Below are 72,089 nucleotides of genomic sequence, written 5' to 3'. Positions count from 1 at the left end.
TTCAGTTTGTCCGTGATGTGTACTCCGAGGAACTTAAAACTTACAACCCTCTCCACTACTGTCCCGTCGATGTGGACAGGGGGTTGCTCCCTCGGCTGTTTCCTGAAGTCCACGATCATCTCCTTTGTGTTGTTGATGTTGAGTGTGAGTTTATTCTCCTGATACCACACTCCGAGGGCCCTCACCTCCTCCCTGTAGGCCGTCTCGTCGTTGTTGGTAATCAAGCCTACCACTGTAGTGTCGTCCGCAAACTTGAAGATTGAGTTGGAGGCGTGCATGGCCACGCAGTTGTGGGTGAACAGGGAGTACAGGAGAGGGCTCAGAACGCACCCTTGCGGGGTGGAGATGTTGTTACCTACTCTCACCACCTGGGGGCGGCCCGTCAGAAAGTCCAGTACCCAGTTGCACAGGGCGGGGTCGAGACCCAAGGTCTCGAGCTTGATGACGAGTTTGGAGGGTACTATGGTGTTAAATGCTGAGCTGTAGTCAATGAACAGCGGGAGTCTTGTTTTCAGATTAGCCTTGATAAAATCCCCAGCTACAATGAATGCAGCCTCAGGATATGTGGTTTCCAGTTTGCATAGAGTCAAATAAAGTTTGTTCAGGGCCATCGATGTGTCTGCTTGGGGGGGAATATATATGGCTGTGATTATAATCGAAGATCATTTTCTTGGTAGATAATGCTGTCGACATTTGATTGTGAGGAATTCTAAGTCAGGTGAAGAGAAGGACTTGAGTTCCTGTATGTTGTTATGAGCACACGTTAATCATAAGGCACACACCCCCCTGCCCCTCTTCTTACCAGAAAGATGCTTGCTTCTGTCGGCGCGATGCGTGAAGAAACCAGCTGGCTGCACCAACTCCGATAGCGTCTCTCGAGTGAGCCATGTTTCCGTGAAGCAAAGAACGTTACAGTCTCTGATGTCTCTCTGGAATGCTACCCTTGCTCGGATTTCATCAACCTTGTTGTCAAGAGACTGGACATTGGCGAGTAGTATGCTAGGGAGTGGTGCGCGATGTGCCCGTCTCCGGAGCCTGACCAGAAGACCGCTTCGTTTGCCCCTTTTACGGAGATGTTGTTTAGGCTCGCTGGCTGGGATCTGATCCATTGTCCTGGGTGGTGGGCAAAACACAGGATCCGTTTCGGGAAAGTCGTATTCCTGGTCGTAATGATGGTGAGTTGACATTGCTCTTATATTCAGTAATTCCTCCCGACTGTATGTAATGAAACCTAAGATTACCTGGGGTACCAATGTAAGAAATAACAGGTAAAAAAACAAAATACTGCATAGTTTCCTAGGAACGCGAAGCATCATTGTAGAATGATGATGATTTTAGAATAAGGATGTAAAGTAAGAAAATGTTGAAAAAGGGAAGGAGTCTGAATACTTTCCGAATGCACTGCAGACCTATAGCTTGTCAAGAGCAATTGTGGCCATCCCTGAATTGTATTTACAAAGTTGACTATATCTGATGAATGTACATTTGGTTGTGAATTTTATACTCAGTGATAACTCACTTTTGTTTACAGGTCATGTTGTACTCGGTCTTTCTTCAGTCAACATTAAGGTGCATTTTCATGTAAATAGTTCATGGGTATATGTCAATTATTTGTGCATTTTCCAGGAACTTGCTCTATTCTCTTAAGAGTGATGTCATGTTCTGACCTTAGATATCTCTGTTTTCTTTATATTTTGGTTAGGTCAGGGTAGGACGAGGGTGGGTACGCTAGGGGTTTTGTATTGTCTAGGGTTTTTGTAAGTCTAGGGTATGTAGGTCTAGTTTATGGTAGGCCTGATATGGTTCTCAATCAGAGGCAGCTGTTTAGCGTTGTCTCTCATTGGGGAACATATTTAGGTAGCCATTTTCCTTTTTGTGTTTGTGAGTTCTTGTCTATGTGTAGTTGCCTGTCAGCACTAATTTGTATAGCTTCACAGTTCGTTTTGTTATTTTGTTAGTTTTGTTCTGTGTTCATTCTTATATTAAAGAAGAATGTACGCGTACAACGCTGCGCCTTGGTCTGTACTGACCTCGCCTTCTGGATGATTTACTCCATATTGTCTTAAATTGGGTTCCTGGTTTTTCGCTGCGCTCTGGAAAATCAGCTGTTAAATAAATACTAACAACTACATTATTTTTCCTACCATTTGTCATTATTGTTCACTTTTGCTTAACTTTTATTGCTATGTTATGCTGTATTATAAACTGGGTGGTTTGAGCCCTGAATGCTGATTGGCTGAAAGCCGGTGTATATCAGACCATATACCTCGGGTATAAAAAATACTTGTATTTTTACTGCTCTAATTACATTGGTAACCAGTTTATACAATAATTGCAAATAAGGTACCCTGGGGGTTTGTGGCATATGGCCAATATACCACGGCTAAGGGTTGTATCCAGGCACTCGTGTTGTGTCGTGCATAAGAACAGCCCAAAAAATGATGTTTTAAGTGAGATGTAGGCATTGGTCTGAAGCTGAAAAATAAAGGAAATTCACATGAGCACAACAATGCCTATACCACCCATGCTCTATCAAGGTTTTCCAGCAAACAACATCGACCTACTGTACTAGCTATGTTGGTATTGTACTTCAAACTATGTGTAAGCAGGTTGCTTAGGATTCAAACCTTCTCAAACAGCCTAATTCATACTTTTCAGATGGATAATGTACTTTACAGTGTCCTGCTATTAAAATGATGTATACCGGTATATAATATATCTGTATGTATTTTTAGATATAGGCCTATTGTAAATGTGTATTATTGTTGCATTTTTACTGCAAAATAAATACAAGTACAAACACTACTTTAAACTACATATTATTTTGACAGAGGTAATGAATTGTCCATTGATCAGCACAGCAATTGATAAAACAGGAAACACAAGTGGTTCTGAGCTTATGTCAATAATGCATTTACAGAGGTAAGCTAACAGTTAAGAAATCAGGAACGTAGACAGGAATGTAGGCGGGCTCTATCTATCTGAGCTACTGTATCCAACACACCACATGTTATGGTATGTTGGGCACCTACTGACAAAAAAAGGATGTTATTATGATTATTTATTTTCAATTACATGTTTCAAAACAATGACGCCAGAGGGGATGGCTGCCGTTTCACGGGCTCCTAACCAACTGTGCTATTTTGTGTGTCTTTTCTCATTGTTTGTAACTTATTTTGTACATAACGTTGCTGCTACTGTGTCTTATGAACGAAAAGAGCTTCTGGAATTCAGAACAGTGATTACCTCAAACTGGATTAAGATTTTTACTTGAATGATTCTGACGCGAAGGATATACTGCTTCTCCGAGACCAGTCCCAAGTCCCAGTCATTCGCGTGAAGAAAAGACAGAAATACAGGGGCAGAGGTCGAGGTGCTTTGCTAGAATTCATTGTTGAGTGGGTAACCTGCCTCTATTGGCCAATGTGCAATCACTGGAAAATAAACAGGATGTTCTCCATTTGAGCATAACCTACTAACATTAAAAACTGTAATATCTCTTGTGTCATCGAGTCGTGGCTGAAAGACAACATGGATAATATACATTTGGCTGGGTTTTCCGTGCATCGGCAGGACAGAACAACCAGGCCTGGTAAGACAAGGGGTGGGGGTGTGTGTCTATTTGTCACTAACAGCTTGTGCGTGATGCCTAATATTAAGGAAGTCTTGAGGTATTGCTCGCCTGAGGTAGAGTACCGCATGATAAACTGTAGACCACACAATCTACCAAGAGAGATTTAATCTGTATTTTTCATAGCCATCTATTTACAACCACAAACCGATGCTGCCACTGGCACTAAGGTGACACTCAATGAGCTGTATGAGGCCATAAGTAAACAAGAAAATGCTCATGCAGAAGCGGCGCACTTAGTGGCCGGGGATTTTAATGCAGACAAACTTAAATCCATTTTTCCTTAATTTCTACCTGCATATCACATGTACAACCAGAGGGGGAAAACTCTAGAGCACCTTTTCTCCACACACAGAGACAAATACAAAACTCACACTATATTTAGCAAATCTGACCATAATTATATGCTCCTGATTCCTGCCTACAAGCAAAAAACTAAGCCGGAAGTACCAGTGACTCACTCAATACGGAAGTAGTCAGATGACGCAGATGCTACGCTACAGGACTGTTTTGCTAGCACAGACTGGAATACGTTCCTGGATTCATCCAATGGCTTTGAGGAGAATACAACCTCAGTCACCAGCTTCATCAATAAGTGCATCAACGACATCGTCCCCATAGTGACTGTACGGACATATCCCAACCAGAAGCCATGGATTACAGGCAACATCTGCACCGAGCTAAAGGCTAGAGCTGCCGCTTTCAAGGAGCGGGACTCTGATCCGGATGCTTATAAGAAATCCCGCTATGCTCTCAGACAAACCATCAAACAGGTGAAGCCTCAATACAGGACTAAGATTGAATCCCACTACACCGGCTCTGATGCTCGTCGGATGTGGCAGGACTTGCAAACTATTACGGACTACAAAAGAAAACACAGCCGCGAGCTGCCCAGGGACACGAGCCTACTAGACAAGCTAAATGCCTTTTATGCTCTCTTTCGAGGCAAGCAACACTGAAGCATGCATGAGAGCACCAGCTGTTCCAGGTGACTGTGTGATCACACTCTCCATAGCCGATGTAAGCAAGACCTTTAAACAGGTCAACATTCACAAGGCCGCTGGGCCAGACGGATTACCAGGACATGTACTCAGAGCATGCGCAGACCAACTGGCAAGTGTCTTCACTGACATTTTCAACCTATCCGTGACCGAGTCTGTAATACCTACATGTTTCAAGCAGACCACTATAATCCCTGTACCCAAGAAAGTGAATGTAACCTGCCTAAATGACTACCGCCCGGGAGAAAGGGAGAAAGAAAGGATGAAAGAGAGAGAGGTGGAAAGAGAGTGGAAGACAGGCAGAGAGAGAGATGGAAAGAGAAACAGAAAGAGAAAGTAAGCAGTGCAAGTTTACTTAGATTTTTTTTTTTTTTTCCACCTTTATTTAACCAGGTAGGCTAGTTGAGAACAAGTTCTCATTTGCAACTGCGACCTGGCCAAGATAAAGCATAGCAGTGTGAGCAGACAACAAAGAGTTACACATGGAGTAAACAATTAACAAGTCAATAACACAGTAGAAACCAAAGGGGGAGTCTATATACAATGTGTGCAAAAGGCATGAGGAGGTAGGCAAATAATTACAATTTTGCAGATTAACACTGGAGTGATGAATGATCAGATGGTCATGTACAGGTAGAGATATTGGTGTGCAAAAGAGCAGAAAAGTAAATAAATAAAAACAGTATGGGGATGAGGTAGGTGAGAAAGGGTGGGCTATTTACCAATAGACTATGTACAGCTGCAGCGATCGGTTAGCCGCTCAGATAGCTGATGTTTGAAGTTGGTGAGGGAGATAAAAGTCTCCAACTTCAGCGATTTTTGCAATTCGTTCCAGTCACAGGCAGCAGAGTACTGGAACGAAAGGCGGCCAAATGAGGTGTTGGCTTTAGGGATGATCAGTGAGATACACCTGCTGGAGCGCGTGCTACGGATGGGTGTTGCCATCGTGACCAGTGAGCTGAGATAAGGCGGAGCTTTACTTGATTATTTCTCCAACTCTTCTCTTCCAACTTGTTAGGTAATCATATCTACCTACAGGGGAAGGATGGCCAGCCACACAGCAGAGTGATTTTTACTAATGAGGAGAAGGAGGCCATGCTGACCGAGATGCATGCTGGCCATTTCGGAGTGAAGCGCATGATTGTCAAAATCAAACTGCGCTTCTTCTGACAGGGAATTGTCAAGGAGGTGGACAGCTGGGCAAGTGAAATAACCTTTGTTTATCAATCACATTCTATTATATCTGAAATTCTATGATTTCAATGAATGTCATATCAGAGAGCACACAATATTTCAATTTGTCGCTTTTTGCTTCAAGGTCAGTACCCTGTCTAGCCTGACAGAAGTTTGAGAAGGCGAAGACTGTGGCGTCGGAGTTGAAGCCGATCAAAGTTGTTTCACCATGGCACATGATCGGTAAGTGTCTCAATTCAAATTTTGTTTTGTAATGGTTTCTTTATTTGACAACAGCAGAATGTGTGTGTGTGTCAGTATCCTTACAAATATGAAAATCTGCATACTGTATGACACAGATACAGGTAAAAAACACTTTACCTGTATCTAAATGTTAGGGTTGGACCTCATCGGACCCTTCACGAAATCCAGAAGAAAAAACCCATTGGAGAAAAAACCCATTGAAGTCAGTAAAGGAAGAGAATGTGCTTAACACTAAATTCCCTTTTGTAACCCATTAAAAAGGGTGCTTGGAACCAAAAATAGACTTTTGTTTTGTATGATACCAATCAAGGACGAGACTAGTGAGGCTACCTCCGACCTGCCCCCCAGGAGATATCAAATAAAATCAAATGTATTTATATAGCCCTTCGTACATCAGCTGATATCTCAAAGTGCTGTACAGAAACCCAGCCTAAAACCCCAAACAGCAAGCAATGCAGGTGTAGAAGCACGGTGGCTCGGAAAAACTCCCTAGAAAGGCCAAAACCTAGGAAGAAACCTAGAGAGGAACCAGGCTATGTGGGGTGGCCAGTCCTCTTCTGGCTGTGCCGGGTGGAGATTATAACAGAACATGGCCAAGATGTTCAAATGTTCATAAATGACCAGCATGGTCAAATAATAATAATCACAGGCAGAACAGTTGAAACTGGAGCAGCAGCACGGCCAGGTGGACTGGGGACAGCAAGGAGTCATCATGTCATGTAGTCCTGAGGTATGGTCCTAGGGCTCAGGTCCTCCGAGAGAGAGAAAGAAAGAGATAATTAGAGAGAGCATACTTAAATTCACACAGGACACCAGATAGGACAGGAGAAGTACTCCAGATATAACAAACTGACCCTAGCCCCCCAACACCTGCATTGCTTGCTGTTTGGGGTTTTAGGCTGGGTTTATGTACAGCACTTTGAGATATCAGCTGATGTACGAAGGGCTATATAAATACACTTGATTTGATTTGATTTGGAAATTAGCTGACCTCGTCATCTGTAAGATAACTAACTCCAACGTTGGGTTGGGAGGTAGCCTAGTGGTTAGAGCATTGGGCAGTAACCAAAAGGTTGCTTGTTCAAATCCCCGAGCTGACAAATCTGTCATTCTACCCCTGAACAACGCAGTTAACCCACTGTTCCAGGGTAGGCTGTCATTTTAAATAAGAATTTGTTCTTAACTGACTTGCCTAGTTAAAAAAAGGGGGCCAAGCAGATTACATGCTTTCTTTGCCATTTTCGAAACATAGCAATGTTTAAGACATGGATTAAATGTTGTAATGTTAACAAGGTAGTTAATGTTTTCATTTTATTAGCTAAACATAACATTTTTAAACACTGAAATTGTTGCAAAAATCAGTCTTGTTTGCATACCGATGATGAAATGAAATCATTTAGACCGTAAGGATCTCCAAAATTCTAATCATCATCAATTCTAATCACAGCGTTTATATAGCAAAGGACGCTAGTAGTTTATCGAATCCCATTGTGACGTAGAGGAGGACACTATTTGGCCGGGGGACATTACTTGGGATGGGGGCCCCTCAGGGGAGCATGCTTAGTCCCCTCAAGTACTCCCTGTTCACCCACGACTGCGTGGCCAACCACGACTCCAGAACCATCATTAAGTTTGCTGACGACAAACAGTGGTAGAGCTGATCACCGACAACTATGAGACAGCCTATAGGAAGGAGGTCAGAGACCTGGCAGTGTGGTGCCTGGACAATAACCTCTCCCTCAATGTGAGAAAGACAAAGGAGCTGATCGTTGACTACAGGAAAAGGAGGGCCGAACACACCCCCATTCACACCGACGGGGCTGTAGTGGAGTGGGTCGAGAGTGTCCACATCACCAACAAACTATCATGGTCAAAACACATCAAGACAGTCGTGAAGAGGGCACGACAACACCTTTCCCCCCCTCAGGAGACTGAAAAGATTTGTCATGGGCCCCCAGATCCTCAAAAAGTTCTACATCTGTACCATCAAGAGCATCCGATGGTGCAGCTGGTTGGTTGCATCACCGCCTGGTATGGCAACTGCTCGGCATCCGACTGTAAGGCGCTACAAAGGGCAGTGCGTACGGACAAGTACATCACTGGGGCCAATCTTCCTGCCATCCAGGACCTATATACTAACCTGTGTCAGAGGAAGGCCCAAAGAATTGTCAAAGCCTCACCCACGTCATAGACTGTTCTCTCTGCTACCGCACAGCAATCGGTATTGGAGTGCCAAGTGTAGGTCCAACAGCTTCTACTCCCAAGCCATAAGAATGCTGAACAATTAATCAAATGGCCACCCAGACTATTTACATTGACACCAGTACCAGTACTCAGGAGTACCAGTACTCAGGACGAGTACGGAGAGCTGACTCAGGTGGCATCAAACAGATAACACGCTCCTTAGGGCGAATGTCGTGCATCATACACCAACACAACAACTCTCTCATTTCTCTCTCCTCCAATTTCTCCATCAACTCACTGACGGTCTCTGACTCTCTCCGTTCACTCTCCTCCAATTTCTCCATCTTCTCCCAGACTGGCTCTGGTTCACTCCCCGGCTCCGCCGACCACCCCTTATGCCCCCCCCCCCCTTCTCTCCTTGCGTCTGCTTCCAACGAAGGCTTTCGTCTCCTGCCATAATTTCCTCACAAGTCGAGGATATCTTCTCCTTATTGATCTCCTCCCAAGCCCAGGATACCTTCTCCTCCTGGGCTGGCTGCTTGGTCCTGTTGTGGTGGGATCTTCTGTTACGATCGTCGTAAACATACTCAGACCAAAGCGCAGCACAATATGGGTTCCATATTTAATGAAACGCACAGAAACAATAAAGAATAACTAAAGCGTGACGTTCTGGAGTGCTCACAGGCAACTACACAAAAACAAGATCCCACAAAACACAGTGGGGAAATGCTGCCTAAATATGATCCCCAATCAGAGACAACGATAAACAGCTGCCTCTGATTGGGAACCATACCAGGCCAACATAGAAATAAACAACCTAGATAGGAACACCCTCCTAGTCACACCCCGACCTAACCAAAATAGAGAAATAAAAGGCTCTCTATGATCAGGGCGTGCCAACTAGGCTGTTTGAGAAGGTTTGAATCCTAAGCAACCTGCCTATACATAGTTTGAAGTACAATACCAACATAGCTACAGTAGTAGGTCAAAGTTGTGTGCTGGAAAATCTTGGTACAGCATGGGTGGAATAGGCATTCTGGTGTTTGTGAATTTTCTTTATTTTTCTGCTTCAGACCAATGCCTATTCTCACTTAAAACATAATATTTTTGTTTTTAATAGTCCCAAGCTCTTGTCTTCTGGCCTATAGATAATCCATCAGCATTAAACTTTGCTTGGTCCATAGCTGTCTATTACCCAGTTCTGCTGCAAATATGGATTTCCTTTACAGAGGAGCACAATCATGAATTTCTGATATGATCATTCACCAACCATAAAACCTACTTCCCGATAATGAAAGGGTTTTGGAGCGATAGTGTGATAGCTCCAGCTCAGAGCTGTATATTACCCCATGGCTCTGGCTGGGAGGATGACAGATTTTGAAGCTTGGAGTGGGAAGATTAGCTGAAGGCTTTCCTGGCCATTACCGCAGTTGTCTCCTCAGCTGTGCAAGGTAATTGAGCAGAATATATGTCTGGTCTCAGCACTGTGTTCAATATCACCCCACTCACCCCTCATTTGTGCAAATAAGCAATATGACTTAAACAGGCAAGCACTCCTTGAGTCTTCCTCAAAAGAGTGAGGCTGGCTGTGAGAGGAGGGAGAGAACTCAGTGGGTGAGGGAGAGTGTGACAGAGAGTGTGAGGACTTTACTTTGATGGTGTTTGCAGTGTGTGACCCACATGGAAACACAGCTTACAGGTTTGAGCTGTCTTCAGGCTTACGAGATTTAAATACAGCAGAGCTTTGCTAAATCAGCTAAATTGGAACTTCCTAGGTTTTTCTATAAGAAGCATATGAATTATGTTTTTTACCTAAATAAAAGGAATGCTCAAAGAGAAGTGAGATAAGCTTGCCTTGAGCTATCACATTTGTACAGAAATTACACTTCTGTACAGAGCAGGAACCTGTCTCTCAGAAGTGCACCTTCCAAATCCATATCTTCCAATTCACAGTCAGTACAGACAGATAGACTGCAGATGTGCTGTTATAGGAAAAGGGCCCCATCTAGTGTACCTATGATTCTGTTTTTATGACATAAGATATGAAGTTCTGGTTTCACTTGTGAGCAACAGATTGAGGCCACTGATGTGTACAGTAGGCCTGCATGTATTTTTTTATTTAAAAAAACTCAGTCTTGAAGTCTTGAACTGTTGTGTTTTTGTCACGCCTTGGTCTTAGTGTTTTGTGTTTTCGTTATATATTTGGTCAGGCCAGGGTGTGACAGGGGTTTACGTGTTGTATTTCGTATTGGGGTTTGTAGTATTTGGGATCGCGGCTGATTAGGGGTGTTGTATAGGCTTGGCTGCCTGAGGCGGTTCTCAATCAGCTGTCAGGTGATTCTCGTTGCCTCTGATTGGGAACCGTATTTAGGTAGCCTGAGTTTCGCTTTGTCTTTCGTGGGTGATTGTTCCTGTCTCTGTGTAGTGTTCACCAGATAGGCTGTAATAGGTTTCACGTTCCGTTTGTTGTTTTCGTATTTATTTAGTTATTTCATGTATCGCCGTTTTCTTTATTAAAGATCATGATTAACCACCACGCTGCATTTCGGTCCGACTCTCTTTCGACAAACGAAGAACGCCGTTACAGAATCACCCACCACACACGGACCGAGCGGCGTGGTTACAGGCAGCGACCGCAGGAAAAGCGAAAGGAGGACGTTATGGAGTATACGACGTGGGAAGAAATCGACAGGTGGGCGGCCGACCCAGAGAGAGTGCAGGAGCCCGCATGGGATTCGCTGGAGCAGTGCGAAGAAGGCTATAGGCGAATGGAGTTGGAGAAAAGAAAGACACGGCGGCGCAGAGCGAAGCCCGAAAAGCAGCCCCAAAAATATATTGGGGGGGGGGCTTAGAGGGAGAGTGGCTGAGTCAGGAGATGGACCTGAGCCAACTCTCCTTGTTTATCGTGAGGAGCCAAGGAGGAGACCAGAACCAGAGCCGGTGTTAGAGGTGAGCGAAGATGAGACTGTGAAGGAGTTAATGGGGAAAGTGGAGTGGAGAGTAATGAGGGAGTTGCTAGCTTGGTGCTATAGATATCATATTCGTCCGACGGATCGTGTCGGTGATTTGATGGCACCTGAGTTAGCGCTCCATACTCGTCCTGAGGTGCGTGTTAGTCGGCTGGTGAAGTTGGTGCCAGCCTCACGCACCAGGCCTCCTGTGCACAACCTTAGCCTTGCACATCCTGTGCCACCTCCACACACCAGTCCTCCGGTAGCAGCTCCCCGCACCAGGCTTCCTGTGCGTGTCCTCGCTCCAGTATCACCAGTGCCCGCACCACGCATCAGGCCTACAGTGCGCCTCGCCTCTCCTGCTCTGTCGGAGTCTCCCGACTGTTCAGCACAGCCAGTCTGCAAAGAGCTGCCAGTCTGCAAGGAGCTGCCAGTCTGCAAGGAGCTGCCAGTCTGCAAGGAGCTGCCAGTCTGCAAGGAGCTGTCAGCCTGCAAGGAGCTGCCAGTCTGCAGGGAACTGCCAGTCTGCAAGGAGCTGCCAGTCTGCAAGGAGCTGTCAGTCTGCATGAAGCAGCCAGAGCTGCCAGTCTGCAAGGAGCTGCCAGTCTGCAAGGAGCTGTCAGTCTGCAAGGAGCTGCCAGTCTGCAAGGAGCTGCCAGTCTGCAAGGAGCTGCCAGTCTGCAAGGAGCTGCCAGTCTGCAAGGAGCTGTCAGTCTGCATGAAGCAGCCAGAGCTGTCAGTCTGCAAGGAGCTGTCAGTCTGCAAGGAGCTGTCAGTCTGCAAGGAGCTGCCAGTCTGCAAGGAGCTGTCAGTCTGCAAGGAGCTGCCAGTCTGCAAGGAGCTGCCAGTCTGCAAGGAGCTGCCAGTCTGCAAGGAGCTGCCAGTCTGCAAGGAGCTGTCAGTCTGCATGAAGCAGCCAGAGCTGTCAGTCTGCAAGGAGCTGTCAGTCTGCAAGGAGCTGTCAGTCTGCAAGGAGCTGCCAGTCTGCAAGGAGCTGCCAGTCTGCAAGGAGCTGCCAGTCTGTAAGGAGCTGTCAGTCTGCATGAAGCAGCCAGAGCTGTCAGTCTGCAAGGAGCTGCCAGTCTGCAAGGAGCTGCCAGTCTGCAAGGAGCTGTCAGCCTGCATGGAGCAGTCAGAGCTGTCAGTCTGCATGAAGCAGCCAGAGCTGTCAGTCTGCAAGGAGCTGCCAGTCTGCAAGGAGCTGCCAGTCTGCAAGGAGCTGCCAGTCTGCAAGGAGCTGTCAGTCTGCAAGGAGCTGCCAGTCTGCAGGGAGCTGTCAGTCTGCAAGGAGCTGTCAGTCTGCAAGGAGCTGCCAGTCTGCAAGGAGCTGCCAGTCTGTAAGGAGCTGTCAGTCTGCATGAAGCAGCCAGAGCTGTCAGTCTGCAAGGAGCTGCCAGTCTGCAAGGAGCTGCCAGTCTGCAAGGAGCTGCCAGTCTGCAAGGAGCTGTCAGTCTGCAAGGAGCTGCCAGTCTGTAAGGAGCTGTCAGTCTGCAAGGAGCTGTCAGTCTGCAAGGAGCTGCCAGTCTGCAAGGAGCTGTCAGCCTGCATGGAGCAGTCAGAGCTGTCAGTCTGCAAGGAGCTGCCAGTCTGCAAGGAGCTGCCAGTCTGCAAGGAGCTGTCAGCCTGCAAGGAGCTGCCAGTCTGCAGGGAACTGTCAGTCTGCAAGGAGCTGTCAGTCTGCAAGGAGCTGTCAGTCTGCAAGGAGCTGCCAGTCTGTAAGGAGCTGTCAGCCTGCATGGAGCAGTCAGAGATCAGTCTGCATAGAGCAGCTAGATCCGCCAGTCAACCAGAATCTTCCAGATCTGCTAGTCAACCTGAATCTTCCAGATCCGCCAATCAGCCAGGATTTACCGGAGCCTACTACCTACCTGAGCTTGATCTCAGTACTGGGCTTCCTCTCAGTACTGGGCTTCCCCTCAGTTCCGGGCTGCCCCTCAGTTCCGGGCTGCCCCTCAGTTCCGGGCTGCCCCTCAGTCCCGAGCTGCCCCTCAGTCCCGAGCTGCCCCTCAGTCCCGAGCTGCCTCAGTCCCGAGCTGTCAGTCTGCATGAAGCAGCCAGAGCTGTCAGTCTGCAAGGAGCTGCCAGTCTGCAAGGAGCTGCCAGTCTGCAAGGAGCTGCCAGTCTGCAAGGAGCTGTCAGTCTGCAAGGAGCTGCCAGTCTGCAGGGAGCTGTCAGTCTGCAAGGAGCTGTCAGTCTGCAAGGAGCTGCCAGTCTGCAAGGAGCTGCCAGTCTGTAAGGAGCTGTCAGTCTGCATGAAGCAGCCAGAGCTGTCAGTCTGCAAGGAGCTGCCAGTCTGCAAGGAGCTGCCAGTCTGCAAGGAGCTGTCAGTCTGCAAGGAGCTGTCAGTCTGCAAGGAGCTGCCAGTCTGTAAGGAGCTGTCAGTCTGCAAGGAGCTGTCAGTCTGCAAGGAGCTGCCAGTCTGCAAGGAGCTGTCAGCCTGCATGGAGCAGTCCGAGCTGTCAGTCTGCAAGGAGCTGCCAGTCTGCAAGGAGCTGCCAGTCTGCAAGGAGCTGTCAGCCTGCAAGGAGCTGCCAGTCTGCAGGGAACTGTCAGTCTGCAAGGAGCTGTCAGTCTGCAAGGAGCTGCCAGTCTGTAAGGAGCTGTCAGCCTGCATGGAGCAGTCAGAGATGTCAGTCTGCATAGAGCAGCTAGATCCGCCAGTCAACCAGAATCTTCCAGATCTGCTAGTCAACCTGAATCTTCCAGATCCGCCAATCAGCCAGGATTTACCGGAGCCTACTACCTACCTGAGCTTCATCTCAGTACTGGGCTTCCTCTCAGTACTGGGCTTCCTCTCAGTACTGGGCTTCCCCTCAGTTCCGGGCTGCCCCTCAGTTCCGGGCTGCCCCTCAGTTCCGGGCTGCCCCTCAGTCCCGAGCTGCCCCTCAGTCCCGAGCTGCCCCTCAGTCCCGAGCTGTCCCTCAGTCCCGAGCTGTCCCTCAGTCCCGAGCTGCCCCTCAGTCCCGAGCTGTCCCTCAGTCCCGAGATGCCCCTCAGTCACGAGCTGCTCCTTAGTTCTGTGGGGTTGTGGGTGAGGACTATTAGGCCATGGTCGGCGGCGAGGGTGGATTATCCCAGGACGCGAAGGGGAGGAACGAGGACATTAATGAAGTGGGGTCCACGTCCCGAGCCGGAGCCGCCACCAATGAGAGACGCCCACCCGGACCCTCCCTTTGGTTTTGAGGTGCGTCCGGGAGTCCGCACCTTGGGGGGGGGGTTCTGTCACGCCTTGGTCTTAGTGTTTTGTGTTTTCGTTATATATTTGGTCAGGCCAGGGTGTGAAAGGGGTTTACGTGTTGTATTTCGTATTGGGGTTTGTTGTATTTGGGATCGCGGCTGATTAGGGGGTGTTGTATAGGCTTGGCTGCCTGAGGCGGTTCTCAATCAGCTGTCAGGTGATTCTCGTTGCCTCTGATTGGGAACCGTATTTAGGTAGCCTGAGTTTCGCTTTGTCTTTCGTGGGTGATTGTTCCTGTCTCTGTGTAGTGTTCACCAGATAGGCTGTAATAGGTTTCACGTTCCGTTTGTTGTTTTCGTATTTATTTAGTTATTTCATGTATCTTTATTAAAGATCATGATTAACCACCACGCTGCGTTTCGGTCCGACTCTCTTTCGACAAACGAAGAACGCCGTTACAGTTTTATCTTGGCCAGGTCGCCAGTTGTAAATGAGAACTTGTTTTCAACTAACCTACCTGGTTAAATAAAGGTTAAATAAATAAATAAATAAATGTAAAAAGTCTTGAGAGATCTTTCATATTTAATCTGTTCAATTTTCAAGAATGTCTGAATCATGAGAATAAAATACTAACATCCACTTAGCTCCTCTTTTCTGAATCCTGATTGGTGCATTTCCTTTTCTTCAGCTCCTCTTTTCTGAATCCTGATTGGTGCATTTCCTTTTCTTCAGTTCATCTTTTCAAAAGCTTTCATCATAAAAGAGAATAGCTCGCTTGTGTTATGCTTCACAATGAACCAACATCATGCTTCTGGCAGTCTGTTCTATGTTTTTTGATACTGTGTACAACACAGGTGGTTGGTTGCACTTTAATTGGGGAGGACGGGCTCGTGGTAATGGCTGGAGTGGAATCAGTGGAATGGTATCAAATACATCAAACACATGGTTTTCATGTGTTTGATGCCATTCCATTACTCCGTTCCAGCCATTATTATGAGCCGTCCTCCCCTCAGCAGCCTCCCTTGGTGTACTGTACAATATATTGTAGGCCTACATCATTGTTGATTTCTTAATTAAGAACAACAATTGCATTGCTTTTGTGCACACTCAGTGCTGTATGGTGTAAAAGTCACTGGTCTTCTCATATAATGGTTGTAAACCCTTGTTTGAACACACAGATAAAAGCACACAGTTGATTTACACCATGTTCCAAATCTACAGTAACTGCATCTTTTATTCTTAAGAACAGATGACAAGATATTTCATAACCACAGTGTATTCTTAAGTCTATTTCCTCACGCCCTCCCTACTCAGTGAGGATTAGAATACATGGAGATTCCATAGACAGCTTGGTCACCTCCTCAGGTATTGGTCAGAGCATGGACTGTTATTACCAAACAGTTTTATGCCACATGGACGGTCGTTTTCAGCATTGAATCATGACTAGTAGTGTGTGTGATGCCCTACACAATGTAATATTACATGTTGTTATATGATAATTTTATAATTAACCACTAACAAGCCTGCAGATAGAAGCAGGAGTTATCAGGGTGTACAATCATTTATCTGGAACAGACTGGTTCTGTCCTTTAAAGAGACTACAATAAAGCTCACATTCTGCAGTATAAAGACAAATCTGTTTTTAAGGAATGATGTTAAATGTCAAACACAGGCAGATATTTTTTTTTACCTTTGTAGATGCCTTTTCGTGACATAAATGACTCACTTCCTTTTTAATGTGGCTTTTTGAAACAAACAAAAACAAAAGGTCCCTCAGTTCATGTTCTAAATGGTAGACTTCTTCAAAGAGGTGATCATGAGAATAAATATCCACAGTCCATGTGAAAGTCAACTGTTAACAGTTAACCAGTTCACACACGCACGCAAGCACACACAGTCACACTCGCATTCCCACCAAAATATGAAGTAGAAAAAAGTGAATAAACATGCCTTTGGTCATTGGTGCTTTTAAAAGTCAGGTAACATTGTAAAGTCAATATTGCCTCAATGTGCTAAGTATAATACAAGGCACCAATGACATCAACGTGTAAAGTGTTTAAGGAAATAACAGATATACAGTACCAGTCAAAAGTTTGGACACACCTATTCATTCAAGGGTTTTTCTTTATTTTTTACTATTTTCTACCTTGTAGAATAATATTGAAGACATCAAAACTATGTAATAACACATATGGAATCATGTAGTAACCAAAAAAGTGTTAAACAAATCAATATATATTCTATATTTCAGACGCTTCATAATAGCCACCCTTTGCCTTGATGACAGTTTGCACACTCTTGGCATTCTCTCAACCAGCTTCATGAGGTAGTCACTTACATTTCAATTAACAGGTGGGCCTTGTTAAAAGTAAATTAGTGGAATATATTTCCTTCTTAATGCGTTTGAGCCAATCAGTTGTGTTGTGACAAGGTATGGATGGTATACAGAAGATAGCCTTATTTGGTAAAAAACAAATCAAATATTATGGCAAGAACAGCTCAAATAAGCAAAGACAAATTCCATTCCATTATTACTTTAAGACATGAAGGTCAGTCATTGCGGAAAATGTCAAGAACTTTGAACATTTCTTCAAGTGCAGTCGCAAAAACCATCAAGCGCTATAATGAAATTGGCTCTCATGAGGACCACCACAGGAAAGGAAGACCCAGAGTTACTTCTGCTGCAGAGGATAAGTTCATTAGAGTTACCAGCCTCAGAAATTGCAGCTCAAATAAATGCTTCACAGAGTTCAAGTAACAGACACATCTCCACATCAACTGTTCAGTGGAGACTGTGGGAATCAGGTTTTCATGGTCAAATTACTGCAAAGAAACCACTACTAAAGGGCACCAATAAGAAGTATAGACCTGCTTGGGCCAAGAAACAGGAGCATTGGAAATTAGAGTGGTGGAAATCTGTCCTTTATTCTGATGACTCCAAATTCTTGATTTTTGGTACCGTGTTTTTGGGAGTCGGTGAACGAATTATCTCCTCACTTGTGGTTCCCACCATGAAGCATGGAGGAGGAGGTGTGATGGATCTTTTCTGGTGACACTGTCTGTGATTTATTTAGAATTCAAGGCACACTTAACCAGCATAGCTACCACAGCATTCTGCCGCAATAGGCCATCCCATCTGGTTTGTGCTTAGTGGGACTATCATTTGTTTTTCAACAGGACAATGACCCAAAACACACCTCCAGGCTGTGAAAGGGCTATTTGAACAAGGAGAGTGATGGAGTGCTGCATCAGATGACCTGGCCTCCACAATCACCCAACCTCAACCCAATTGAGATAGTTTGGGATGAGTTGGACCGCAGAGTTAAGGAAAAGCAGCCAACAAGTGCTCAGCATATGTGGGAACTCCTTCAAGACTGTTGGAAAAGCATTCCAGGTGAAGCTGGTTGAGAGAATGCAAAGCTGTCATCAACGCAAAGGGTGGCTACTTTGAAGAATCTAAAATATATCTTGATTAACAATTGTTTGGTTACTACAAGATTCCCTATGTGTTATTGCATAGTTTTGATGTCTTCACTGTTTTTCTACAATATAGAAAATTGTCAAAATAAAGAAAAACCCTTGAATGAGTAGGTGTGTCCAAAAGTTTGACGGGTACTGTATATATCCTTTATTTGCATTGTCTTCATAGTTTAGCGTGTGGTTATAAACCTTTACAGCAACACTCACTGCTTGTTAATCATCATGAGGTAAAGTGGCATTGCATGTGCCTTCATATACAATTTGAATTAAATTGTACAAAAAAAAAGCTATCTGGCAATACATCAATCGTGATAAGTTAGTAGAAAAGTATGGATAAAAGGTACAAAGTAAACAAAACCTCAAAAATAAATTAGTTACAATCACATTGCTGAAGCATTTACAAAGCATTTTGGATTAGTTAAAAATATGTCCTTGGCAACTGAATCAAATGGTACAAACAGGAATCTGAATTATTCTTCTGCATACGGTAAATAAACTTTTTTGCTGTAATAATGTGTGTCCAATAGGTTAACTGTCTGATAGGTTAAGTGTCCAATAGGTTAACTGTCTGATAGGTTAAGTGTCCAATAGGTTAACTGCCTAATAGGTTAGTCCTCCATGTTGATCTGTAGACTCCAGACATTCTGTAGTTTAGTCAGGTCACTCTCACCCTCACTCTCCTCTGAGGATTGCCTCACTAACACACTGGGTAAGATCTCCAACTGCTCTGACTCCCTGTCCTTCCTCGCTCCCTCCACTTCTGGAATAGGCTTGGAGAGCAAAGGCATCTGGAGGATCCCTGTTGTAGGGCTCCAGTCAACACAGTTACCACCACCTAATCCATCCTCTTCCTCAGACTCCTGTGGAAACAGAGCTTGCCTCTGGCTTCTGTACAGGTTGACCTGGGCTAGCAGCAGGGGCTGATTATCCCTCCTGTTAGACCGCGTCTGGTACTTTGTTGGCACCATCTGCTGCTTTGGGACTGCTCCCACAAAGCCGTAGTCTGTGGGGTAACTTTGGGGCTCTTCAGCTTCGTCTCCCCACAGGTCCACCTCAGTGGTCTCTCTGACAGAGACGTGCTGTGGTGCGTAGGGACCCATCTGATCAGGCTCTTTGTAACTTGTGCTCTCCACCCCCAGCTTTATATCAGACAGCAGTGGCATTCTAAAGTGCCCTGTCTTGGGGTTCATGTCTAAACACATCCCAGTCAAAACATTCTCCACAGGCTCCTGTGAACCTGGTGCACATCTCTGTGCTATGTACGGGTTGACCTGGCTGAGACGAAGGGGATGGGTTTTCTCAATGTCAGATGCCTCACTTTCTCTTACTTCCGGCATCTCTGGGGCCGCTCCAACGAAGCCGTAGTCTAGAGGCTCTGGTTGGGCCTCACCGAATTCATCTTCGCATGTTCCCTCCTTTGGAGGTTCTATGCCAGGGGCTTGCTGGGAAGTGTTGGGTAGTTCGAGCTCCCACTCTGTTTGGTGGATCAGGGCAGGGATGTTGTTAGGCTTTATGGTTATCAACTCCATGGGCTTGGCAATGTTGACCAGTACCACATTCACTGTCACAGTATGCTCAGGACAGAAAGTCTGCGGTGGGTTCTGAAGGTCCAATATTTCCTGTAAGAGCAAAAAGGGTGACATCTTAGTAAATTGCACTTCGTAGCCATTGTTGAAGGCTTCTATTAGTCTATTATTCTTACCAGGAAAGGGGGACTTTTCTGTTTATTACCACAGACAAAGTGGTAGAAAAGGCATCCGGCCAGGATCAGCATGAAAAGGCAGATAACTGATGGTACAACGGCTCCCATCAGCATCAGTAGCAGCTGATCGTAGAAGGGATCTGTAAAGACAGAGTGGTAGGGTCGAGATCAAATAAGAGATCTATACAGTGTACAGCCATCATAGGAAGAGAAAAGTCTATAGGTTACAGCTGAGAACATACACACACACCTTCAAATTCAACAAAATTCCTTCTCTACCAGGAAGACAAAATACACTCTGGGAAACACCTAAAGTCTCCTGTCACATTTACCGGTAGAGAGAACAATTCTTGGAATGCTTTTGCGATTTACCAAAACCTGTTGGGCAGGTTAATCCTGACAGATCTCCATGCATGTAATAAACATTTTCAAAAACACTGCACACTAGGCCATTGGATTAACTCAAGTCTCATTTTACCCTTTGGGGTTGTTAAGCACTGCCATTCAGAGGCATGCCAAGGTATAGGAAGTGACAGGACCTGGGAATTAGCAGAGAAACAATACTGGGTTTCATAGGCAAGCAACCCATATTCAAAGGATCTGTTTTCCACAGTGAAGTGATGCTAAAAGACAAAATGAATACAGAAAGTTAAAATACACAAAATAGAACTAACACTCGTAAAAAATCTGCATTATAAAATAATTACGATGATATAAAATATAGAATTGTCTATTATAATATATTAATGCAGCAATTTGCACTGATTAAAGTCCCTATAGGGAGTCCTACATATTATGTCATTTAATTATTTACACAGTGTTACAGTAACCAACATAACACCAACCGTTTTGTTGCTTCTGTTGTCGTACACAGAGAGGTTGTATGTCATCTGAGGGTATATTTTCAACAAGGAGTACTCTTTTGTCATGTTTCCAGTCTTCCATCTCATTGGACCCTTCAGCTTGACAGTAACACTATTCTCCTTCACCACAAGTTTTACAAGTGGTGGTCCAAAGGTTGCTGTTGGGGAGGATAAACATTTCATATCCTTCTCTGATTTTATTTTGAAGTGGTTCGCTATCGCTCCTAATTCATAGATCAGGAAAATTATATTTGAAGAGGATCTCAACTTACTGTCAGCTTTGGGGTCAAACCTCTTTTCCGTGAATGCCCATTTGGAGGATAGGTTTGTGCCCACAGCCTTGACTCTGGCAAAGTAGCCTTCATCCAGGTCAGTGGTCTCATTGGATAGATCACACCGGGTCTGAGGGATGTCTCTGCACTGGTTCTTCACCCTCCAGCGCACCTGTGTCGCCCCACTATCCATTCTGTCACCATAACTAGGAGACGACAAATAAACACATCATGGGATGTTTCCTTAAATCCATGGATCATGGGTATTTATTTACAATTATAAACTGGGTGTTTCGAGCCCTGAATGCTGATTGTCTGAAAGCTGTGGCATATCAGACCGTATACCACGGGTATGGCAAAACTTTTATTTATACTGCTCTAATTACGTTGGTGACCAGTTTATAATAGCAATAAGGCACCTCCGTGTTTGTTGTTTATTGCCAATATACCACAGCTAAGGGTTGTATACAGGCACTCCGCGTTGTGTCATGCGTAAGAACAGCCCTTAGCTGTGGTATATTGGCTATATACCACACCCCCTCGGCCCTTATTATTGCTTAACTAGTTAATGGAAATAGTCTCTCGTGACAAAATTGAGGAGCTGATTTGGTTCTGGGTACCAAGATTATGGAAATGTATAAAAGTGTCCTTACATTGCATACTCCACTGTGTAATGTGTGTCATTTGGTGTGTCTTTCCCAGGATGCCACTTTGCAATGTTCCTCAGGTTCACAGAGTTAAAATGAACTCCTTCAGGACATCCTACACTGGACCCATGTGAGACAACTAGGAAAGGAGAAACAGCAGACAGTAGATGATCAACTGCCAAGGGCATTACGAATTGTCAACTTGAGACACTTTACACTTTATAGAGAGCATCACTAAACAATTCTAAAATGAAATAAGATTATTAAGAGAATGAAATGACATCCTTTTTCCTTAACATAATGTAGAATGTCTTAAAGTTCTAGTTGAAGAGAAACATTGTATAGAACAACAACAGGATGTTGATGTGATTAAGGTTGAGAGATAAGATATTTCATAAGCCCTCACAAAGAAACGCTTATTTTCCGGACTGCACGAGACCACATTTGTTTCCTGTGTGTTTCAGAATACCACATGTGCTCAGTGAAACATGTCTTTCAAGGACCTCTCATGATTATATTAACCATATTAACCCGATTTATTGCATCATAAATGCTTGTTTGTTTTTCTGTAAGCTTTGCCAACATACTTTTTGTTGTGATCAATGCCTCAACAAAGCATTAAGTGTTATATATGTCACTACTCAACTCTGTAACTATATATATTTTTCGATATAGCACATACTATATAAGGTAGGTGGAAAATACAGTAGAGGGAGTGAAAACCAAAGTAAATGCCACCCACATACGTGTTGCAGTTGGCTATAGCTGAAGGTGTGTTTGGGCGAGTTTTAAAATGACACAAAATGATTACATTGGTTAAGCATGCTTAAAATGCATTTTTAACCATCTACTGCACATCGTTGCCCTAAGGCAACAGAAAACCTTTTTGCCCCTCACCTTAGGGTGAAAGGTAGCCTAGCAGTTAGAGTACTGGGCCAGTAACTGAAAAGTCACTGGTTTGAATACCTGAGCCAACAAGGTGAAAAATGTGTCGATGTTCCCTTGAACCCTAATTTAAGGCGCTGTACTACTATGGTTGACCCTGTAAAACAACACATTTCACATGTACTTGTGTAGGAATTTCTAAAGAAGCATATTTGATTGGTTTTGAACATATTTTGTTTTTATATATATTCCAAAAAGTTTAATTTTGTTGCCTCAGGGCAACGTTGTGTAGTTAGGGTACTTTTCAGGGTACCCTAACTACCCTTTTAACATGATGTTAAAAGACGGCCTTGGTCAATGTTTTTGCCAACATATCCACTGACATTGACAAGCAATTGAGCAGTTAGGATCATACCCTCTGATAGTGAGGACAGTGAGCTTAAGGACATTGACAGCAAAGAAGAATAGACCCCAGAATCAGGTTTGAGAGGCAGTGAAAATTACTAGTTTATGTCCAACTTGTATTTTTGTATGAATATTTGTTTCTACTATATTTCACTTAATAAATGTTCAGAAAATATTTTTGTATCCTTATGGCACAGCATTATGCCATAGATGTCTGGGTGTGGGGGGTAAACGTTTTTTATTTTATTAATGGGAAAATGGGAATCTTAAATTATATACAACATATATCCTCCAAATGTATCTACAACAGCTGAACAATGACAGCTGAACTATTCCTATAGCTTGACGGAAAATAATATGAGCAAAATATTGAGATTAAGACATAATTAAACTTGCCAGTTCAATATGTGATAAGATGTAAACTGCACTAGATACCACAATAGTAAACATTTTCCTTGTAATTGCTGATTATGAGACGCCGCCAATGAAAACGAAGCCTACCTGGCGTCCATAGATAAATAATCAAGAGATATTTGATCATTCTTTCCCGTAGTATTGGTAAAACAAATATATACTATTAAGCTCATGGACATTTCAACCAATCGGCTACAGTAAATTATTCCGTTCGAGGATCTCCTTCAGTGTCTTTTATGTTGCTATTTGCTTTACTTTACCTTGGTCAGGTAGCGTAGTAGTCAATACTCACGTGAAATGGGCGGAGTTATTTACAGTAAATATTTTCCTTAATTCTGTCACTAGAGTCAAATACGTTCTGTGGCACACATCAGAGTCAAATACTTGCTAGAGAACAAACTTCACTTCAGGATAGGCTACCGAAATTAATAATGAATGTATGTGTGTTATATTAAACATAGAGGAGGGATTGACAGCTTCCTTGAAGGACACAAATAAAAAATGCATTCTGCTACTAAGATCAGTGAAAACTGACAACGGAGTGAAAAGCAGAAATCTCAACTACCAAGCAAGTCGCAGCAATGAAGAATTGAGTGTGTGCGCGCGCGTCCACCCAAAGGGAGGGAGAATTCTGTCGGGGGAGATTTTCGGTACAACACCTGTTACCTTCAGACAAATTCCCTGGGTCGGAGAGTAAAACGGAGAACACCATCGTGTTCGTAAGAGTCTCCCCTTTCCATAGGTTTTAATACGATAAAATATCTAATTTTATGAGAAACGGTGGAGAATGGGTGGTGCTGTGTAGCCTAGTTATGATGATATAGGCTATTTGAGACCAATACACTGCAGTTAATTTCGTCTTTGACCTAATAAGTCAAATATCTTTGAGTGTATTTGAGTAGTAAACAGGTCAACAACAACGAGTCCTAGACAGTTTGCAATAGAACATACCAGAGGGGGGCATTGTTTACTAGGCTACTTAAATGATTGGGAACATCTGGTTACCAGCAGTGTTCAGAACACATTGAGTTTATGACAAAACAGATCAGAGGACACCTTTTCACACAGAGATGTATTTATAGCAGTGAATGTCATGTATTTCTAAGTAGCAGACATATCAGGCAGGGAAACTAATTGTTCACATTTTGATAGAACATTCCAATTTTACAGCTTGAAGGTGGCGCTCTTTAGCCTACCTGCATTGTTAGGATGTTGATGTGATCACAACAAAACTACTTATTGGGCTCAAATAGAGATATCATTTTTCTTTGAAAAAAATAGGCTTGGCTGAGAAAAGAAGATTCAGTTTTCTGCCTGAGTGTGGCGCCGATTACAGCAATTTTCTGGATTATCTCGTGACCAGAACAAAACTACCTATTTTACTAGAGATTGAAATAAATTGTGTTTCTTTGAAGAGATGGGCCTGGCTGACATTAACTGTTTTCTCACCTTATTCTCCTTAAGGTGATCCATGGTTGAAGAAGTGAAAATGAAACAAGGACTGAAGCAATAGACACCTAGAGATTTAAATCAATGTTGTTTCTTTGAAAAGAAGGGCCTGGCTGACATGAAAAATGCATTAAAGGGAAAGGATCCACAGAGACACAGGCTGATTATCTACCTGCACATCTCTTCATTTACCTTGCTGGCTGCCATGGTTAACACAAACGCAGGACATTGAATGCTACCTGAATTGACTCAGAAAAGTAACATAAGTAGGCCTACAGTATCACAGCGAGGTCGAACAGGTGTGTGCTAGTTAGATTATCCAGGTTCCACAGCAACACTATTGACTATTCTCTACCTCCACTGTATGCTCTCACTAACCCTCATATTTTCTCTGTCTCCCCTTCCGGAGGGCCTGAGGCTCTGGGACCGTGACAGAGGACACCCTGGCCTGATACCTCGACATGCCTGGCCCAATCCAAGCTGGCCACACTCTACCTCCTACCTGCCTGTTACCATGACGACTTTGTGAAAAGCGATCTGACCATAGGGTCTTGAATGTATGCTTTTATACGGCCTATATCTTTGTATTACAGCAGTCAAATAGAGTATTGAAAACTGGAAGTGTGACTTCTTTCCCTAATGATTTCCTATGGCTGAGGTATTTTGTTAGTAATCAGGTATTCCATACCAAGGCTAGATGAGCCTGAATGGCAACACCAGACACAAATGCAATGCAACTAATGAATCTCATTGTTAAATGACTGGTCAGTCTGTTGAATATTCCATTAATGAAAATATGGATTTGTTGGCTGAATTAAGGTTCTATTAAAACTTCAAAAAGGTCACACACAATAGGGTACGTTTATAAAATAAAGTAATTGACAAGAAAAGTCATTTACAACATCAATTAATGTCACCGCCTCTCCCTTTATTTTGCTTAACTGGGGGAATGGGAGAAATGGTTTACAGTAGGCAGGGTAGTGCTCAACAAGCAGAATGCATCCCAAATGACACCCTGTTACTTTTGCCTGTATAATGCATTACTTTTGACCAGAGCCCTATGAACCCAGGTCAAAATTAGTGCACTGTGTATTGGGAAAATGGTGCCATTTGGGAGACATTCCATCTGTTGATGAAGCCACCTAAAAATCAATGGCTGCATACCAATTATCCATCCCTCGCCTAATGGATTGGTGTAAGCATTAGCTTGAGCTACTTTACGCCATTGTTAAATGGACATGCAGCCAAAATTAATGGTCACACACCTTTGTGTCATTAGTAATAAAAAAGGTGTTATATAAACGAGCAAATAATTGACACAAGTTGTTACAGTAGTGTGTAAGACATTGGATCCAGAGCTGTATAAGTTAATTATGGACTTTAAAGTAACAGGCAGGAAGCATGTAGGAGGGGACCCAGGTGGGATTGGGCCAGGCTCGTCCAGGGTGTCCTCAGCCCCTCCGGAAAGAGAGATGGAGAAAAATAAAAGTTAATAGTTAGTGAAAGAATGGCTAAAACTATAGTACACACCACATACACTGGGCTAGAGAACAATCAATTGTTGCTGTGGACACTGGATAATCTGACTAACACACACACATACCCGTTTGACCTCTATGTGTCACTGTATGCCTGTTTATGTTACCCTGTCTGATTCAATTCCGGTAGCATTCAATGTCCTGCGTTTGTGTTAACCATGGCAGCCAGCATTGTAAATAAAGAGACACACAGACAGATAATCAGTATCTGTGGGTCCCATCCCCTTAATGTATTTTTCCTTTCAGCCAGGCCTATGTTTTCAAAGAAATACCATTTAATTCAATCTTGAGTTGAGTAAAATATGTTGTTTTGTTGTTAACCACACAGAAAAATGCAGTAAACAGCCCCACACTTAGACAGAAAGAGCAATGTACTTTTCTCAGCCAGGCCCATCTTTTCAAAGAAAACAATTGAATTCTCTTTATTTGAGCAAAATAAGATGTGATCACAAGAAAATCCTAACAGTTCAGGTAAAGAGCGCCAGTCAGGCAGAAAATGTGCACATAAAATATGAGTTAAAAGTCTCTCCTAGATTTAGGACAGACACTTCAAAAACTTGTTTCTTAAGATTCATTTCTTTATTTGATTGTCCTTTTTGCCATTTATGAATGTATTATTCAATGCATACACTGGTCTCAAATATATGAGCATAACTAGGCTACACCGAACCAAGACGGACGCATTGTAAAATTAGATACTTATCATATTGAAACGTGTCCCAGTCCAACATGCCTACCCCTGCCCACTGGGGCGTGACTTACAGAGTGCTTTGAAGTAAGCGCTCTGTATCGTCGTATTCCACCGGATCGAGTTCTCATCACGCCGGTTGTAAAGCACACATTAACCCTACAATTATTGCCTAATTAAAGCACTGGTCTATTCTGACTGGGTAACAAAGGTTATTTGATAACTTCTGTGAATTGTTATATGATAATTAAATGTTTTATAGAATATTCTACAAGGTCTGTGTAAACGTTTGTAATAACTTTAGTTTTGTAGGGCACCATAACATTAACCGTTTGTCAGGCCCACAACATTCTTGAGACGGTAGTGCAGTCATTAATGTACTTGATTGCCTGATTGAAGACTGGTTTGACTGATGTGAATCATTTATCAGATTGTCAAAAGAGCACCAATGGCACCACTCGATTTGAAGCTCGATGTTTTACAGAATTATGAAAAAGTACGTTTAATTAATTTTAACTGGACGAGACATTAAATGCAGCGGTCTCATTCATATTTCCATTTCAGAAACGTCACTGGTCTCATTGAACCGTAGATCGTATTTTTATATTAGATGAAATTACTCTACAGATGTGGAACAATTTACTTTTGATTGTGCCACATCGGTTTGTTTTTAAGGCTGTACAAACGTCCGGTTAACTGTAGAATTAACTACAGATGATGACAGTTATACAAATATTTGCCTTAGCAAAGACAGTACAGTTTAGAAATTCCGTGGCCGTTGCATCCAACGGCTATCCATGCTCCGTGAATGGAGCAAAGTGCTTTTGCGATTTCTGAAATGATTTCGTAATGTTACTTTCTGACATCGCTCTCTCCGGGCCCTCCCCCCACACATCCGGTAATCGAGGACCAGCTGGTGTACCTGGTGGTGTACACCATGGAGCGCTCTGAGACGTAGGAGCAGTTTTACGACGGCAGCACCAGCCAGCTCCTGTGGCAGCACCTCTCCAGCCAGCTTATTTTCTTTGTGCTCTTCCAGTTCGAAGCTTCCCACACATGGTGTTCTCGTTTCACCAGAAGGTGGGATGGTGTTGATTGGAACAAAAACACACTTATAGATGTGGACACAGTCAATTGTCCTATTATCTTTAACACTTGTTCTTGCTTAATTTTTACCATTAGCGGATGAATAAGCACTTCTGTTCCACAGTGTGTGAGACAGAGACCGTAAGACAGACCATGTCTAAAATGTGTGTTGCTCCTCAGCTGGCCGGCCGAGGCCTGATCAAAAGCAGAGACCACCTGATATGGGTCCTCCAGTTAATCTCTGGCAGCACTCAGAACGCCCAGGCGGACTTTCTCCCTGTCATGAAGCTGTTCGACCTGCTCTACCCAGAGAAAGATGTGTGTGTGTGTCAATGACTGTATATATGAATGGACAAAGCCATGGGTCACGTGACTACATCCGTCCCTATGTGACTCAGCGCACTGAAGCCAAATAAAGTTGGTTAAGATTAAGATATCAGCCTCCCGAGTGGTGCAGAGGTCTAAGGCACTGCATCGCAGTGCTTGAGGCATCACTACAGACCCTGGTTTGATCCCAGGCTGTCTCACAGCCAGCCATGACCGGGAGACCAATGAGGCGGCGCACAATTGTTCCAGGGTTGTCCGGATTAGGGGAGGGTTTGGCCGGCCGGGATGTCCTGTTGTCCTCTAGCAACTCCTTGTGGCGGGCCGGCACCTGCAAGCTGACTTCTGTCGCCAGCTGGACGGTGTTTCCTCCAACACATTGGTGCGTCTGACTTCCGCGTTAAGCATGCAATGTGACTTTGCAGGGTTGTGTTTTGGAGGACGCATGGCTCTCGACCTTCGCCTCTCCGAGTCCGTAGGGGAGTTGCAGTTCCAACTACCAATTGGGGAGAAGGAGAAAGAGTACCAAAAAAAGAAATAAAATATTATTAAGATGGAGACATAACATAGCAGATTGAGCTACTCCAGGAAGTGACGTTGCAGGCTAGCTCGGTGCTGCCCCCTCATTGAGTAACTCAAGCTGAAGGCCGACCGGGGTACTGCAGGCTGCCATGAACAACTAAATTGTCCTTCCTTCTTCTGTGTGCGATTTATAAAATTATCGGTTCAAGGTCATACATCTGGTGTATTAGAATCAATAATTTTCTTGATTTTTTTTTTTTTTTGTGACACAAAGATTGCAATTTTTTCCATTCCTAATAATGGGGGATCCTGTTTTCTGCAAACCAGGCCTGCAGTACCACCTTGAACTTCCGTGGCTTCAATGAGAAAGGCCAGTCATTCTCCCCTGGTTGGTGTATGTCTACCGGTGTAAAGGTTAGCATGCTCACTGTATCTAGAGGGGAGATCATAGAGTAGGACTATACAGTAGCATTGCCCCCTGTGTATCTGTGTGGTAGCTCAAGTAAGAAGAGACTGTGCTGCCATCAGAGCTCTGAGGGCCTGTTATTTCAGTTTTCTCCATCTGTCTGAGCAGCCCTGCAGGAACCAGGATCCTCCACTTTGAGCCGAACTACATCTGGAGCTGCCGTATCCAAGGGGACGCAATTAAGGCATCTGCAGCCACAGCTCCATCAATTAACTCCCAGCCAAATCTTGCATTAGCATGCAAATACTGAATCTGTGTACTAATGCTGCACTAACACACACACACTCATGGTTGACTCGTACAGCTTATCCCGGAGCTAAGTGGTTATTTATTAGCTTTTGACCAATGATGATACAGCAAATTGGGAACGAATGAGTAACGTGTTTCAATGAGATAATAATGCATTAAATTAGCCCGGTTCTAAAGCTATTTACTTGGTGTCTACTTTGTTTACAAGACATTTATGAATTTAGGATTTATTGAAGACGATTTAAGGATTTATTGGTATTGCTAAAGACATTGATGTGTGTGTATTTCGACAGTGCATCCCGGTGCCGGACATCAGCAAGCCCCAGTCGACCCACGCCAGAGCCGCATTTCCCACTCCCTCAAGCTGCACCATGAGTAAGAGACTGTCTCCACCTTATAGAACAATAGGCCCTTAATACCAGCTCTTATCCGTCATGCCGTCTACTAGGAAGCTCAGATGGCTACACTTACATGTAAGGTGTCCACATGCTCCCATCCGAAACAATTCATGCATACATTATGATGACATTTTGGTCTTCGACAAGGGTATTTCCGGCTGTTAGTGCACACCAAAAAAAAAATCTCAAGACAACCCGAAGTCGGTAGTCTGTGGCCGAAGTCTACGCGCCGTCGCTGGTGATTGGTCAACAGAATGGATTCTTCAATTAAGTCTTTGTTGTCATTCAGCGAGAGATGAATCATTTTCATGCACAATTTTTAACTTGAGAAATACTGCAACAAACTTAAAATTGTGCGATTAAGATCGACAAAACGTCAATTAATGAGATTTCTTGATTAATTATGACTATTTTCAGGAAGTATGCTGGCTATGGCGTGCCACATTTTGTTATTGTTTTTCAAGCTAAAGTTTTTTAAAGGGAGTATGCGAGCACACTCGTTCGGTAGGCGCCAGCTGAACCCGAAGCATGCAGAAGGCTTCAGGCAGTCAGTCTAAAAGTATTACAGTGGTCACCAACGTGTAGTGTAACTCACAGATGCATGATTTTTGATCCCTTGAGTTTGAGATAAAAGCAACATCTCAAATCTGTGATTCAATTGCATTTAAAAGACTTGCCTCATATTGAACTCTACCTGTCCTTGTGTGTTTAGGTTTCTCCAGCAGAGCCTGAGGAACAAGTCCCTGGGGATGACGGATTATAAAATCACCTTGCTGTGTAATGCCTACTCCACTAACTCAGAGTGCTTCACTCTGCCCATGGACATGCTGGTGGAGACTATCTATGGCAACATGCACATAACCTTACCTGGCACCAACTGTACCGCATCAGGCTCCATCACACCACTACCCATGAATCCCCTGGACTCTCTCACTGTCCACACCAGGATGAGGTGAGCTATACTTACCATAGAGATAGATACAGATACCAAATATCTCTATTGTGTAACGGGATTCTTCCGTCAAAGGAGAGGAGGACCAAAATGCAGCGTGGTTATAATTCATGTTTTTTTTTTTTATAAGAAAAACTATACATGAATAAACTACAAGAACCGTGAAAACCCAAAACAGTCCCATGTGCTACTGACACAGGAGACAACCACCCACAAAATACCCAAAGAATATGGCTGCCTAAATATGGTTCCCAGTCAGAGACAACGATAAACACCTGCCTCTGATTGAGAACCACTCCAGGCAACCATAGACTTTCCTAGACAACTCTACTAAACACAACCCCATAAATCTAATAAACCCCTAGACAAGACAAGACACATAAATCACCCATGTCACACCCTGGCCTAACCAAAATAATAAAGAAAACACAGAATGCTAAGGCCAAGGCGTGACATATTGTCCCTACAACCACTACTACTGTTCTGCTCACAGGATAATACAGCAACATAAACAGTACTGATTCATTTACACTGAACAAAAATAAACACAACATGTAAAATGTTGGTCCCATGTTTCATTAGCTGAAATAGAAGATCCCACAGATATTCCATATGCACAAAAAGCATATTTCTCAAAAATGTGATGCACAAATTTGTTTACATCCTTTTTAGTGAGATTTTCTCCTTTGCCAAGATAATGTCCACTAGAGCTGTTTCCATAAGCCGCCTCCGATGTCGTTTTAGAGAATTTGACAGTAGGTTCAACTGCAGACCATGTGTAACCAGGCCGGTCCAGGACCTCCACATCGGACTTCTTCACCTGCGGGATTGTCTGAGACCAGCCACCCGGACAGCTGAGTAAGCTGTGGGTTTGCACAACCAAATAATTTCTGCATAAACGGTCAGAAACCATCTCAGGGAAGCTCATCTGTGTGACCATTGTCCTCACCAGGGTATTGACCTGACTGCAGTTCGACGTCGTAACATCTTACTTAATTTACAAAAATATAAACGCAACATGTAAAGTGTTGGTCCCATGTTTTTTGAGCTGAAATAAAATATCCCAGAAATGTTCCATACGAACAAAAAGCGTGTTCCCCTCAAATGTTGTGCAGAAATTTGTTTACATCCCCGTTAGTGAGCATTTCTCCTTTTGAGATGCATATCTGTATTCCCAGTCATGTGAAATCCATAGATTAGGGCCTAATGCATTTATTTCAATTCACTGATTTCCTTACATGAACTGTAACTCAGTAAAATTGTTGCATGTTGCATTTATTTGTGGTCAGTGTAGTTAGAGCTCTTAATAGGGATTATTGAAGTAAAAATGGAATATCCTCAGCCTACGAGAGGCTTACAGGAAGACTTGAGGAGGCGTCCTATGATGTTTTAAATTAAGTTTTTAAAAACCTGCTTGAAATGCTGTGGTAAAAATAATCTCCTTAAAAATAGTCATTTGGATCCTTGTCGTGTTTTTTTTTAATGACATGCCATGTCAATTTATTCACATTAATACTGTCCTGTTTAAAACGGAATGAGGTTTAAATAATGAGTTAATATCTAAACATAACATGTAAACGTTGTCGTCATTTCACCTAAATCAGTTCAGTGTAGCCCAGTGTGTAAGAAATTACATTTCTCTGTGCTACATCACAAAAAACAGATGAGCATGTTGAAGCGTGACGTCTTCCTCCCTCTCTTGTTGATCACGGTTGTATTTTCCCTGCTGTTAGTTGCCATTTAGAACTGAGGAAAGAAGGTGGTGGGGGTGATGAGTTTAAACAACATATATCCATTTCAACCTAAAAGCTATTTTTACAGAGATGAGTGGGCTCTTCTTTAAGTCATGAAAAATACGCTCTGGTGGCTTTGCAGAGGATTCAGTGCTTATTGATTTGACAATAAAAAGCCATCTGCAATTTCTAAGCCTATAATGCCTTGAACATTTAGCTGTTTTCTGCAAAAACCAACACTTGCATATGCAGTATTCTGACAATTTAGTGATCAAAGCCTTTAAAAAAAAGGTAAGCAAATACTCAATAATTTAAACAAATCGGACTAAATGTCCTGTCTAATTTCACTCCAGCCTCATCAACAGCATCGCCACGCGAGTGATCAGGTTTGCCCACACCAAGTCCAGCATTGCCCTGGCCCCAGTCCTGGTGGAGAACTACAGCCCTCTGCTGGTCTACATGGAGATGGAGTCCCTGGGCATCAAGGCATTTATCAGTAAGTCCTGGGCTGTGTTCAGCAGGGTACAACGTTGTGGAACGTTCAAATAAAACATTATGTAGAACAAGTATGCCTTTCACTGTAGAAAAATAAGTCACGTCAGATCTAGCGCGGACATTTGGGTCTGCTATGTTTAAGCTTCATTTATACAGCACATTTCAGACATGGAATGCAATGCACTTTGCTTTACTGGAAAAAATAACAAAACAATTAAAATAAAAGCTGAAATATTTACCACACCACAAACCTAAGATACAAAACAAAAGAATGACAAACTGAATAACTAAAAACCATCCTAGGGAAAAGCAAAGCTAAAAATATGTTTTAAGATCTCTTTTAAATATGTCCACAGTCCAAAAAGTTAGACTTTTGACTCATCTGTCCATAGAGCATTCTTCAAAGAGTCTTCCAGGTGCTTTTTGGCAAACTTGCGTCAACTTTTTAGATGAGATTGGTCCCATTATGTCTGGCGAAAACCAAACACTGCATTCCACAGTAAGAACCTCATACCAATTGTCAAGCATGGTGGTGGTAATGTGATGGTTTGGGGACGCTTTGATGCCTCGGGACCTGGAAGACTTGTCTTAATAGAAGGAACCATGAATTTTGCTCTGAATCAGAGAATTCTACAGGATAATGTCAGGCCACCCGTCTAAGAGCTGAAGCTGAAGCACAGCTGGGTCATGCACCAAGACAATGATCCAAAACACACAATCAAATCTACATGAAAATGGTTAAAAAGCAACACATTTCAAGTTTTAGAATGGCCTAGTCAAAGTCCAGACCTAATCCCATTTGAGATGTTGTGGCAAGACTTGAAATAGCAGTTCATGCTTGAAAACCCACAAATGCCACTGAGTTTAAGCAGTTCTGCATGCAAAGGTGGGCCAAAATTCCTCCACAGTGATGTGAGAGACTGATCAACAACTACAGGAAACATTTGGTTGCTGTCATTGCAGCTGAATGTGGCACAACTAGTTATTGAGTGTAAGGGGGCAATTACTTTTTCACACAGGGGAATTGGGTGTTGCATAACTTTAATTTTATAATTAATTTATTTAAGTATACATTTATTTTGTTATTTGTTATCTCAGGTTCCCTTTATCTAATATTAGGTTTTGGTTTAAGATCTGATAACATAAAGAAAATCAGTAAGGGGGCAAATACTTTCTCACAACACTGCATTTGGAAAGTATTCAGCCCCTTGACTTTTTCTACATTTTGTTATGTTACCGGCTTATTGTTTTTCCTCCTCAATCCACACACAATACCCATAATTACAAGCAAAAACAGGTTTAAAAAACCTGAAATCACATTTATATAAGTATTCAGACCCTTTACTCAGTACTTTGTTGAAGCACCTTTGGTAGCGATTACAGCATCGAGTCTTCTTGGGTATGACGCTACAAGCTTGGCACACCTATATTTGGGGAGTTTCTCCCATTCTTCTCTACAGATCCTCTCAAGCTCTGTCCGGTTGGATAGCGAGCGTTGCTGCACAGCTATTTTCAGGTCTCTCCAGAGATGTTAGATAGGGTTCAAGTCCGGGCTCTGGCTGGGCCACTCAAGGACATTCAGAGACTTGCTCCGAAGACACGCAAGTGTTGTCTTGGCTGTGTGCTTAGGGTCATTGTCCTTTTGGAAGGTGAACCTTCGCCCAAGTCTGAGGTCCTGAGTACACTGGAGCAGGTTCATCAAAGATCTCTCTGTACTTTTCTACGTTCATCTTTGCCTCGATCCTGACTAGTTTCACAGTCCCTGCCTCTGAAAAACATCCCCACAGCACAGTGCTGCATGGTGGTGCTTCACCATAGGGATGGTGCCAGGATTCGAACAGACGTGACGCTTGGCATTCAGGCCAAAGAGTTCAATCTTGGTTTCATCAGACCAGATAATCTTGCTTCTCATAGTCTGACAGTCCTTTAGGTGCGTATTGACAAACTCCAAGCTGGCTGCCATGTGCCTTTACAGAGGAGTGGCTTCTGTCTGACCACTCTACCATAAAGGCCTGATTGGTGGAGTGCCGCAGAGATGGTTGTCCTTCAGAAAGGTTCTCCCATCTCTACTGAGGAACTCTACAGCTCTGTCAGAGTGACCATCGGGTTCTTGGTCATACATTTGCAAGAAATTTGAAAACACCTGTTTTCGCTTTGTAATTATGGGGTACTGTGTGTATTTGTTTAATATTTAATCAATTTTAGAGTAAGGCTGTAACGTAACAAAATATGGAAAACGTTTCCGAAGACACTGTATGTACAGTATACATACACACATCAAATAGGCTACATCAAATGTATAAGACCCATATTAAGGGTTACCTCAGTAGTTGGATGAGCGAAAATGTCCCTTCTGCTCCTTGACGGAATTCATTCTAAATGTATAGTCTGTTGTTGCTGTCCTTGTGAGGCAATCCAGGTGTGCATTGGTCAGTCTGTTTCTCTGTTTTTGTTTCACAATGTTCATTGTTGAGTCCCTTCTCCTTTCCTCACCTTTTTTATTTTATTCATTTTAATTTCATCTTTATTTAACCAGGTAGTAAGCTAGTTGAGAACAAGTTCTCATTTGCAACTTTGACCTGGCCAAGATAAAGCATAGCAATTCAACACATACAACAACACAGAGTTACACATGGAATAAACAAAACATAGTCAATAATACAGTAGAACAAAAGAAAACAAGTCTATATACAGTGAGTGCAAATGAGGTAAGATAAGGGAGTTAAGGCAATAAATAGGCCATGGTGGCGAAGTAATTACAATATACCAATTAAACACTGGAATGGTAGATGTGCAGAAGATGAATGTGCAAGTAGAGATACTGGGGTCGAAAGGAGCAAGATAAATAAATAAATACTGTATGGGGATGAGGTAGGTAGATAGATGGGCTATGTACAAGTGCAGTGATCTGTGAGCTGCTCTGACAGCTGGTGCTTAAAGCTAGTGAGGGAGATATGAGTCTCCAGCTTCAGAGATTTTTGCAGTTCGTTCCAGTCATTGGCAGCAGAGAACTGGAAGGAAAGACGACCAAAGGAGGAATTGGCTTTTTTGGGTGACCAGTGAGATATACCTGCTGGAGCGCGTGCTACGAGTGGGTGCTGCTATGGTGACCAGTGAGCTGAGATAAGGCAGGGCTTTACCTAGCAGAGACTTGTAGATAACCTGTAGCCAGTGGGTTTGGCGACGCGTATGAAGCAAGGGCCAACCAACGAGAGCGTACAGGTCGCAATGGTGGGTACTGTATGGGGCTTTGGTGACAAAACGAATGGCACTGTGAAAGACTGCATCCAGTTTGTTGAGTAGAGTGTTGGAGGCTATTTTATAGATGACATCACCGAAGTCGAGGATCGGTAGGGTGGTCAGTTTTACGAGGGTATGTTTGGCAGCATGAGTGAAGGATGCTTTGTTGCGATATAAGGAAGCCAATTCTAGATTTAATTTTGGATTGGAGATGCTTAATGTGAGTCTGGAAGGAGAGTTTACAGTCTATCCAGACACCTAGGTATTTGTAGTTGTCCACATATTCTAAGTCAGAGCTGTCCAGAGTAGTGATGCTAGACAGGCGAGCAGGTGCGGGCAGTGATCGGTTGAATAGCATGCATTTAGTTTTCCCTGCGTTTAAGAGCAGTTGGAGGCCATGGAAGGAGAGTTGTATGGCATTGAAGCTCATCTGGAGGTTAGTTAACACAGTGTCCAAAGAGGGGCCAGAAGTATACAGAATGGTGTCACCTGCGTAGAGGTGTACCAGAGAATCACCAGCAGCAAGAGCGACATCATTGATGTATACAGAGAAGAGAGTCGGCCCGAGGATTGAACCCTGTGGCACCCCCATAGACTGCCAGAGGTCCGGACAACAGGCCCTCCGATTTGACACACTGAACTCTATCAGAGAAGTAGTTGGTAAACCAGGCGAGGCAATCATTTGAGAAGCCAAGGCTATTGAGTCTGCCAATAAGAATGTGGTGATTGACAGAGTCGAAAGCCTAGGCCAGGTCGATGAATACGGCTGCACAGTAATGTCTCTTATCGATGGCGGTTAAGATATAGTTTAGGACCTTGAGTGTGGCTGAGGTGCACCCATGACCAGCTCTGAAACCAGATTGCATAGCGGAGAAGGTACGGTGGGATTCGAAATGGTCGGTAATCTGTTTGTTAACTTGGCATTCGAGGACCTTAGAAAGACAGGTTAGGATAGATATAGGTCTGTAGCAGTTTGGGTCTAGAGTGTCACCCCCTTTGAAGAAGGGATGACCGAGGCAGCTTTCCAATCTTTGGGAATCTCAGACGATACGAAAAAGAGGTTGAACAGGCTAGTAATAGCAGTTGCAACAATTTCGGCAGATCATTTTAGAAGTAGAGGGTCCAGATTGTCTAGCCCAGCTGATTTGTCGGGGTCCAGATTTTGCAGGTCTTTCAGAACATCAGCTATCTGGATTTGGGTAAAGGAGAAATGGTGGGGGCTTTGGCGGGTTGCTGTGGAGGGTACAGGGCAGTTGACCGGGGTAGGGGTAGCCAGGTGGAAATCATGGCCAGCCGTAGAAAAATGCTTATTGCAATTCTCAATTATAGTGGATTTATCGGTGGTGACAGTGTTTCCTAGCCTCAGAGCAGTGGGCAGCTGGGAGGAGGTGCTCTTATTCTCCATGGACTTTACAGTGTCTCAGAACTTTTTTGAGTTAGTTCTACAGGATGCAAATTTCTGTTTGAAAAAGCTGGCCTTAGCTTTCCTAACTGCCTATGTATATTTGTTCCTAACTTCCCTGAAAAGTTGCATATCACAGGGGCTATTCGATGCTAATGCAGAACGCCACAGGATGTTTTTGTGCTGGTCAAGGGCAGACAGGTCTGGAGTGAACCAAGGACTATATCTATTCCTAGTTCTACATTTTTTGAATGGGGCATGCCTATTTAAGATGGTGAGGAAGGCACTTTTAAAGAATAGCCAGGCATCATTTACTGACGAGATGAGGTCAATGTCATTCCAGGATACCCCAGCCAGGTCAATTAGAAAGGCCTGCTCGCAGAAGTGTTTTAAGGAGCGTTTTACCATGGTGAGTGGAGGCCGTTTGACCGCTGACCCATTACGGATGCAGGCAATGAGGCAGTGATCGTTGAGATCTTGATTGAAAACAGCAGAGGTGTATTTGGAGGGTGAGTTAGTTAGGATGACATCTATGAGGGTACCCGTGTTTACGAATTTGGAATTGTACTTGTTTGGGGTGCAGTCAGTGCACACAGATGCCACATTTGACCAGTCAATATTGTTATCAGCAGAAAATGTAACAAGGGTTTTCAGAATATCCTCTCCTCGTGTTTGTCCCTGAAGGGGCAGTAAACATAAAAGTCCCTCTATGAACGACTCGTTTTGAGGAAAGCGGAACCAAACATAATTGGGCAATGTCACTTACATCAGTGCTTTCGTCAAGCGCAATACTAAAACATGGCGCCACGGATATGTAGGTAATCAGTTGCTTTACCAATGTCCTCGCCGATGTCTTCTATGCATCTTGTTATGATCGTTGCAGTCCCTTAATTTGCTTTAAAATAGCTTTCTTGTTTGTGAAATCAGCATACAATATTTCGGCTGAGGCCAAAAAACATTATTTTACAATCTCCACGTCTGTGAAGGCCTTCTTGTTTCTCGCGAGTATCCAAGCAATCTCATATGTTGCCTCTTGTCGTTTTCTCTGCAACGGTGCAAGATCTGTCCATCATTTGTTGTTGTTTTTTGAGCTGTCCTTTGAGTTGTGCTATTTTGTTGTTTCTGAGATTGCTTCGTGGCAGATATGTTTTGTCAAAGTAGGCATGGTGTGGCTAGAAATGTTGCTCTAAATTTACTTTAAATTTGTTTAAAACAATTGACTGCCTTGTATAATAAGACAAAGTGAGCTAGTCCCATCATGCAGTACAACAAAAATACTTGTCTTTCCATTTCTCTTGGAACTTTGTGTTCTTCTTGAATCGACTGTATCCTTCTCTTAGCCACTGGAGCCACGTTAGCTAGCTGCATTTCCCCGCCTCCATCTTCCTGGTTATCTGGTGATTGTTCGTTCATTGCTGTCACGTTGTTCTCCAGCTCTTCCCCCTCATTTTTATTGTCAATAGATTTACGTTTTTTTTTTTACAATAAATCGATCCATGTCGACCAGACTGCAAAATGAGCTAGTAGCATATTGATATGTGTAGGTCGCTGTATGTGAGTGGTTGGGTTCTATTTCGGCAAACCTTCTATTTCGGCCTTCCTGTTCAACAGCTACGCTATACTGCCATCTATCTGCCGCCCAGGGAACAATTCAATGAAGTGATTCAGGCCTGTATTAAACACATTGAAATGAAATGGTATCATTTATTTTTTATTTAAAAAAAAAATGATCCCCAATTTCGTGGTATCCAATTGGTAGTAGTCACAGTCTTGTCTCATCGCTGCAACTCCCGTACGGACTCGGGAGAGGCAAAGGTTGAGAGCCATGCGTCCTCCGAAACACAACCCAACCAAGCCACACTGTTTCTTGACACAATGCCCATCCAACCCAGAAGCCAGCCGCACCAATGTGTTGGAGGAAACACAGTACACCTGGCTACCGTGTCAGCGTGCACTGCGCTCGGCCCGCCACAGGAATCGCTAGTGCGCAATGAGACAAGGATATCCCTGCCGGCCAAACCCTCCCCTAACCCGGACGATGCTGGGCCAATTGTGCGCCGCCCCATGGGCCACCCGGTCGCGGCCGGCTGCGACAGAGCCTGGACTCAAACCCAGAATCTCTAGTGGCACAGCTAGCACTGCAATGCACTGCCTTAGTGCCTTAGGGCCTCTCACACCCTCAGCTTCTTCCCTGCTCCTCTTCAGGTACAGAGAGTTAGTTCCTGACTGAGCTTAGGGTTTATGTCTACAGGGGTAGCCATAGAGAATTATTGACTCAGAGAATCAGATAGATATCTCTGTATCTATACTGAATAAAAATATGAACACAACATGTTAACTGTGGGTCCCATGTTTCATGAGCTGACATAAGATCCCAAAAATGTTCCATATGCACAAAAAAAGCTTGTTGTTTTACATCCCTGTTAGGGAGCATTTATCCTTTACCAAGATAATCCATCCACCTGACAGGTGTGGCATGTCAAGAAGCTGATTAAACAGCGTGTTCATTACACAGGTGCACCTTGTGCTGGGGACGATAAAAGGGCACTCTAGAAATGTGCAGTTTTGTCACACAACACAATGCCACGTGTCTCAAGTTTTGAGGGAGCGTGCAATTGGCATGCTGACTGCAGGAATTTCCACCAGAGAATTGAATGTTAATGTGTCTACCATAATCAATCAATCAAATGTATTTATAAAGCCCTTTTTACATCAGCCGATGTCACAAAGTGCTGTACAGAAACCCAGCCTTAAACAGCAAGCAATGCAGATGTAGAAGCCGCCTCCAAACTCATTTTTAGAGAATTTGGCAGTACGCCCAACCGGCCTCACAACCGCAGACCATGTGTATGGCGTTGTGTGGGTGAGCTGATAACGTTGTGAACAGTGTCCCATGGTGGCGGTGGGGTTATGGTATTGGCAGGCATACGGTACAGACTATTAACACAATTGCATTTTATCAATGGCAATTTGAATGCACAGAGATACAGTGGAAATTAAATCCTGAGGCCCAACAGCGTCCATCACCTCATGTTTCAGCATGATAATACACAGCCCCATGTCGCAAGGATCTGTACATGATTCCTGGAATCTGAAAATGTCCCAGTTCTTCCATGGATGTCCCAGTTCTTCCATACTCACCAGATATGTCACCCATTGAGCATGTTTGGGATGCTCTGTATCAACGGGTATGATACGACAGCGTGTTCCAATTCTGCAAATATCCAGCAACTACGCACAGCCATTGAAGAGGAGTGGGACAACATTCCATAATCAACAGCCTGATCAATTCTATGGGAAGGAGAAGTGTCATGCTGCATGAGGCAAATGGTGGTCACACTGACTGGTTTTCTGACCCACGCCCCTACTTTTTTTTAAAGGTATCTGTAACTAACAGATGCATATCTGTATTCCCAGTCATGTGAAATCCATAGATCAGGACTAAATGACTGTATTTCAATCTATATATATATCATTAATAAATAATATAACCTGGGAACATTGTAATAAAGTAACATGTTTTGAAAAGATGATGAGGTGAGCTCTGTGAATGTTAAGTGAATGGGGAATAGAGGGCATGGTCTCCCTGTGGTGCAGCTGCTCCCTCTCCAGACAAAGGACAGTGCCCTTTCAGTCTGTCACTCGGTATAACATACTATGAGGAGTCAACGACCAATTCTATTCACCTGAAGCAAACTGAAATGACGCCCAACTGAGCTCGCCCTCGGAAGCCCCACCTTCCTGGCTATAATACGGGGGCCTGCATCCATTTCCTAAATTCTTTGCTCTTCAGCGAGCCTGAAGGAATAACGTGTCAGATGTTGCGAGTTTTGGGTCTTGGTATTGGTTTTTGTGTTTGCTAAAAGCTAACTACTTTCTGCTCTGCTTGTGCTGATGAAAATGGCACCGGAAGAAATGGCAGCAGTTTTACGGGCGCCCAACCAATTGTGCTATTATGTGGGGGGGTTTCGCGATATTTGTCAATTATTTTGTACATAATGTTTCTGCAACCGTATCTTACGGCAGAAAAGAGCTTCTGGATATCAGGACAGCGATCACTAACCTCGGATTAGACAAAGATTTTTCTGTGCATATTTGTAAACAACAGCTGGTGCACGAAATCTAAGGAAGTCTGTAGATTTTGCTCGCCTGAAGTAGAGTATATTGTGATAAATTGCAGCCCACACTACTTGCCTAGAGAGTTCTCAGCTATACTTTTCGTGGCTGTTTATTTACCACCACAAACAGATGCTGGCACTAAGACCGCACTCAGTCAGCTGTATAAGGAAATAAGCAAACAGGAAACCACTCACCCAGAGGCGGCGCTCCTAGTGGCCGGAGACTTTAATGCAGGGAAACTTAAATCAGTTCTACCAAATCTCCATCAACATGTTAAATGTGCAACCAGAGGGAAAAAAATTCTAGATCACCTGTACTTCACACACAGAGACGAGTACAAAGCTCTCCCTCAATTTGGTAAATCCGACCACAACTCTATCCTGATTCCTGCTTACAAGCAAAAATTAAAGCAGGAAGCAGCAGTGACTCGGTCTATAAAAAACTGGTCAGATGAAGCAGATGCTAAACTACAGGACTGTTTTGCTATCACAGACTGGAACATGACATTGAGGAATACACCACATCAGTCACTGGCTTTATCAATAAGTGCATCGAGGACATTGTCCCCACAGTGACTGTACATACATACCCCAACCAGAAGCCATGGATTACAGGCAACATTCGCACTGAGCTAAAGGGTAGAGCTGCCGCTTTCAAGGTGTGGGACTCTAACCCAGAAGTTTACAAGAAATCCCGCTATGCCCTGCGACGAACAATCAAACAGGCAAAGCATCAATACAGGGCTAAGATTGAATCATACTACCATGGCTCCGACGCTCGTCGGATGTGGCAGGGTTTGCAAACTATTAAAGACTACAAAGGGAAGCACAGCTGCGAGCTGCCCAGTGGCACGAGCCTACCAGACGAGCTAAGTCACTTCTATGCTCGCTTCGAGGCAAGCAACACTGAGGCATGCATGAGAGCATCAGCTGTTCCGGACGACGGTGTGATTACGCTCTCCGTAGCCGACGTCAGTAAGACCTTTAAACAGGTCAACATACACAAGGCTGCGGAGCCAGACGGATTACCAGGACGTATGCTCCGGGCATGTGCTGACCAACTGGCAAGTGTCTTCACTGACATTTTCAACATGTCCCTGATAGAGTCTGTAATACCAATATGTTTCAAGCAGACCACCACAGTTCCTGTGCCCAAGAACACAAAGGCAACCTGCCTAAATGACTACAGACCCGTAGCACTCACGTCTGTAGCCATGAAGTGCTTTGAAAGGCTGGTAATGGCTCACATCAACACCATTATCCCAGAAACCCTAGACCCACTCCAATTTGCATACCGCCCAAACAGATCCACAGACGATGCAATCTCCATTGCACTCAACACTGCCCTTTCCCACCTGGACAAAAGGAACACCTATGTGAGATTGTTATTCATTGACTACAGCTCAGCATTCAACACCATAGTACCATCACTAAGCCAAGGAACCTGGGACTAAACACCTCCCTCTGCAACTGGATCCTGGACTTCCTGACAGGCCACCCCCAGGTGGTGAGGGTAGGTAGCAACACATCTGCCACGCTGATCCTCAACACTGGAGCTCCCCAGGGGTGCATCCTCTCAAAAATAAATGTTAAGCCTGTTGCGCAGCAACTCATTGCCTTCCTGAAGACAAACAATGTATACGAAATGATTCAGTCTGGTTTTAGACCCCATCATAGCACTGAGACTGCACTTGTGAAGGTGGTAAATTACCTTTTAATGGCATCAGACCGAGGCTCTGCATCTGTCCTCGTGCTCCTAGACCGTAGTGCTGCTTTTGATACCATCGATCACCACATTCTTTTGGAGAGATTGGAAACCCAAATTGGTCTACACGGACAAGTTCTGGCCTGGTTTAGATCTTATCTGTCGGAAAGATATCAGTTTGTCTCTGTGAATGGTTAACTTTCACTGCTATGTGGATGACACACAGCTGTACATTTCAATGAAACATGGTGAAGACCCAAAATTGCCCTCGCTAGAAGCATGTGTTTCAGACATAAGGAAGTGGATGGCTGCAAACTTTCTACTTTTAAACTCGGACAAAACAGAGGTGCTTGTTCTAGGTCCCAAGAAACAAAGAGATCTTCTGTTGAATCTGACAATTAATCTTAATGGTTGTACAGTCGTCTCAAATAAACTGTGAAGGACCTCGGCGTTACTCTGGACCCCGAGCTCTCTTTTGAAGAACATATCAAGACCATTTCAAGGACAGCTTTTTTCCATCTACGTAACATTGCAAAAATCTGAAACTTTCTGTCCAAAAATGATGCAGAAAAATGTATCCTTGCTTTTGTCACTTCTAGGTTAGACTACTACAATGCTCTACTTTCCGGCTACCCGGATAAAGCACTAAATAAACCTCAGTTAGTGCTAAATACGGCTGCTAGAATCCTGACTAGAACCAAAAGATTTGATCATATTATTCCAGTGCTAGCCTCCCTACACTGGCTTCCTGTCAAGGCAAGGGCTGATTTCAAGGTTTTACTGCTAACCTACAAAGCATTACATGGGCTTGCTCCTACCTATCTCTCTGATTTGGTCCTGCCGTACGTACCTACACGTACGCTACGGTCACAAGACGCAGGCCTCCTAATTGTCCCTAGAATTTCTAAGCAAACAGCTGGAGGCAGGGCTTTCTCCTATAGAGCTCCATTTTTCTGGAATGGTCTGCCTACGTATGTAAGAGACACAAACTCTGTCTCAACCTTTAAGTCTTTACTGAAGACTCATCTCTTCAGTGGGTCATATGATTGAGTGTAGTCTGGCCCAGGAGTGGGAAGGTGAACGGAAAGGCTCTGGAGCAACGAACCGCCCTTGCTGTCTCTGCCTGGCCGGTTCCCCTCTTTCCACTGGGATTCTCTGCCTCTAACCCTATTACAGGGGCTGAGTCACTGGCTTACTGGGGCTCTTTCATACCGTCCCTAGGAGGGGTGCGTCACTTGAGTGGGTTGAGTCACTGATGTGATCTTCCTGTCTGGGTTGGCGCCCCCCACTTGGGTTGTGCCGTGGCGGAGATCTTTGTGGGCTATACTCGGCCTTGTCCCAGGATGGTAAGTTGGTGGTTGAAGATATCCCTCTAGTGGTGTGGGGGCTGTGCTTTGGCAAAGTGGGTGGGGTTATATCCTTCCTGTTTGGCCCTGTCCGGGGGTGTCCTCGGATGGGGCCACAGTGTCTCCTGACCCCTCCTGTCTCAGCCTCCAGTATTTATGCTGCAGTAGTTTATGTGTCGGGGGGCTAGTGTCAGTTTGTTATATCTGGAGTACTTCTCCTGTCCTATTCGGTGTCCTGTGTGAATTTAAGTGTGCTCTCTCTAATTCTCTCTTTCTTTCTCTCTCTCAGAGGACCTGAGCCCTAGGACCATGCCTCAGGACTACCTGACATGATGACTCCTTGCTGTCCCCAGTCCACCTGGCCGTGCTGCTGCTCCAGTTTCAACTGTTCTGCCTTATTATTATTTGACCATGCTGGTCATTTATGAACATTTGAACATCTTGGCCATGTTCTGTTATAGTCTCCACCCGGCACAGCCAGAAGAGGACTGGCCACCCCTCATAGCCTGGTTCCTCTCTAGGTTTCTTCCTAGGTTTTGGCCTTGCTAGGGAGTTTTTCCTAGCCACCGGGCTTCTACACCTGCATTGCTTGCTGTTTGGGGTTTTAGGCTGGGTTTCTGTACAGCACTTTGAGATATCAGCTGATGTACGAAGGGCTATATAAATACATTTGATTTGATTTGCATGCTCAGTCCCCTCCTGTACTCCCTGTTCACCCAAGACTGCATGGCCAGGCATGACTCCAACATCATCATTAAGTTTGCAGACGACACAACAGTGGTAGGCTTGATCACCGACAACAACGAGACAGCCTATAGGGAGGAGGTCAGAGACCTGGCCGGGTGGTGCCAGAATACCAACCTTTCCCTCAAAGTAACCAAGAATAAGGAGATTATTGTGAACTACAGGAAAAGGAGCACCGAGCACGCCCCCATTCTCATTGACGGGGCTGTAGTGGAGCAGGTTGAGAGCTTCAAGTTCCTTGGTGTCCACATCAACAACAAACTAGAATGGTCCAAACACATCAAGACAGTCGTGAAGAGGGCACGACAAAGCCTATTCCCCCTCAGGAAACTAAAAAGATTTGGCATGGGTCCTGAGATCCTCAAACGGTTCTACAGCTGCAACATCGAGAGCATCCTGACCGGTTGCATCACTGCCTGGTACGGCAATTGCTCGGCCTCCGACCGCAAGGCACTAAAGAGGGTAGTGCAAAGCTGCCTGCCATCCAGGACCTCTACACCAGGCGAGTCAGAGGAAGGCCCTAAATATTGTCAAAAACCCCAGCCACCTAAGTCATAGACTGTTCTCTCTACTACCGAATGGCAAGCGGTACCGGAGTGCCAAGTCTAGGACAAAAAGGCTTCTGAACAGTTTTTAACCCCAAGCCATAAGACTCCTGAACAGGTAACCAAATTGTTACCCGGACTATTTGCATTGTGTGCCCCCCACAAACCCTCTTTTACACTGCAGCTACTCGCTGTTTATCTTATATGCATAGTCACTTTAACTATACATTCATGTACATACTACCTCAATTGGCCCTACCAACCAGTGCTCCCGCACATTGGCTAACCGGGCTATCTGCATTGTGTCCCACCACCCACCACCCCCTCTTTTACGCTACTGCTACTCTCTGTTCATCAAATATGCATAGTCACTTTAACCATACCTACATGTACATACTACCTCAATAAGCCTGACTAACCGGTGTCTGTATATAGCCTTGCTACTGTTATTTTCAAATGTCTTTTTACTGTTGTTTTATTTCTCTACCTACCTACCTACACACACACACACACACACATACATACATACATACATACATACATACATACCTTTTTTCCGCACTATTGGTTAGAGCCTGTAAGTAAGCATTTCACTGTAAGGTCTACACCTGTTGTATTCGGCGCACGTGACATATAAATTTGATTTGATTTTGTAGCCAGTGCTCCTTGTTTGAGTCAGATGGCCAGTGGTAAGAGTCAGTTCAAAAAGACTAACCAGCCGAGTTAGGCTCATGCTGGTTTTGCTGGCAAAGATTATGCACTATTCCAGATATGCTCTGTAGGGTTTTCAAAGTGAGAATCTGTTGACATGAGTCATCTTTGGATTCAGCGGAGGAGAGTGAACAATTGGTGGTAAACGTGCCTTTGATGGCGTTTTCTCTCCCAAAGCAGAGTTCCTCCAGGTTTGGATGAAGGTATTTATCTCCTGCAGCTGTGAAGTGTCACTTACCCCTGCTTAAAGTTTTTGCAGATGAGTGGCGAGTTACTTCACTCCAGAGACTAATAATGGATAATCCTAGCACAGTGCTTCCAAATAAACGTGTCGGTTCATCTGGATTCCTGAGAGGGACAGGCGGATGTATTTGGATGAGCCTTTTTCGTTAAAAAGGTTGTTTGGCTCGGGGCCCTTCTCCCCAAGCATTTGCTGTGGCAACAGTACCCCCAAGTGGCTTGGTCAATGGGGGCAACCAGGGATCTGGTTGCCGAGGTCCCTGAAACCGGTCTGGGCCAGGTATCAGAACGCACAATTATTTCTGCATGTTCAGAAACACAGTTGTCAAGAGTGATGATATGAATAACATAAAATGACGGGAATTGACAATTCAGATATGGTCCTGTGTATGACCGGTAGGGGGCAATGCAGTTCAATCCACATGATCCTGGCTGGCTACCTACCTTACTGCTGTCCCCCGCCCACTGGGCAACGATAGTATTAATAGTGTTTTAGGTTCTCTGTTGTGTGCCTCTCCTTGTTCTCAGTGGTTAGTACATGGAACTTCATGTCCCACTTCTCATTAATGTGATGGCTCGTTGCAGTGATATATGACAGCGTGTTCATAGATGTCCAACAATCTGTTGTTAACTCCACATATGGCATTTGAGACATTGCGCTTTGTACTTGCAGAACATTCATTGTAAAATTGATCCGTCAGAACTGTCACGACATCCTCTACCATTGACAATGGCTGCATATCAACTGCAATCATTTCTGTAATCAGCAATGGGATTTTCTCACTCTGTCCCTTATCACACTGCTGCCAGCAATGGGTTGGGTCTCAGGGTGCATCCCTTTCAGCATTACATCTGTACTGCCACTGTAGCCCAAATCCACCTCGCAAAGTTTGAATTTCATCACCTTCTCATTTAACTTCTCGAAGTATTGCCATACAAGACTTCACTGCTTTCGCTTCCTTGTCTCACTCTTTGCCATTTTTCCAACTATGGCAGCCGATGACGGCGTGCGGTGCACTTTATATCCTTGACAAATTATTTGAAAGATTCATATCTCCTCCTAGTTACAGCATTGTTGCATTAGGTATTTGTTTAATTTAAATGTTTGCATTTATGATTATTATGATCTGGACCTGTTAGTGGTAGTTTTGTGATAACTGCATTGTGGTTAGGAATTTTTTCTAAATGTTCACAATACCAAATTGGTTTAAACGTCACACCTCTAGTGTCCAGTGCGCACTTTAAGCACGTACAGTGCATTCGGAAAGTATTCAGACCACTTCACGGTTTCCACATTTTGTTACGTTACAGCCTTATTCTAAAATGGATTTAAAAAATATATATAATAATAATAATAAAGGAATTGCAGCAATCTGCACACAGTACTCCATAATAACAAAGCAAAAACTGGTTTTTGGAAAATTTACAAAGAAAAAAAGGGAAATGACGTATTTACGTAAGTATTCAGATCCTTTGCTATGAGACTTGAAATTAAGCTCAGGTGCATCCTGTTTCTATTGATCATCCTTGAGATGTTTTTACAACTTGATTGGAGTCCACCTGTGGTAAATTCAATTGGTTGGGCATGATTTGGAAAGGCACACATGTCTATATAAAAGGTCCCACAGTTGGCAGAGCAAAATGAGGCCATGAGGTCGAAGGAATTGTCCGTAGAGCTCCGAGACAGTATTGTGTCAGCGCACAGATATGGGGAAGTGTACCAAAACATTTCTGCAGTATTGAAGGTCCACAAGAACACAGTGGCCTACATCATTCTTAAATTGAAGAAGTTTGGAACCACCAAGACTTTTTCTTGAGCTCTCCGCCTGGGCAAACTGAGCAATCGGGGGAGAAGGGCCTTGATCAGGGAGGTGACCAAGAACCCGATGGCCACTCTGACAGCGCTCCAGAGTTCCTCTGTGGAGATGAGAGAACCTTCCAGAAGGACAACCATCTCTGCAGCACTCCACCAATCAGGCATTTATGGTAGCGTGGCCAGATGGAAGCCACTCCTCAGTAAAAGGCACATGACAGCCCACTTGGAGTTTGCCAAAAGGCACCTAAAGGACTCAGACCATGAGAAACAAGATTCTCTGGTCTGATGAGACCAAGATTGAACTCTTTGGCCTGAATGCCAAGCATCACGTCTGAAGGAAACCTGGTACCATCCCTACGGTGAATCATGGTGGTGGCAGCTTCATGCTGCGGGGATGTTTTTCAGCTGCAGGGACTGTGAGACTAGTCAGGATCGAGGGAAAGATGAATGGAGCAAAGTACAGAGAGATCTTTGATGAAAACCTGCTCCAGGGAACTCAGGACCTCAGACTGGGGCGAAGGTTCACTTTCCAACAAGACAATGAACCTAATCACACAGCCAAGACAACACAGGAGACACTCCCCATCCAACCTGACATAGCCTGAAAGGATCTGCAGAGAAGAATGGGAGAAACTCCCCAAATACAGGTGTGCCTGTCACACCCTGATCTGTTTCACCTGTCCTTATGATTGTCTCCATCCCCTCCAGGTGTCGCTTATTTTCCCTGGTGTGTTTATCCCTGTGTTTCTTGTCTCTCTGTGTCAGTTCGTCTTGTATGTCTTTCAAGTCAACCAGTGTTTTTTCCCGTACTCCTGCTTTTCTATTCTCTTCTACTAGTCCTCCCGGTTTTGACCCTTGCCTGTTTTCTGGACAGTACCCGCCTGCCTGGCCATTCTGCCTGCCCTGACCTCGAGCCTGCCTGCCCCTCTGTACCTCCTGGACTCTGAACTGGTTTTGACATTTTGTCTGTCCACGAACATTCTCTTGCCTACCCCTTTTGGATTGAATAATACATATCAAAGACTCAAACAATCTGCCTCCTGTATCTGCATCTGGGTCTCACTTTGTGTCCTTATAGTGCCAAGCTTGTAGTGTCATATGCAAGAAGACTCAAGGTTGTAATCGCTGCCAAAGGTGCTTTAACAAAATACTGAGTAAAGGGTCTGAATAGTATTTATTTTTAATAAATATGCAAAAATGTCTTAAAAAGCTGTTTTTGCTTTGTCATTATGGGGTATTGTTTGTAGATTGATGAGGAGGACTTTTTTAAAAAACAATTGAATGTAAATGTAATGTAATTTTGGGGGGGGGGAGTCAAATAGTTTATTTTGATTGTACAAATGCTATGGCATAGGCTAAATCTGTGTCTAGAATAAATGCAGGCAGCAATAGCCAGACATGCATTAGGGTATTTATTAGCCTATTTCATTGATAATTGAATAGAACTAAGTGAATCATGCGCATTTTCATGTCGTTCTTGTTCTTTGTACTCTGAGATGGTCATCACTATTTACCACAGCCACAAAGTCATAAACCCTGCATATTTCTACAATTTATCTTCTTAAAGTCTGATTTTAAACCTAACCCTAAACTTAACCACACTGTTAACCTTTTGCTTAACCCTAACCTAAAATAAATGTTTAAAAATCATACATTTCAATAGAGCACATTTTTACTCTGTGGCTGTGGTAAATAGTGGAAACCCTCTGAGATGCGCTCTGAGTGATAGTGCAGTAATGTGCACTTGAGATATAGGCTTTACAGGCATTTAAAGCACACGTCTGGGTTTTCCGATCACGAGTGAATCCTATTATGAGTATCAAGTGTGACGGAGACGAATAGTAGTTTGACGAGGTCGGCACACCCCTGTTTATAACTGTACGTTGTGTGGATGGAAACAGCCTGACCACACACACACACACTCCTTAACTGCCCACTTGTCATTCTAATCACAAGCTCTGAATGAGAATTACACTTGACTAAATGTGAATCTCTACTCTCCACTATTTCTGATAGCACCGATACAGCTTTCCTGCCGCTACCATCTTTAAAAATAAATCACAGGCCCAGTCTATACTAGCAAGGCATTTTTAAAGTGCTTTCTGAAGCAGAAGTTGTGGAGTCTGACTGACAACCTGTAGCCAGCACCGTGCTGCTAAAGTGCTGTTGTGGATTCCCTCTCACAGTGTAAAAATCAGCACGGCCTCACACCCAATCCCTGGAGCCACTTGGCAAGCCATGTGCTGAGAACTACTGTTCAACAGAGGCTATGTTGTATCTGATGTCTGCTCTCTCTGCAGGCCAGGGGTTTGGAGAGCAGAGCCTTTCTGCTTATCACCAGGCAGGAGGAGTGATAATGGGTCTGTAAAGGGCTGTTGTTTGCATAACCCTCCGGGGAGAGTTTCTGAATTTGTTATGAAACGCTTCAACTCCCTCCCTCTCTTTTTTTATATAGACCTCTCCCTCTCTCTCCCTCCCTTTTCTTTCTCTCTCCCTCCCTAGCACTTTTATCCCCCTCCCTCTCTTGTTTTATATATACCTCTCCCTCTCTCTCCCTCCCTGGCACTTTTATCCCCCTCCCTCTTTTTTTATATATACCTCTCCCTCTCTCTCCCTCCCTGGCACTTTTATCCCCCTCCCTCTTTCTTTATATATACCTCTCCCTCTCTCTCCCTCCCTGGCACTTTTATCCCCCTCCCTCTTTCTTTATATATACCTCTCCCTCTCTCTCTCCCTTTTCTTTCTCTCTCCCTCCCTGGCACTTTCTCTCCAATTCTCCCTCCATCTCTCATCTGTAGGAAAGAACCTGCACCCTCTTTCCCCCACAGAGTTTGAGTGTCAGGAATGAATAAAGCCTTTTCTATTGTAAACCTGCATGCGCTCTTTACGTCACTACCCAGCAGAGAGTGATGGCTTTCCTCGAGAAGGCAGTCATGGGGGGAGTTTTGAAGCATTGTGTCAAACGCCGCACACCGCCATTTGTAATATGATTTACCGCCAGTGAAAGCCTCAGGTATTTTCCAAAGGGGATTTTAATTAAGAAGTGGCTAAAGGCTTTGGAGGTGGAAAGTGTGCTCACTTTTCCAGTGACTGGAAGTCTGGTAATGACTGTCTTGTAATGCAGCTGAGCTGCTACAGTAAAACTGTTCTCCTGTTCTCTAAATAGGGCCTGTCTACCAGGAAGCCGGAGCATGGGGAATTGGGAGATGCCAGTGGTGGTGGTTGTGGTGTGGCCAGGAATGGTGGTAGGAAAGGGTATGCAGGGGGAACTACCACTGGGAAGAGGAAGGGGCTGCTGTGGGCCCCAGGCGCTCTGTCTCTGGATGCTGTTGAGGAACACACACACACACACGCACACACACACACACACACACACACACACACACTAGAGGCAGATGGTGTCAGAAAGCTGTTTGGTGGTTGTTTGGGTTGATGATTGTTTTAAGGGTGCTGATAGTGTTTGAGATAACAGCTTTGCATTGAATCATGAAATAATCTTGTTATTGACAGATGGCCTTTTGAATTCAAAGGAAGACTAGTAATGATGACTCATGGTAAACAATGAGCCATGTTACAGTACATTATGGCAATTTGACGTGTCTGTGCGTTCGTTGTGAGGTGAGGCCATCATCCTGACCAGGCAGTGTGTCCTGTCTTGCCCCAGCGTTCTGGAGAGGATAGGAGCGCGGGCTCTGGTGGCTCATGTCAGGACGTTTGCAGACTTTCTGGTTGACGAGTTCTCCACGTTGGCCGGTGGCCAGCAGCTCAACAAGTGTATCGAGATCCTCAACAACATGGTGTGGAAGTACAACATTGTCACGCTGGACAGACTCATCCTGTGCCTGGTAAGGGCGTGAACATTATTTACAATAAGGGTTACATGGAGAAAATCAGACCTCTCTGAAATGAAAATGGATGGCCCTCCCTTTAGCTAAATATATTTGAACTAAACCCAGTCTTAACGCTTGGAAACGTGACCCTCCTCTATACCCAAAATAATGAATTTAAACAAAGTGGATAGCAGAGAACATGTCTACTGTTAACCCTCACATCTTGGACAGACCAGAGCCTTAGATATGCCATTTTATAAACTGTTCTTCGTCCTGTGAGTATTACATGGTAACGCAGTAGTTTTTATAGCGTACCGTGGACAAGAGTAGGGATGGAAATATCTCCTTTATAGTAAAAGCCTTGCATGAATCTATCATCGTATTTGCTGAGAAAAATAGAATTTTATAAACATTTCATGCAATTCTACGTCATTTTACATATTAGCATAATCTTTTTTAATGCCACAGAGCAGCCTGGTGACCTAAAGGCCGGAGAGGGAGCACTCGTGACAGTATTTTACAGCATGTTTGCGCTGTTATAGATCACTTTATATAATCGGATTTGTATTACTTTCTTAAACGTCTTATAAGTGGTAGGCCTGTCCTTTTTAAAATGTTCTTTAAGAAGAGGTAGGCCTATGGCATACCCTCTGAAACACCCTCAATTCATCTGTCGTTCCAACTCCGTCAACTACACCTAGCATACATTGTGTTCTTGTTAGCATGTTTCATGTAGATATTCAACCACTATTTTTAAAACTCTCCATGTTGAATCATATATCATTCAAAAGCTTGTTTTCCGGAGCATATCGTTAGCTAGTCCATACATGGCGATATGCTTTGTAGACTTAGTGATTTCTGCTGAAATATTAGTAATTTCCTGACATCCAATTGGTTACTGGCATTTAAAGACCCTTTCCGTCAACCTGATTGGTTGAAATGCCTCATGTGCGCGCAGCACGTCCTTGTTTGAAAATATCTATGGCGAAGGATCTACGTAAAGAGAGACAAAATGAGCAAATCTCGAAGAATATACCAACAGTATGTGAATAAAAATAGTTGAGCTCAGTTAACCAATGCGAGAAAAGCATTGAATGAAAGAAAAAATTTGCCTGATCAGCTGATCGAGGCAGTGGCAGTACAGGTAGATGAGCAAAAGGAGGTAGCCGGCAGCAGCGCGTTGAGACGCAAATCAGTTGAGACGAAGATGACAGCTAGCAGCGGTCAACCAGCCAGCAGCCAGCCAACAGTGTCTTTCATTCCACATCACAAATAAACCAACTTGTACATGATTTCATTTGCCCTACGTGTCTACACACTGGACTGAAAATCACTATTGACCCCACCAACCAGGGATTCTGTCATTCTGTCATGATACAATGTAATGTGCACACTGTGAAGGTGATCGTGATGCATTTAGGAGGAGTGTTTACACTTCCTCCAGGCTGCAGGAGTGCTCCAGGAGAGATGTGGGATTTGACATAAATATGAGGATAGTTCTTCTAGCCCACAAACTTGAACTTGGTTATGCAGCACTTAAGAAAATAAGCAAAGCCCTAGGGATTCCTTCCTGTGTCTCAGCTCATATCAGAGATATGACAAGAGAGTGACAGGTAAATAAAAGTGGAGTGTTGCCCATTATTGTCAGGTGACTTGCTATGTATAGATTTCCTTACTCCAGCAAATGTATTCAAAGTGAATAAACAGAGTGATAGGAAAACATAACTATACAATGAGACAATCACATAGGCCTACATTGTCATATGGCTGTAGCCTACTGTGATTACTGAGAAATTAGCTTTACATAAAGTAAATACATGCTGTTATGCGAATATTTACATAGGGTAAGGAATGTACTCCTGTCATGACAGGAATAAGTACTCCCCCCCCCCCCCCCCCAGAGAGGGATACAGTCAATGCCATCATAGACATAGACATTCTTGTATCCTTTGATGGCAGTTTGCACAATAGAGGTTTCACTTCCAACTACGGGATAGGTGTGTGCATAGACATTGCAACAGGTCTAGTGATAGACTATGAGGTGTTGTCTTCACACTGCCATACATGTGTGATGAAAAGGAAAAGTGGAATTAGTGAGGAGGAGTTCAGAGAATGGAAGGATTCACATGCAGATGACTGTGCTCAAAACTTCTCTGGTTCGAGCAAAGCAATTGAGCAGGAAGCAGCTAAATGCATGTGGGCCAGATCAGTCAGTCGCTACCACTTTCGTGACACCGAGATGCTCTCAGATGGAGACAGTACCGTATACAATGCAGTTGTCAAATTAGATCCCTACCCAGGCATTGAGATAGGGAAACTAGAATGCATCAATCATGCCCACAAGAGGATGGGAACAGCGCTTCCTAAACTTAGTTCAGAGAAACATTTTGGGGGGAGAGGTGTAGGGAAACTCACTGCACAAAAATGTAAGAGTCTGCAAAACTATTACAGGGGGGAGATTCTTAATAACCAGGGTGATATAGAGGGCATGAAGAATGCTATCTGAGCTGGTCTTGTCCATTCCATGTCAACATCTTGGTGCTGGTACCAGCGAGCCCTAGAAAATGGTGAAGATCCACCCAGTCACAAAAACCATGGAGGCCATACATTTTTTAATAGACGTTGCACAGAAAATGGTATCTCTATATCATAGGATGTCAAATGATAACCTCCTCAAAAGAATGCAGCACGGAGGAACCCAGAATGCAAATGAATGTCTGAACTCTAATATGGTCGCGATGCCCCAAAACTGTCTTCGTGGGCAAAAGCCACATTGACGCAGCAGCCAGTATGGCAGTAGCCACCTTCAATGAGGAAGCCACTGTTATATCAAATGTGATGGACAAATTGTGGCTTGACAGCACCTTGGTGACACTGGAAGCAATCAGAGAGGAGAATGCTAGGCGTGTTGTGAGAGCTGATGCTGCTTCAACGGAGTGTGCCAAGAGTAGGCACAGGTCCCATGACACAGTCATGAAAGTAAAGCGGCACTAGCAACAACTCAAAGAGGACCTTACATATGGGGCAGGCATAGCTGATGAATGTTCTGCACATTTCAACAGCCATACAAAATCCTTGTATGTGACAAATTGAGCAAAGCGATATGAGAATTTGCCCAAAACTGCATATTTGCCCAACAGACCAGTATTCAAAGCATATGCTCTATTGCTAGAAACAAATGTATTCAACATGCTCAGGTATTTATTTGTAAAAGGTATATTTGATGTTTATTTGTCAGTTTTGAAGTGATATATGAATAAGAGTTTAATTAATGTGACAAATGGTCATATTTATGGAAAGTGCATTTGAATTGCATTAGCCTATATTTATCGGCCATTTTCTGAAAATGACATGTTTCTCCTGCGCCAATTCATTCTGCTCAGTCTTCCAAGGACGTACATTCACATTATTCCACACACAGGTTCTTAGGTCTTGTAGTCAGACTTTTACAGAGGCTTTTTTAAATATCTTGTGTTGTTTTGATTTTAGGTGGCATTTTATATGTAAATATATGAACAATATGTATCATTCATACATGTGAAGTGTTTATCAATATTTTGATAAACTGATCTATAAAAGTCTGACCATTGAGTGTCTTATCACAATACAAAATGAAAACATTCTGCCTTGAAGCAGTGTTGAAAAAAATTGATTCTCGTAATATGCAAATTAGCGAGGTTGTCTCATTTGCATATTTTAATGTTAAAATATATCAAACTTGTAATATGATAATATGTTGTATTTATGTATACTTTCAACTGGTAAAGATTCAGTCTGACTAGACTAAATAAGAAAAAAAATCCCTATTAACCTGTGGTGCCTGGCCTTATCCTGTCTCCTCCCCTTCATCTGCACTGATTGAAAGGATTTAACAAGTGACATCAATAAGGGAATAAGGGACTGACCAGATAAAAGCTGTCATGGAAAGAGCAGGTGTTCTTAATGTTTAGTATTCTCAGTGTATACTGTAGCCTAATAAGCAACTAATTCTAAATTCATCAATTACATGACCCTCTGCTGGACTAGATTTAAAAAAGACTAAACCCTCCCCGGGACCATTCTGTAAATTTCGATCCATCCCTTAGGATGAGACAAACATATTTAGAACTATGGTCCAGTCATATGTTTGACCTCTATTTAAGTCTTTGGAAGCTTCAATTCCATTGTGATAATGTACATTCATATTTCTTTGTTCAATATTAATCTGTGCCGGTTCAGCAGCTATCAAACAATTGTTTAATTCCCTATTGACCTCTCCCTCTTTCCCATTACTTCCCTCACTCATCTCTCGCCTCTTCCCATCTCTCCCTCTCCTCCCCCCTCCTGTCCAGGCCATGAGGAGTCCCGAGGGTAACGAGGCCCAGGTCTGCTACTTTATCATCCAGCTCCTCCTCCTCAAGCCCAACTACAACCGCAACCGCGGCTCAGACCTCGTCAAGGAGAACGTCCCCGAACACTGGCTGCAGAGCGACTGACACACCAAGCACATGACCTACCACAAGGTACCATACTGGCTCCAACTCTGCTGTCTGCTAGCATGAAAAGAGCAGCGTTGCCTGAAAGACAGTTTGAAAGAACCACTAGGCACAGAGTGGCTCAAGGTGATAAGAACGTGAATGTCAACGGGAGGCCGCTATTGTTCAGCCTGCTCCATTCCCTGTTGAAGATTGATCCTGTTTCAATTTGATATTTACATTGGCTCAACTGTGTTCTCTAACTGAGCAGTGGAAATGGGTTGTCTCTCGTTCTGTTCTGCTGTGGTGACTATTGCTTTGACCACTTACTGTTTTGCTGTTATCAAACATGCTCTTTTAATACAGCTTAACGATGATACGGTTACAGCGTTTGACGTTTCATGTACTTTGAGGGCCAGGCGGAGCATGTAAATTCACCCATGCAGCATCAGTACCACTACCTGCCCATCTACTTAGGTAACGTGTGCCTCCTTATCCTGCTCGTCTTCAACATTGTCATCTACCGCTTCCTGGAGCTGCTGCCCGGAGACGCTACTGGACCACCTGGGAGGACGTGAGGGAATGGGAGAGGGAATGGTTGTGGTCTGTAGCTTTGATTGTGTACACAGCCTGGTATAGTATGTATTTTCCACAATTCTACACATTTTTCCATGGAGCCGAGAGAAATTTCCTGCAATTCTATGCATTTTGCCAAGACTAATACTGTTATTTTGCTCAAACAAAATATACACTGCTAAAGTTTTTTAAATTCTACCTGACTGTCGGGCCATTCCCGAACTGTGACTGAAGGTTCAACGAGTTCCCCAACCCGGCCGCCCACGCCCTGCATGTCACCTGTGTGAGCTGATGGCCCTGGCAGTGCCCGGCAAGGACATTGGCAACACTCTGCTCAGCGTCGTCCTCAAGAGGTCAGCATGGGGTCAAAGCTCGTAGGTCGAACAGCGGCTGCTAACCAGTCATTGAGAGGGGGAGAATGGGCTCTAGACTATATAAAATATATATATAAAATAAAACATATATATATATATATATATAAAACCTCTGGTATAAATATATATTCTGACTGCACTTTACTCTTGAAGCATGTGTTAAGTGCTCCCGAGTGGCGCAGTGGTCTAAGACACTGCATTTCAGTGCAAGAGGTGTCACTGCAGTACCTGGTTCAAATCCAGGATGCATCACATCCGGCTGTGATTGGGAGTCCCATAAGGCGGGGCACAATTGGTCCAGCATCGTCTGGGTTTGTCCAGGGTAGGCTGTCATTGTAAATAAGAATTTGTTCTTAACTGACTTGCCTGGTTAAATAAAAGTCCCTGTTATTATGCAGAAGCCTTGTGTGAGGAATGGATGATGAGTCATCTTGAAGTGGTGCTGAATCACTGCAGTGTTAGTTTTCTGCAGAGCTCAGTTAGACCTGTGTGTATCTGTGTTGTGTTTTGTTATGTTGTGTGTGGAGTGGCCTCCTGATGTCATGTGCCTTTTAACAGCCAACCGCTGTTGCCTCGGGGGAACATAAGTGCCTGGATGAACGCTGGTGATCACTGCCTGTAAGATTCCTCTCTAATCACGCACGCATTCACGCACCTACACACACACACACACACTTTGTTATAGATCAGGAATGTTGTTCATGGCATACAGCAAACTTGTTTTTCCCCATTCGCATGATCAAGTTTCAACTATCCATGAAAGACAAGGTCCATAAATTGTGGTATTTTACTGCTCACTGTGAAATTCTGGGCAGTTAGACAAGAGTGATGGCTTTACCCAAATAAGCATTACTTCATCTGTCCTCCAGACTCCTGTCTGAAAGCTTCTCTAAAGTCTGAAAAGAAATGAGCTTAACGTTGTATGTTTTCCTCTCTAGGAGCCTTACTGGGTGGTCCTGCAGGACCGTATTATGAGTGTTCTGGGCAGCCCATGCCTCACATCAGAGACTGAGTGGGTGGGGTACCCCTTCGCACTTCTGGACCGCCTGCCACCAGTCTTACTCTTAGATGTACTGCAGCTACGTGCTGGCCCTGGCCAACACCATCTGGCACCACTCCAGCATTGGACAGCTCTCCCTCATACCCAAGGAAGACGCACCAGTAGCCCCTGATTAGCTGTTTTCCACCCCTCTAGTCCTGGTACCAGCTGCCCACTGATTAGCTGTTTTCCACTCCTCTAGTCCTGGTACCAGTAGCCCCCTGATTAGCTCTTTTCTACCCCTCTAGTCCTGGTACCAGCTGCCCCCTGATTAGCTGTTTTCCACCCCTCTAGTCCTGGTACCAGCTGCCCCCTGATTAGTTCTTTTCCACTCCTCTAGTCCTGGTACCAGCTGCCCCCTGATTAGCTGTTTTCCACCCCTCTAGTCCTGGTACCAGCTGGCAGGACTGCTGCCTCCCAGGCCCAGTTTAGGCTTAGCTCAGTAGGGCCTCTCATCTAGCCTGGGAAAATCTCCCCATAACTGTGTGTTCAGGCCTTGTTCAGGCCTCGCTGGACTCCCTAAAGTGTCAGCAAGTGCCTTTCCTGCTCCGACGGACTGTCATGTGAAATGACAGCAGAGCTATGGCCTGCTGAGATTACATTACTGTAAAGCAGATGGAAATGCCATCAGTGTGGGCCGTGATGTGTGGGAGGGCGGAACATGAGACATGGGAGATCTCAGCGGGCGCCGCAGCATTCTGACGGCAGAGCCCGGTGACGAGACACCCCTAGTGGCACAGGCAGCCGAGTGTGTACGCCTCACACTGACGCTTCTGAAACACAGAACACACATGGCTCTCGCTCTGGAAGACCTGTATACACACACACACACACACACACACACCTGGGATCTATCTTGTCATCTGCAAACACACTCTGACGCTTTTGTTCTGCTGTACATCTGGTTTATTATCAGCTGTCTGTTCATTCAGAAAAGCCTGTAGTTTATCATTCAAATTCAGTGCCTCCATTGTCTTCTTCCATTTGCACACAGCTCTCACAGTGAGAGCCTTAGTCACTTAGCATCGGGTCCTTGGCTTTACAAAGCCTTTCATTAAGTTCTGTAGAGATGTTTTTGTCCTTTTCTCCTCCTTCCCCATATGTCTTTGAGAGAGCAGTCCATTCTCTCCTCTTCAGTCTCTATCTTTCTCTAGGAGACGTCTAACATCTCCTCTCTCCTCCCTCGCCCAGGTTCCTGTCTGAGGTGCTGAAGCCCCCAGTAAAGACAGAGTTCCAACTCCTCTATGTGGACCACCTGGTGGGGCCCTTCCTCCAGCGCTTCCAACAGGAGAGGACCCACTGCATGCTGGAGGTCCATTTCTGTCCATATATCCCCCCTCCTTTCCTCCCCCATATCCCAGTATAACCTGAATACACCATACAATCCCACACAAAAGGCCTGTAAATGAAATTCCCTTTCACACTCCCTCGACCATTAGAGAGAATAGAACTGATGGTGGGTGTGTGGGTGGGTACATACATGTGTGTGTGTCCACGTGCCGTGTGTGTGCACATTTGTATGTGTGACATGTGCGTGTGGCCCTGAGGTAAGTCCCAGGGCTGGTCCCCCATCTCCAGGTTTAACCTCAAGAAAATGAACAATAGCTTGGTAGATTAAAGGGGGATTAGCTGGCTCAGGGAGAAATCCTGTTATTTGCGGAGAGCAGAGAGGGAGAGTTAAGGTCCTTGGTATTGGCTCCTCTCCCCAGCGGCGGTGTCTCTTCCCTGGGCTGCACTGTGGCTTCCCATTAATCTGCAGTTCTTCTGTTGACCAGCCTGCCACCCCCTGGACAGCTCATTGACAAAAATAGCCATTCTTAGAATTTCTTCGGTTTTTCACTCTAGCATTGTGTTAATGAGACGTGCGACACACCATCGCCATTCAATCAGTGACTGATTTGCCTGTTCCTTTCTTAAAGATCTATGTTGTGAATCGCAGATTGGAGTGGCGTTCCATGAGATGCTGCAGACTGTGGACCAACACAGTCAACACCTGTCCTTCATGGACCCCATCTGTGACTTCCTCTACCACATCAAGTACATGTTCACCGGGGACAGCCTCAAAGGCCAGGTACAGTAAGAGCAATACTGTGTGCTGTACCTTGTCCTGTAAATGTATGCTCACTTGTTTCTGTCCAGTCCTGCATTTGTCCAGCCTCTCCTCGCCTCCTCTAATTATATTGTCAACACCCCAAATAAAAAAAATATAATTTCTTTGTCCTCCAAACATTTCCTCTTGCATTTAGCTTTGATGTCACTCTCTGCAGCGTCCCACTTCATTTCAGCGTCTGAAGCTGGAGTTGGCGTCTCTCCTCAGTAGAAGTAGAGCAGAGATTAGCTGAATTCTCCTCCCTCCTCAGTCCTCTAACTGAGAGCCCAGCTTATCCCTCATATTTCCTAGTGTTGAGTGTCTAATGTTAAGAGCCTACTAATGTGTGTGTGTGTGTTCCCAGATGGAGAAGATCATCATGGCCACGAGACGCAGCATCTGGCCACGAGACACAGCTATCACCCACAGCAGCAAGATGGAGCCTGCAGCCGCCAGTGTTCCCCAGCCCTCCTCCTCTGTCCTCACTTGACCCCCAGAGCAACCACAGCCCCTCCATCCTCCCCCTGTCTTTAGCCCAGTAACACACCCACACCAAGGGAGGAGTCTACAAGCACCATGGCCGTGGTCCCACTGACACCAGCTGACACCAGCTGAAGTATTGAGATGGACACACTCCATGAATGTGTAGGTCAGCGTTGCAGACAGACAATATGATCCCGAGAGTCTGGTCTCCTGAGAGTGACCATGCAACGACTCAGTGCTGTGGTGTGTTTTGCTAGCACAGACTGGAATATGTTCTGGGATTCATCCAATGGCATTGAGGAGTATACCACCTCAGTCAGTCACCGGCTTCATCAATAAGTGCATCGACGTCGTCGTCCCCACAGTGACCGTACGTACATATCCCAACCCGAAGCCATGGATTACAGGCAACATTCGCATCGAGCTAAAGGCTAGAGCTGCCGCTTTCAAGGAGTGGGACACTAATACGGACGCTTATAAGAAATCCCATTATGCCCTCAGACGAACCATCAAACATGCAAAGCGTCAATACAGGATTAAGATTGAATCCTACTACACGGGTTCTGATGCTCGTCGGTTCTACACCGGTTCTACAAAGGGAAACCCAGATGCGAGCTGCCCAGTGATGCGAGCCTACCAGACAAGCTAAATGCCTTTTATGCTCGATTCGAGGCAAGCAACACTGAAGTATGCACTAGAGCACCAGCTGTTCTGGATGACTGTGTTATAACGCTCTCGGTAGCCAATGTGAGCAAGACCTTTAAACAGGTCAACATTCACAAAGCCGCAGGGCCAGATGGATAACCAGGATGTGTACTCAAAGCATGCGCGGACCAACTGGCAAGTGTCACACTGACATTTTCAACCTCTCCCTGACGGAGTCTGCAATACCTACATGTTTCAAGCATACCACCATAGTCCCTGTGCCCAAAGAAGCGAAGGTAACCTGCCTAAATGAATACTGCCCCATAGCACTCACGTCGGTAGCCATGAAGTGCTTTGAAAGGCTGGTCATGGCTCACATCAACAGCATCCTCCCGGATACCCTAGACCCACTCAAATTCGCATACCGCCCCAACAGATCCACAGATGACGCAGTCTCAATCACACTCCACACTGCCCTTTCCCACCTGGACAAAAGGAACACCTTTGTGAGAATGCTGTTAATTGACTATAGCTCAGCATTCAACACCATAGTGCCCACAAAGCTCATCACGAAGCTATGGACCCTGGGACTAAACACCTCCATCTGCAACTGGATCCTGGACTTCCTGACAGGCCACCCCCAGGTGGTAAGGGTAGGCAACAACATGTCTGCCACGCTGATCCTCAACACTGGGGCCCCTAAGGGGTGTGTACTTAGTCCCCACCGGTACTCCCTGTTCACCCACGATCGTGTGGCCAAACATGACTCCAACACCATCATTAAGTTTGCTGACGACACAACACTGGTAGGCCTGATCACCAACAACGATGAGACAGCCTATAGGGAGGAGGTCAGAACTGGCAGTGTGGTGCCAGGACAGCAACCTCTCCCTCAATGTGAGCAAGACAAAGGAGCTGATCGTGGACTACAGTTAAAAGGCGGGCAGAACAGGCCCCCATTATCAGACGGGGCTGTAGTGGAGCGGGTCGAGAGGTTCAAGTTCCTTGGTGTCCACATCACCAACAAACTATCATGGTCCAAACACACCAAGACAGTCGTGACAACACCTTTTCCCCCTCAGAAGACTGAAAAGATGGCATGGGACCCCAGAAAGTTCTACAGCTGCAGAGAGCATCCTGACCGGTTGCATCACCGCCTGGTGTGGCAACTGCTCGGCCTCTGACCATAACGCGCTACAGATAGTAGTGCGTACGGCCCAGTACATCACTGGGGCCAAGCTTCCTGCCGTCTAGGACCTATATAATAGGTGGTGTCAGAGGAAAGCCCATAAAATTGTCAGAGACTCCAATCACCCAAGTCATAGACTGTTTTCTCTGCTACTGCACGGCAAGCGGTACCTGAGCACCAAGTCTAGGATCATTTGGCTCCTTAACAGCTTCTACCCCCAATCCATAAGACTGCTGAACAATTAATAAAATTGCCATCAGACTATTTACAATGACCCCCACCCCCATTTGTTTTGTACACTGCTGCTATTCACTGTTTATTATCTATGCATAGTCACTTCAACCCTACATACATGTACAAATTACCTCAACTAACCTGTACCCCCGCACACTGACTCGGTACCTTTTATATAGCTTAGTTATTGTTATTTTGTGTAACTTTTTATTATTTTTTACTTTAGTTTATTTGGTAAATATTTTCTTAACTCTAATTGAACTGCATTGTTGGTTAAGGGCTTGTAAGCATTTCACAGTAAGGTCTACCATCTACCGTATTCGGCGCATGTGACAAATAAAGTTTGATTTGATTTGTTCCAAAGCTTTAAAACAGCCAGTCAGTCCAAACACAACCGAGCGCAACCAGACACAGACATGAACTGTTACACATCACAGACATTCACTTTTTATAACCTTTAGCTTTATAGTGCTTTTTTTAATAGATCTTGTTGAGGAGTGTATTGGAAAAAGACAAGTGTTTCCTCTGCAATCATTGGTCTCCTAGTGTGTATATAAAAGACGAGGGTTGATGTCTGCTTCTCTGCTCTGTTATTGCGCTTCCTTTGTAATAACATGAGACGGTCCAGTGCCTTGTGACTCCCCACTTAATCATGAAAGAGGTGGTTTATGTTGTATTTTTCACATTAAATAATAATAATGAAAATGTCTTAGTACCCTGTAGTCTGTGTTGGATTGTTGTTTGTCTGATCATCTGTGTTATTCTGTACTGAGCTCTGTAGAAAGGATCTGTAGTCTGTCAGCTCAGGACCTCTGCCATATGTCTGTACAGATGTATGATCTTAATTTGATCACCATGTTGCAGGATAACTTTGTAGTGTGCTTGAGATTTAAAAAGGCTTCTGAAGTTTGTAATTTCACTTCGAAATGTCAGACTTGATATTTCCTTACAAAAACATTTATCAACCCCTACAAAAATGTCCATTAAATATAATCCACATACTTCATGTTTCCTTTTGTTGCAGGATTCTTTTCCTGCTGTAGCAAACTGTCTCAAATTCCTACATCTGTATGTTGATGCACAAACACTAAGGTCAGAACAGGGTCAACAACTCACTGTTCTTTAAACACAAACTGACTGGAGAGGCTTAGTGTGTTAACAACACCATCTCCACATGATTGGAGTGAGTCAATCCTCCTCATAGTGAGATGTGTGAAAACATGAGAATGGATTTGAATGTGTATTGATCGACTGGTTCTGAGGATGCTCTAGAACTCCTCGAGCAGAATAAGAAGCTGTCAAGTGGATTTGACTGAATTATCGTAATTAACCTTGTCACTTGTGTTCCCTCTCCGGCATCTAGGTCACCAGGCTGCTTGTTAGGGCGCACACCTGTCACCAGCGTTTCACGCATAATGACACTCACCTGGACTCCATCTTGATTACCTGGCCTTTATGTCACTCCCTTTGGTTTCTTCCCCAGTCCTCATTGTTTCTGTTTTATGTCGGTGTGCTGTTTGTTTCTTGTTTTGTTCATTTCTGAATTAAATGTATTCACTCCCTGAACCTGCTTCCCAACTCTCAGCGTACATTGTTACAAACCTCTTGTGGATTCTCTTGTCTAGTCCTTCGATGGTGTTTCATATAGTATTCTCTTATACATAGAAACAACTGCAATGGAATCCCATTGATACAAATGATCACTGAGATGCTTCGCCTACGTACCGGGGTATTTGTCATCTGAGATGTGGAGGGGTTTAAGTTACTCACATCCTCTCAAATGTTTTATATGCCCCTGGGGATCTATTTGCACAATTATTCTATCATCATATTTATGTCCCTGGATAACCACCCAATAGTTTATTTGGCATGAATGGTTTGTTGTTTGGATTTGATAATATGTAGCTGCTGGGTGACATTAATAGAGTTATTCTCAGGAAGTATGATAATAAAATCATTTGGGAAAAGACGATATAGAAATACACGGTAAAGGCAACACAGGCCAATCGAATTTCGCTTCCTCATGATAAATCTAATTAATGAGAATAGATGTTACGTTAGGTTAAGATTTCTACTTCATGGAATTATGTAAAGAAAGTGTCACTAATAAATAAGTACACAAAGTCTTCCAGTAGCAGAACTTACTCTCTCCTACACAACCAGGATGCCCAAACAAATATTGTCCTTTACAGAGATTCTTGGCTTGGTTACTGTGGAGAGACAGGGCCAAGTCTTCAGCTCCCACCTCACCTCTACTTCCTGTTAATGGTTCCAAGTGCCTGCCATTGGTGGACTGCTGCAGTTGCCATGGTCACAGTGACCAGCCAGACCTTTCAGACCAGACCAGAGATCCAATGTGACTCCAGGGAGCCTGAGGGAGAGAGCGAGGGCAAAAATAAGGAGGAAGAACTGAAGAGGGAGGGAGAAAGGGAGGTAGTGGGGACAGTCTGGGTAAGGTGCTTTGCTGCTTCCTGTGTCCAGAGGATCAGGCCCTTTCTGTAGGGTCACACAGGTGCTACAATAAGCATGATTGCTTTCAGTAATCCTTGGTTCAAGCCGAGCCGGTCAATTAAACAAGTGATGCTACTTGTACGAGGGCTGAAAGTTTATGTTCTGTTGAAGGGAACAGGCTAAACATAAGATTGTTTTTGTTCTTTATTCCAAAATGAAAAACAACCGTTTATTTTTCTGGAAGTGCATGCTGTGTCTGATGTTTGATTGTAGGCTGCACTATAATTGCTGCTATACCCCCCACCTATTCAGTTGCCGTTAACAGCTACAGTTCCAAAACATTCTGTTATATTATAAAGTGGGATTAAAATGGATTTAATTGTAATTTTTTTGTCAACGATCTACACAAAATACTCGTCAAAGTGGAAGAAAAATTCTAACATTTGTAAAAATATAAATTAAAAAAGTCATAATTTTACAACAAAAACCCCGAATATATATTGATTAGGTAGTATTCAACCCACTGAGTCAATACATGTTCGAATCACCATTGGCAGTGATTAAAGGTGTGAGTCTTTCTGGGTAAGTCTCTAAGGAGGACCGAGCACGCGCCCATTCTCATCGACGGGGCTGGAGTGGAGCAGGTTGAGAGCTTCAAGTTCCTTGGTGTCCACATCACCAACAAACTATCATGGTCCAAACACACTAAGACAGTCTTGAAGAGGGCACGACAAAGACTATTGCCCCTCAGGAGACTGTTACAGGAATTACATTCCTATATGTTTTAATACTCAATTAAAATTAAACACTAAGGCTCTTATTTGCATAAAATGGACAGAGACCAGTCTCAAAATCAATCAGCAGCGTTTATTCTCGAGAGTACTGAACATGATACAGTTTACCACAGGTTATAAACTGAAAATGACGTCATTAGTTTTCGTACTACCCCGTCTCATCTCCACTCCAGTACAATGGCTGTATAGTTCTCAAACCTTCCCACATCGTCTCTCCCAACTTAGATAATTTATGACCCGAGCCAAGGTCTGCCTGTGTAGATAAGCATTCTAGCCAGTCTGATGATAAATTCATTAATTTATACCAAGGAACAGACAGTCATTGTTCTACTTCTTGATTATAATTACACACATTATATTCAGTACTAGGATAAAAAGAAAATTCATACATATACAGTAACATAATAGTACTCTGATTAGTCAGTCCTGATTGAAATGTATACATAATTAGTCATTATTGATTTAAAAAAATCCCTTAACAGAGACTGAAAAGATTTGGCATGGGTCCACAGATCCTCAAAAGTTTTTACGGCTGCACCATCGAGAGTACTGGTTGCATCACTGCCTGGTATGGCAACTGCCTGGTATGGCAACTGCTCGGCCTCCTACCGCAAGGCACTACAGAGGGTAGTGCGCACGGCCCAGTACATCAATGGGGCCAAGCTTCCTGCCATCCAGCACCTCTATGCCAGGCGGCATCAGAGGATGGCCCTAAAATTTGTCAAAGACTCCAGTCACCCTAGTTATAGACTGTTCTCTCTGCTACTGCACGGCAAGCGGTACCAGAGCGCCAAGTCGAGGTCCAAAAGGCTTCTTAACAGCTTCTACCCCCAAGCCATAAGGCTCCTGAACAGCTAATCAACAGCCTTGGTTTCTCAAATGACTGCTTCGCCTGGTTCACCAACTACTTATCAGATAGAGTTCAGTGTGTAAAATCGGTGGGCCTGTTGTCCGGACTTCTGGCAGTCTCTATGGGGGTGCCACATGGCTCAATTCTTGGGCTGACTCTTTTCTCTGTATACATCAATGATGTCGCTCTTGCTGCTGGTGATTCTCTGATCCACCTCTATGTAGATGACACCATTCTGTATACTTCTGGCCCTTCTTTGGATACTGTGTTAACTAACCTCCAGACAGGCTTCAATGACATACAACTCTCCTTCCGTGGCCTCCAACTGCTCTTAAATGCAAGTAAAACTAAATGCATGCTCTTCAACCGATTGCTGCCTGCACCTGCCCGCCCGTTTAGCATCACTACTCTGGACGGTTCTGACTTAGAATATGTGGACAATTACAAATACCTAGATGTCAGGTTAGACTGTAAACTCTCCTTCCAGACTCACATTAAGCATCTCCAATCCAAAATTAAATCTAGAATCGGCTTCCTATTTCGCAACAAAGCATCCTTCACTCATGCTGCCAAACATACCCTCGTAAAACTGACTATCCTACCGATCCTTGACTTCGGCGATGTCATTTACAAAATAGCCTCCAACACTCTACTCAGCAAATTGGATGCAGTCTATCACAGTACCATCCGTTTTGTCACCAAAGCACCATATTCTACCCACCACTTTCTGAAGGCACTGTACATCATTATTACATTATTTCCCTTGCAATTGTATTTTATCAAATATGTTTACATTGACTGCATCTGAAAATGTAATGCATTCGTAGTCCTTGTTATTCTCCCAGCAGGCTACAACAAGCTCTTTCTCCAAATGCCACGCTCACTCATCTGAGAATTAACGATACAGTGTGCCAGACAGACCTGTTGTTGGAAACCTGCTCAGAAGGCTGATGGGGCATCCATGACTGTCTAATCTGGCCTGACCCTGCCCTTGCCTTTCCCCAGCCTGCACCAGACTCTCAGCCTTAGCCTCAGCCTTTCCCCAGCTTCTCAGACACTCAGCACCTGCCCCCAGGCCATTAGCCCCAGCCTCTCGGGCTTCTCAGCCCTCCAGTTTCTCAGACGCTCAGCCTCAGGACGCCAGCCTTTCCCCAGCCCGATCCCCTCCATCTGCTGCCTTGCGTTCTGCCCCTGGGACTCCTGATGAATAGTAATCAGGCCAGAGCTGTCATTAAATACTGGAGAGACAGCCAGCCCTGCTCTGGATGACAGGATGGCCATTAATTACATGACACAGTCACAAATGGCACAAATCAATGAGCTGCAGATGTGAGACGGACGCCAGGAAATATGCATAAAATGTTTTCCCAGAGTGCGTCACCATACGTCAACGTTTCATGGCTGTAGCTTTTTCCTGCTGTGTTCAATCAATGTCATTTCCATATTATTCCTGTTTTCTTTCCGGCCATACCACTCTCAATGCATGTAACAGGTGCATGCATGTAACAAGTTGACAATGAGTTAAGTTGATATACACTGAGTATACAAAACATTAACATGACAGACTGACCAGGTGAATCCAGGTGAAAGCTATTATCCCTTATTGATGTCACATCTACTTAAAATCAGAGTAGATGAAGGGGAGGATTTTTAAGCCTTGAGACAACTGAGACATGGATTGTGTACGTGTGCCATTCAGAGGGTGAATGGGAAAGACAAACAATATAAGTGCCTTTGAACGGGGTAGTAGGTGCCAGGCGCACCAGTTTGTGTCAAGAACTGCAACACTGCTGGGTTTTTCATTTTCCTGTGTGTATCAACAATGGTCTCCCACCCAAAGGACTTCCAGACAACTGTGGGAATCATTGGTGTCAACATGGGCCAGTATCCCTGTGGAACGCGTTCAACACCTTGTAGAGTCCATGCCCCAACGAATTGAGGCTGTTCTGGGGGCAAAAGGTGTTCCTAATGTTTATTATACTCAGTGTAGATAATTGATTTGCGGTCACTATTTGAAATAGGAAATTGTTAAGCCTCTACAAGAGAGAGGCACAGTTGTAATTTCCTAAACTGATGCTTTATCATCTCTCCGGCTGATGATGAGACAGACATATGATATGAACCATTGAAGTCTTTGACAGACTCCTATTTGTGTGAGATTTATAGTGTCTGTCGGTGATATCATAAGATTCTTCTCCCTGAGCCTACAGTGTGTCTGAATGATTCAGGAGTGCCTGTTGCTTGTCATTGCATATTTGCAGAATACTGTTCTGTGTTACCTGGCAACATAAATGTAGATGGCAGCCTGAAAAGCCAGGGTCTGTTTCTGTCAGAAAAGTCATGCCCTCACAATTCAACATGAACTATTTCCATTTTAGGATTATGTAAGTTCATGTAAGTTCACATTCTGAATCATATGGTTGTATACATTTTTATGATGCTCTTAAAAGTAACCTTTATACTGTTACAAATCTCTTAGCCATAAGAGCTTTAGCCATAATGACTGAGCCAAAGACTTTTATAATTAAACCAATATAGACCACACACTGTCGTTTCCAATGGGAACAAATAAGTCATAGTGGGCAGAACAAGCAAGGAGCTGGGCAGAGCCAAGCATGAGCTAACGAGATCCTATTGGCCCTTTCTAGCATGCATCTGCATATTTCCGTTAGGGAACGCCTACTCTGAAGTGCGCGTGTGCAATAACTCAATTCGCCTTTGCACTTCTAAACAATGCCATTTTTAAAAACGTTAGCAAAGGGTAAAGTCTACAAAACATAGTCCACTCTGTTCATAACAGACTGTAGTTTTGGGAACGGAGGAGATGGCTGCCGTTTTATGGGCTCCTAACCAATTGTGCTATTTTGTGTATTTTTTCACGTTGTTAATAACTTATTTTGTACATAATGTTTCTGCCATGGTCTGTTATGACTGAAAAGAGCTTATGGATATTAGAACAGTGATTACTCACCTTGAACTGGACAAAGATTTTTTCTTTAACGAGTCGGACGCAAAGGATTTACTGCTGATACCGGACCAGGCCCAAATCCCTGTCATTTGCATGAAGAGACGCCGATATAGGAGACGCAGGTCCGAGTGCCTTGTGAGAATTCGTCGGCGAGTGGGTAACCTCCCTCTACCATCCGTCCTTTTGGCCAACGTGCAATCATTGGAGAATAAACTAGATGAGCTCCTTTCGAGACTATCCTACCAACTGGACATTAAAAACTGTAAAATCTTGTGTTTCACCGAGTCATGGCTGAACAATGACATGGATAATATACAGTTGGCTGGATTTTCCGTGCATCGGCAAAACAGAATTGCTGCCTCCGATAAGACAAGTGGTGGTGGTCTGTGTCTATTTGTCAATAATAGCTGGTGTGTTTTCTCAACACACAGAAACACGTACAAAACTCTCCCTTGCCCTCCATTTGGCAAATCTGACCATACTTCTATCCTCCTGATTCCTACACGCAAAAACTAAAGCAGGATGTACCATTGACTCGCTCAATACGGAAGTGGTCAGATAAACTACAGGACTGTTTTGCTAGCACAGACTGGAATATGTTCCGGGATTCATCAGATGGCATTGAGGAGTATACTACATTAGTATAGTACAGGAGTATACTACATGTAGTATAACTACATCGATGATGTCGTCCCCACAGTGACCGTATGTACATACCCCAACCAGAAGCCATGGAATACAGGCAACATCCGCACCAAGCTAAAGTGTAGAGCTGCCGCTGTCAAGGACTGTGAATCCTAGACGCTTATAAGAAATCATGTTATCACTCTGACAAACCATCATTATAACCAAAGCATTTCACCTGCCTCTTAGAAGCAGGTGACTTCTCTTCCCCTAGCAGTTGAAACTAAAACATGACAAAACAACCAAGCTTGTGAACAAAGTATCCAAGAAACACAAGGACAAAGTCTAACTAGTATTTATTGGACTATTAATATGATCATACTTGACCATTTTCTATTCACAAATACGAGTGAAATGCTCGCACTGTGTATCCCTGACCATCCACAAACTGTCACGACTTCCACCGAAGTTGTTCCCTCTCCTAGTTCGGGCGGCGTTCGGCGGTCGACGTCACCGGCTTTCTAGCTGCCACCGATCCATGTTTCATTTTGTTTTGTCTGTTTACACACCTGGTTCCCATCTCATAATTATGTTCCTCTGTCACGGTCGTCCTCCTCTTCATCTGAAGAGGAGAGGCGAGAAGGATCGGACCAAAATGCGGCGTCGTAAGTG

The 72,089-nt window shown here is 44.2% G+C and overlaps 1 protein-coding gene, 1 long non-coding RNA gene and 1 pseudogene across 6 annotated transcripts; 2 read left to right on the top strand and 1 right to left on the bottom strand.

Moving 5' to 3' along the window:
* Positions 1–15,589: 15,589 nt before the first annotated feature.
* Positions 15,590–23,378, bottom strand: LOC109900704 (interleukin-20 receptor subunit alpha). Of its 4 annotated transcripts, none has more exons than XM_020496465.2 (7): positions 23,138–23,378; positions 21,353–21,485; positions 20,700–20,905; positions 20,410–20,585; positions 20,043–20,187; positions 19,565–19,704; positions 15,590–19,481 (listed from the first exon to the last, which is right to left on the bottom strand). In XM_020496465.2, the coding sequence occupies exons 1-7, from the start codon at positions 23,175–23,177 to the stop codon at positions 18,471–18,473; spliced, it is 1,851 nt and encodes a 616-aa protein (XP_020352054.1). In that variant the 5' UTR covers positions 23,178–23,378; the 3' UTR covers positions 15,590–18,470. The 4 variants fall into 4 exon arrangements, with proteins under 4 accessions (XP_020352054.1, XP_031692974.1, XP_031692973.1 ...); XM_031837114.1 differs by having other exon boundaries at positions 17,974–19,481; positions 20,043–20,103; XM_031837113.1 differs by lacking the exon at positions 23,138–23,378 and having other exon boundaries at positions 17,974–19,481; positions 20,043–20,103; positions 21,353–23,119.
* An 11-nt stretch (positions 23,379–23,389) lies between these two features.
* On the top strand, positions 23,390–25,406 carry LOC109900705 (uncharacterized). 2 transcript variants are annotated; one of them, XR_004211909.1, is made up of 2 exons: positions 23,390–23,700; positions 24,515–25,406. It is a non-coding gene; the product is annotated as an uncharacterized LOC109900705 (long non-coding RNA). The 2 variants fall into 2 exon arrangements; XR_002256644.2 differs by having other exon boundaries at positions 23,393–23,769.
* Positions 25,407–27,781: 2,375 nt separating this feature from the next.
* Positions 27,782–62,009, top strand: LOC109901362 (mediator of RNA polymerase II transcription subunit 23-like; annotated as a pseudogene).
* The last annotated feature ends 10,080 nt before the right edge of the window (positions 62,010–72,089 follow it).

The sequence above is a fragment of the Oncorhynchus kisutch genome, linkage group LG12, assembly GCF_002021735.2.
Source record: "Oncorhynchus kisutch isolate 150728-3 linkage group LG12, Okis_V2, whole genome shotgun sequence".
NCBI classification, from domain to species: domain Eukaryota; kingdom Metazoa; phylum Chordata; class Actinopteri; order Salmoniformes; family Salmonidae; genus Oncorhynchus; species Oncorhynchus kisutch.
The sequence above is the reverse complement of the archived record's forward strand: the minus strand, read 5'-3'. Positions and strand labels throughout refer to the sequence as shown.

What these genes read in the sequence shown, in the direction of transcription:
- LOC109900704 (XM_031837112.1), bottom strand. Translation starts at nt 21,534, where the DNA reads ATGCCCTTGGCAGTTGATCATCTACTGTCTGCTGTTTCTCCTTTCCTA. An exon ending in ACAACAGAAGCAACAAAACG is followed by an intron (nt 20,188 to 20,409) that starts GTTGGTGTTATG and finishes TTTGTCTTTTAG; the next exon opens with CATCACTTCACTGTGGAAAA. An exon ending in GTGCTTAACAACCCCAAAGG is followed by an intron (nt 19,705 to 20,042) that starts GTAAAATGAGAC and finishes CTGTCTTTACAG; the next exon opens with ATCCCTTCTACGATCAGCTG.